The 72,089-nt window shown below is 40.4% G+C and overlaps 1 protein-coding gene across 1 annotated transcript; it reads left to right on the forward strand.

Annotated features, from left to right (window-relative positions):
- Positions 1 to 1,632: 1,632 nt before the first annotated feature.
- gfra2a (GDNF family receptor alpha 2a) lies at positions 1,633 to 52,096 on the forward strand. Its single transcript, XM_027022008.2, has 9 exons — positions 1,633 to 2,303; positions 4,283 to 4,588; positions 20,585 to 20,671; positions 28,756 to 29,155; positions 42,992 to 43,101; positions 43,889 to 44,029; positions 44,734 to 44,882; positions 48,872 to 48,922; positions 51,194 to 52,096. The coding sequence occupies exons 1-9, from the start codon at positions 2,267 to 2,269 to the stop codon at positions 51,317 to 51,319; spliced, it is 1,407 nt and encodes a 468-aa protein (XP_026877809.2). The 5' UTR covers positions 1,633 to 2,266; the 3' UTR covers positions 51,320 to 52,096.
- The last annotated feature ends 19,993 nt before the right edge of the window (positions 52,097 to 72,089 follow it).

Below are 72,089 nucleotides of genomic sequence, written 5' to 3' on the forward strand. Positions count from 1 at the left end.
TAGCAGCTGCTAAATTTAAGGTCAAACCAATCTGCCATTTTAATTGGGTTTTTTGTTTGTTTGTTAGTTTTGTTTTTGTTTTTTATGAGCGACATTACACCTTGTAATGGGTAGGTGTATGTTTCAAATTTTAGGAGCTTATAAACTCAAATATAGGGGCTGTTTACATTTAAACTAATGCTATTACTACATTTATATACTGGCTGCTGATCTACAGAAGATGATGGGTTCAACCCGTCTGCCGTTACAATGCTGTCTGTGGTCTGTTTAGAAATATCAGTTGGCCCTGTGGTCAAAGTAAAAAGAACTGGATGTGTTACTGGTTCCTGTTTGGCAGAAGGAACATCTAGTGCTCATCTTCATCACTGTATGATGGTGTTGTGTTACAGAGATCACTGAGCTTATCACTCAACAGAGAACCCCACCTAGTGAATAAGGTCATAGCCCACCTACAGCTTGATATTTCAGTCACGTAGTGGGATATGCACATATTCTGATGGACATGTGTGTTTCTGAAAAATCTTTTAATTCTATCTGAGGCAGTTCTAGTTCCGTGTGTCTAATTGGTTTTCAGGGTGCCCCTCTGCCCGTCCCCTGGCCACATCTATGTTGTAATAATCAGACTTCCTTCAGTGGAGGACAATTTAAAAACAGATGAGGGAGCTATGTCCAACTAGGAGACCAGCAAGTGCTCAAATATCATACACTGTATTGTAAAGATGAGTCAAAGATGGGAGGTGTTGGACAGAAGACAATGGAGAACAGACATTGAACATTCATGGACAGGGTTGTGTGTCCCACCAGCTATTAGAGATTATTTTAAAAATACTACTGAGTGAAAATGGTATTCAGTTCTCATAATTTGATGCATAAACCAGACATGTAAGTAAAGGAGCTGGATAATTGATGTCACATATTTACATTACAAAACTCAAATGTAGCATTAAAGAAAATGAAATTAATACTGGTAACTAATGCTAACCTTTAGATTAAGTTACTATATAATATAACCTTACAATTTAGATTATTTAATACAAAGACCCACTGGTGGATCTGATATGTTTTTCAGACAGAATTGAACATTTTTTTAAAAATGCCATCCGAATATGATCAGTTTCACAACCAGCAGCACAAAGAGGCGCGAATTCCTTGGAGGTGTTAATGCTCCAACATCCGCAGATGCAAAACGGCGCAGGGGTCAGTCCTCGTTAACGTTAAAACCCATATCCTAGGACATCACTTAAACGTGACTGGCTTATCAAAGAGTAAGGACGTTAAACTGGTATGTCTTGAGCATTTTATGCAAAACATGATAATTGCATTCTCATTTCTTAAATATATTTAATATTTTAAAAGACAAACAGATCTTGCTGGGTGGTGCACTCTCGCTTCACACTGGGTAGGGTCTCTTTTTTAAAGCCAGATAGATTCATCTCTTCAGATACTCCTAAATACATCGGAGAGTGAACGCTGACCTCGTATGGCTTATTACCACTGAATACACGCGCTGAGAAAGACACTCGTCATCGTATCTCTGACGTCCTCATCTTAAATCTGCAGAGCACGGCGCTCGCTCAGTAGTTGTGGGTACACGTGCATGATACCTCATTCATCCCCCGATCGTGCATCATTATGTGTGAGATCCTTGCTGTGAACTTTATTCCTCGGTGCGCCTACTTTAATTGGTGATATTTTACATAATTGCACATAACTGAGTGCACAGTAGTTTACCATGCCCGATGTCTTGGCAATTTCTCATAGGCGTAACGTTTCCGCGAGAGCGCGCTTCGAGTAGTGTATTCCACGGCTTGCCCGCACGCGCTCCCGCCATCTGAAGTTTGTTGCTGTTCGGGTTCCCGTGCTGAGGAATTTACAACGGAATTCTCCGGATGTTGGAATAACGCTGTGCGTGCACTTAGGAGCCCCGAACCAGTCACACCTCAACGTGTCATTTAAGTGGCGTGCCTATTTCAGTAATTATTCAGCATTCGGAAAGATGTTTCTGCCCTGCACCGTCGACTAATAGCTCGACACAATCCTGGGATTTAATCCCCTCCCGAACGGAAAAGAGAACTTTTCCGCTAGCCTTAAAGAAACCGGATTATTTAGATGGTGGAATGGGCGGTTATAGCCTCGCAGATTCTGAACCCATTTTTGGATTTTTAATTACAGACATTTAAACTGTCTCGGCACTCCAGGAGGTCTGTTTGGAGGAAAATAACAGCGTAATCATTTTAGGTTTGGATTTCGCATAAGAAATATCAACATGTACATCTGGATATACAGTTTTCTGCTCCTTCTAGGTGAGTTAACTTTTCCTAGATTCATACAAACCTCCAAGAACTTTAATGTAGCCCAATATCACATGTAGACGTATATGCAATGCCTTTCCCCCCACTCAGCTCTTCTAGAGACATTAGTTCATCTCATGTAGACCTTCATGAAACAGAGGCGGATTAATCATAAGCGTTTTTCTCCGTTCATTTTCGAAACAATGACGCATCTCTAGCCAAACGTGGGCTCCGTCGGCATTACATTATACAACCCATTCATTTAGGACGTTTGATATGTTGCTAAAGATGATATTCTTCAACGTGCATTCCTTCTGTAGTAGTAATTTGTGTTTAAATTTAAACCGTGTTTTTAAAAAGTTCAACTGACTGTCTACACCCAGAAAACACTGAAATTCCGTGAGAACTGATACAGTTAATTCCTTTCTCTCTTCTTGAAGACGTCTAATGTAGAGGCACGTGCCTTTTTAGCGGAGTGTGTGTGGTCATCTAAAGGTGAGAATGACCAAGGTCACCCTTATATTTGTGAAAATACCGCAGAACAGCGCGCACGACCACACTTTCATCGACAAGGCTTTTTGCTGCTTCGGGGCGTTTAGTGCTCGATGTCCAGACGAGGCTGAAGAGTCATGCGATGTTCGTGTCTGAACGCATGTTTCAAGTGTCGCCATTGATTAAACCTGTTCTGGTAATAATACTGCTACTCTTGGATCAAGGTTAATAAACCAGACCTTCAGCCTATTTTTGATATCTCTCTCTCTCTCTCTCTCTCTCTCTCTCTCTCTCTCTCTGAACACATACACATGCACTCACTCATCCATCCACCTACTCACATACAGTCACATGTACATACACATGTACACAAAGTGGTGTGTGTGTGTGTGTGTGTGTGTGTGTGTGTGTGTGTGTGTGTGTGTGTGTGTGTGTAAGAGCAAGCCACTTCAGCTCTTCCATACTTCTCTTCCAACTATTTCTTGTCATATTTTGTAAAACTTGCTAATTCAAAAGTAAGATTATTACTCTGATTACTATTACTGTTAAGTATTATGTTCACCTGTAGGTGTCAGTAGTGCTTTATTGAGTCACTAGTACCTACTGTTACCTTCATGGTGGCTTCCTTAATAACCCAGAGTAGGATACACAGGCTCCAGCCTCCTCTTGGCAGCTTGTGTCTCAAAAGACTTAGTGCAGCTCTTACAATATCAGCAAGTCAAAGTCATATAAACACTGTTGTCATCTTCGTGTAAAGGATGAACCCTTATAGAGAAGATAAGAGCTTGAACACTGTATAGTAATGTGCTATGTACAAAGTTCAGTACATTAGCCTACATACTAATACACTTATATAGTGTCTAAACCTCTAACAGTATGTACTTATAGATGTAAAGCAGAATGTCTATGGGTTATGATTCTTCCTGGAGTGATGGATTTTACAGTCTGAGCTTCTGGACATTTGGGGTTTGCTGGACCCTCTTCCAAACTGTCATAATAATTACTTCCAATTAACAAACTCCACAAGGAAGGTTTTTGGCTAATGTCTCCTAATGGTGCTGCTTAGATGCCTGAGTGACTGTGAAGATATGAACTCTTTTTAATTGCTCAAATAGATTTCTCATGGGTGAGGTACTTGACCAGAGAGTCAGAGTTCCGACATCATTTTGAGTGCTCTTACCAGCATAGAACATTATAACAGCATATTATGATAATTGATGATTTGATAAAGTGATTCAAAATTGCTTCAGAAGTTGAGCTAAATTGATTGATACAATCTTTCCAGTGCTATCAAACATAATGTCCAGTAATCGTGACTGGCTGAGTTAATGGACAATCACTCAATCCTTAATGTTTTCCCCACATGTAGTAGATAAATTTACATGTTGTGTATATATAAATATATAAGTAATATTAAGTTCTTTTTCATCCTTTGTCCCTATTCTCACGTCTTTGTTTCTCCTCTCCTCTCCTCTCCTCTCCTCTCCATGACTGTGTAGATGAACTAGTAGTCACAAAGTCCAGCTCTTCAGCTCTGTCGGTCTCTGGAGCCCAGGAGTGGGTGGACTGTGTGAGGGCCGGTGAGGTGTGCAACCAGAGTCCCCAGTGCAGCTCTCGCTTCCGTATCATGCGGCAGTGTCTGGTGGGCAAGGACTGGAACACCATGCTGGCCAATAAGGAGTGCCAGGCGGCCCTGGAGGTGCTCCAGGACAGCCCCCTGTATGAATGTCGCTGCAAGAGGGGCATGAAGAAGGAGCTGCAATGCCTGCAGAGCTTCTGGAGCATCCACATGAGCCTGAGTGAAGGTAGGATTAGGATTAGGATTAGGATTAGGATTAACCCTATCCACATGAGCCTGAGTGAAGATAGGATTAGGATTAGGATTAACTCTATCCACATGAGCCTGAGTGAAGGTAGAAGTTAGCTGTGGTCAGGTTGTGTTTACCTCGTTATTTATTACTGTTAGGTGTAATGTTTTTGGCTTTTGTGTTCTGGCCCGGTATTGTATTGAATCACAGCAAAAACAAACTACAGGCCACATCAACCCTTTCAATGTAAAGCATGGCAGCAGTTCCATCCTACCTTAAAATATTACACTGCAGCTACAGGGAAATGTGTAGGCCTCCCTTCACAGAAGGGTCATGGGATGATGGGTGGCATCTGCCTTGTGAAAATGCTGATCTGGGATCAGGTTTTACTTTCTGTCATTACTGGAGAGCAGGCAGACAGGCACCCTGATCCTGACCCAGAGAAGCTCGTGGGAGTCCTGGCCCCAGCTCACAGCAGCAGTGCTGTGGAAGGTCACATTAGCTGCTGCTGAGTGATGGGTTCAGAGGCTCCAGGAGGAATAACCCTATTTTTAGTTCTAGTCTGGTCCTTATCAATAAGGACTCTGATTTTATTTCACATATAAAATTAGATCCATCTCTGTAGCAGAGGCTCACAAAATAAATTATGTTAATTGAGTCAGGCCCTATATTTCTTTTTACTCTGTTTATATTATTACTTTAACATATAATGAAACAGACAAGAATGAATTAAGACAACACAGTTATTAAATGTTGACATTTTTCAGTTTGTAAACAGTACCATTGGTTCATTTCTGTGAGTCCATATACTCTGTGGGGTAGAGCATGTGTCTGAATTTAACAAATACTGTACTGTGTAGAACCCATAATAACCCATGAAGACTGACCCATGCTGACTGATCCATAAAGACTGTCCCATACTGACTGATGAATACTGACTGACTTATAATGACTGACCCATACTGACTGATTGTAACGCTGGACTGAATGCCGCAGGGCATGGTACAGAACGCGCACTCCCTCGACGGTGACAATGATATTAACACACAATGCAGACATTAACGGTGGCACTCACATGTAACATTTACGAATAACACGACTCTACACTTAACATGTAACAAAGATAACTAACATACAACAAAAGATGATACATACAGGCATAACAGCTACACAGATGTTTCAACATTACAGGGCGACAGTGACCAACGGGGATCATACACTGACAGGAGTTTAAGTAGACAGACTAACATTTAACATTAATCCCTGTCATGTGACACTGATGAATACTGACTGACCCATCTTCATGATGCGTCTTTCATTTACCCCTTTAGTAGCAGTTTCAAAAACCTTTCATATTTTTGCACTTTTTAAATGATTTTTTCCAGGGTTTATATACTCAAATACAAGTGTATATCAGTTACAGTTGACTTTACATGTGACTTTGGCTTTGTGTGTAAACAAAGAATAAGCAGGTTTGGCGTGTTACACAGGGAGGAGAGACGCCAGACCCACGTCTGTCTCTTTGGGAAAAGGGCTGATGATTAATGCACACAATAAATGTACATTTGTATAGATAATAATCAGATAATAATCAGGAACAGATGAGCGTGCTTGAACAGAACTCGATGTAAAATTAAATTAGAATTAAATTAAAGTGCTTAGAACATTTGCTAAATGTTTTCTTCAGGTAAGGCTCATATTGTTATAATATTTAGCAGTTATTATATAGTATTTATTCTTTGCAGTTGTTGCAACCTTGACACTTATCATCTACTTAAAGACACCAGTTCTTGTTTTTATCCAAGCAGTCATGTTTTAGTAATGTTTCAGATCATGGAGATCTGTGTACAGTGAGTATAAGGGTGGTGAGTACAGTTAGCTTCATCAGCTCCATAATATGAAATACAGGGCAAAACATGCATTTCACTCCCAATAAATTCATGCTATGAATTCACATCTTAACAGACTTGGACCTTGACACAAAATAATTCCTTTCCCCAGTGTTTCTCCTGTGATCTTATTGAGATCTCTACATGTGGCCTAATGTGGATTCTTTATTAGAGGTAATTTTGAGTTATTTGGGGTTGAGTTCTAGGGTTTTGATTCTAGGATTTTGAGTTCTGGGGGTTGAAGTGCTAGGGCTTTGAGTTCTGGGGGTTTGAGTATTGGGATTTTGAGTTCTGGGAGTTTGAGCACTATGTAGGGTTTGGGTTAACCTTATTCAGACAGCATTTATTATCTTTGAGCTGGATCATTTATATAATGTGTTTTATACAGTACGTTTAATTAAATACTCATATTGTTCATATATAAAGCATGTGGTTTTCCACACAGTCTTTCTCCCATTGTATTTGTATCACTGAGTTGTTTACCCCAAGTCTTTACATCACTGAAATGCCGCAGAGCCCCAGAAATATAACTGTCTGCACAGTAGCTCTTCCCAAAGCAAGCTTGATGGGAATTCTTGGGTAGAAACACACACTCACATACACACTGTCCTTTGTTTTAGCCATGCTCTGGGAGACACTGGTACTTTGATGCAAGAACAGGCCTAATTCATTAATTGTTATACATTAATTGTTATATATTGTACCACAATTTACTTAACAGCAGGAAATATGTCTTTGACACCTCCAACTGACACCTGACATGCTCAAAGATTTAGAGACAGAGGACAGAAGAAAGAAGAAAGATCATAGATATTTTTACACCTCATCTCCTCACACACTGTAGAAGGTGCTGATGATAACTGGAAGAACTGGAGGGATGAGGGTCCAGTGGATGAAAGGGGTGACACAGGAACATGTGTCCTGATTTCAGCTTCAGAAACGGGACACACAGGAACACATGTCCTGACTTCATCTTCAGAAAGGCTGTCTGTCATGTTTTGTGGGTCAGTCTGTGGGTTAATCCTAACCCCAACTCTGTCTGATAACACATTAGTCTGTGGGTTCAGTTCCAGACATTCTTCTTGCTCCTGTTTGGGAGTGAAGTGATGCATTTTCATTGTAGGATTTGCTCACATGTGAGATGGCAGAGTCTGTCATGAATGACAGAGGCTCCTGAGAGCCCCGTACAGTCCTGTAATGAGGAGAGGAGATGGGAAGGTCAGCTCAAAGGATTCCTGATGTGCATCTGTTCTGCTCCTGAACAAAACCAAGAGCACAGACACTTCTGCTGTTGAGCACGTTCTCATGCTTCTCTCTCTTGATGTCTTGACACGGCCCCTCCCTGACACAATATTTTACAATAGCACTGATGCCCAGAAGACTGTGTCTTTCACCTCCATCTTGCTATTATCTCCATCACCAATGGTGGCAGTCAGAGTGTGTTATCACACTCATCTGCTCTCATACAGGACACACGCGCCACAGGGAGGCAACAGGAGAAGTTACTTACCTGCCCAACACAACCTCTAAATCACCAGCCAGGATTCACTGCCAGCTACAGAGATCTAAACAGCATCTAAAAAGGCTTTGAGAACTGCTAGGCAGGTGGGCAGACACACGCACACACATGCACGCACTCACACACACAGGGAATATGTTTCCAGTGTGTGTGTGTGTGTGTGCCTGTGTGTGTACAGAAGAAATATGATGACTGGAGCAGTGTTTGTATTGCCTTGTGAATCCTCGTTTAATGATTTCCATTACTGTAAGTGCAGATGCAGGGAGGCCAGAGCACAAGATGGATGAGCGACCAGGTGTAGCACAAAAGCAGTTGGATCACAGGGTGTAGTTTAAAAACACACTTGCTTCTTTCTATACTAGATCTATGCTCTAAAATCGATGTTGCCTGCTAAGTTTGAGTCAAAACATGCATTGTCCATCAGGTTTTGTTTAAAACTAGGCATTGAGCACTATATATGATGTAAAAAATAAGTATTGGTTTAAATCTGGCGTTGGCTACTGAGATGGTAAGATGGAGTTGAGCTGCAATGAGTGTGTTACTCTGGAGCTCTGTGTGCCTTCACAAACTCAGTAGGAAGAGCCAGTTTATATATGAAAAAGATGTGTAAATCATAACATTCATTCCATGTGGTTGTAAAGTTCCAAGAGTGTAGATCAGCTTTTTTTCTTTGAGTTTCATCATTTCATTGCTGCCATAGCAACAACGAGCAGATATGTCATGAATGCAGTGTCCATTAGTATTAAAATGCCTTGCCACTGGAAATGGCAAATCCATAATTCTGATGGTGTGAAGGTGTTCAAGATACTGATCAGCAGGTCTTCTCTTGGTTTCTTCAGTGTAAAGCTGATTACATCTCTTATAAGTAACACAGTAGACAAGCTTCCACAGTGATCTATGAGGAGGAATGCATAATGATAACTGATCCTTATGTGTCAGTTATTTTAGTGGCTGTGTTAATAAACTGACATGAAGCACATCTGGAGTGGTTGCAGGCTACAGTACCACAGTTATCATCTGAATGGTCATTGATCTCACTGTTGACGAGCTTATCTTTGAGGTTTTGGTCTCATCTGTAGATTAGTGGAGGATCCTTAAAAAGGGATCCACTCTAGATGTGCTGCATGTACATTTAAGACAGCCACTTAGATAACTGGCACATAAGGCTCAGTTATCATCATCCATCATCCATTCCTCCTCAGACATCACTGTGGTATGGTAGTTGTCTATTGTGTCTATTGAGGTGTAACCAGCTATATATATATATATATATATATATATATATATATATATGCATTATGACAGACAGAGGGGAATTCCACTTTTTCCTTCTTTCTTTCAAACTCAAATTGACTGATCACACTTCAGACCTCAGAGGTGACACACCAATCATCGCAAAGCCATGAGAAAGAGACGGAGAAACTCAGCACTGTGAACACAGAACTCTCACTGTAGCACTGTGTCCATATGGCTGTGACTACAGGACTGTTACTGTAGCACTGTGTCCATACGGCTGTGACTATAGAACTGTTACTGTAGCACTGTGTCCATACGGCTGTGACTATAGAACTGTTACTGTAGCACTGTGTCCATACGGCTGTGACTATAGAACTGTTACTGTAGCACTGTGTCCATATGGCTGTGACTACAGGACTGTTACTGTAGCACTGTGTCCATACGGCTGTGACTACAGCACTGTTACTATAGCACTGTGTCCATACAGCTGTGACTATAGAACTGTTACTGTAGCACTGTGTCCATACGGCTGTGACTATAGAACTGTTACTGTAGCACTGTGACCATACAGTTGTGACTACAGAACTGTTACTATATCTATGTGATTGTAGTTGCAACTGATCATGACAAAAAACACACACACACACACACACACACACACACAAATAACAAAGGCTAAAGTACAAAGGGGAAGTCGAATGGTATCTTAATTATGAAGATAAGCTGTTAGCCTCCAGCAGATCCTCTCTTGTATGGCAATGATCCCATAAGAGAGAAGATTACTTATGAATAATAACCACACAAGGTATAATTTCTTTATTCTGCAGCATGTAATTTTGATCTTCTGAATATTGCATGTTATTGCATACGGGAAGTAACAGACCTATAAAGATCATCTTTAGTAGTTTTGCATAGTGACCTTGAATCTTGAAAAATGCCTCTTGGAACTTGAAAGGCATTTATAAATACAAATCTATTATTATGCTCTCTTATATTCAGTACGTTGTAGGCATACAAAAACACTAATGTTATATTTATAGTGTATATTTAAAAATATCCTGCCTTTTTTCACTGTAAGATCTCCAGCTGAGCAGTGCACTTAAAGGCTTGTTTGTCGTTTGTTTTGGAGGTGTGACTGGCTGACGGATGCAGGGCAGTAGCCGCTCAAGTGATGAATGAGCTTAGACTGAGGATTGTGCTCCTCAGGTGCTCCATCCTGATTAAAAAGCCCAACAGTGCATTGTGGCTAACGAACAGCACCTGTTCCCTCGGGTCAACGCAGACCAGCAGCCCAGAACAATTAAATGAACTCAAACAGGTCAGCCACACACAGACTGATGAACTGCTCTGCTCAGCCTCCTCACAAATCTTCTATTTGCCTCATTTTGCTGGCCGAGGAAAAACCAAACAATGAAGAAAGTTTTCAGTTCCATTTATATCTCACTGGAAAACGCCTGGGTGGAAGTTACTGATGAACCTGTAAATTAAAACCAAACTCTGTGCACTTGTGTCATTAATTACATTTAATTAAAGGAACGGTAAGCAGAAATTTCCATAAACATTGACGACATAAAATTGTCTCTGTTGTCAAACTCAGAGATAGTTCTGATGTGAAGGTGGCTCTGGTTTGGTAGTTTTGTCTTGTCTTGGTTGAACCTGTAAAACTGATAGTGCGATGTTATGGACAGGAAGTGCATATACAAGCATAAGTCACTTCAGCACAGCTTGTTTTGAGCTGAAATATAATTTAGGCACTAAAATACTGCTTATTCACTTATGCATTTTGAAATATAGATGCCAATAGATGAAATATAATGAATTTTAAAAGGAAGTGATAGAAAAAATGGGTGTCTGTACATGGATTCCCTCTCAGACATTTTGTTTCCCTGTGTTATAATTGTTGTACTGTAATTATGGCAGTATTCTATATGACCATGTGTTTTTGTTTCTTTCTTTCTTTCTTTGTTACCCTTGATTTTTTTTTGCCGTATTTATACCATGTCCACCTGACCGTTTTGTTGGTCATTGCAGATGTCTCCTTATGGCTCTTTGTCTTTGTTGTGGTTTCCGAGTTTGTGTCATTATCTCTGTGTTTCTTCCTGTTCGTTGTTTTATGTGCAGTTCTGTTCTTTTATGATGTTATCCGGTTTTGCCTCCTTGAGTCCTCGTACTTGGTCCAGAGGTACCCTGAGTAAAGGTTGCTGGTCTCTGCTCATGCACCCTGCTTCATTTCATTCAACACTACATCACCCATAACTAGCTAGCCTTTGTGAATATAATTGCAGTTCAACCCAGAGTTTATGGCATTCTCTTAGGATCTGTTTTTGTGTTACGTATGTCTGATTTCCAGTGACGATCTTTAATTTAATCAGAGAAATTATCCACCCTGGGAGAATGGGTTGGATCAAGACTGAAGATAAGGGCCACCGCAGCAGTCTGATACCTAGGCTAGTGCACATGGTTAGCAACGACAACAGTCAAGCAAATTTTATATAACGCTCACTCTTTTCCTGCTCAATAAAAGTTGCTCACTGCACTGCATTTTACAGTATATCAATTATCACTGCACTGCATGTTACAGTATATCAATTTTCACTGCACTTTACTGTATATCAGTTATCAATACACTGCACTTTACAGTATATCAATCATCACTGCACTGTACTTTACAATATATAAATTATCACTGTAACTGAACTTTACAGTATATCAATTAATAGAAAGACAGCATTGAAGCTGGTGTATGAGAGACACCCAGTGTGATCAATGTGCTTTTAAAAGAACAAAAACCCCTTTAGCTCAGAACAGAAGCAATGGCATGATTATGGACTCTCTGCTCTGCAGAAAAACAGTGGGACTGCTTGTGCTTTGGCTGCACTGGAAATATAAATGTGTTTTTACTCTTTCCCATGTGTTTCATTCTGGTTTGCTCCTCATTATCATGTTGATTTCCCACAGGGCATCTCGTTGGAGGCAGCTAAGCAGAGATGAATGGATTTGTACTTGTCTAATAAATGCACAAAGGTGCCAGCACTCTTCAGCTCAGAGTGAGCTCTAATCACAGCAGCACTCATTCCCTCACCCCCAAGGACCTCAGCAATGTCTTTATCATTGACACAAACTTACAACTATTGAATGCTGAACCCACTAATTTCAAACTCTACTACCTGCCTGTTTTACTTGCTTACACACACACACACACACACACACACACACACACACACACACACACACACACATACACACACCTTTACAATGCAAGAAGCTGTGGACATTTTCCCTTTGACTGTTATTGACTTCATCAAGACTTATCAGCTTGCTGCTGCTGTCTGTCATCTGGAGCCTGTGTGCCAGTCTCTGTGATCTGGAACCTGTGTGATCTGGTACATTTGTGCCAGTCTCTGTAATCTGGAGCCTGTGTGCCAGTCTCTGTCGTCTAGTACATTTGTGCCAGTCTCTGTCATCTTGAGCCTGTGTGCCAGTCCTCTATCATCTAGTACATGTGTTCCAGTCTCTGTGATCTGGAGCTGCTTGCATGGTGGCTGGGACTTATTAGGTCACTTCTGTGCCCACTGGTGTATTGGTGGTCACAGCTTTAGGGGCTGCTGGAGTCAAACCCAGCTGCATTGAACTTCACATGCAGCTGTGCTTTGTATGTGTGTGTGTGTGTGTGTGTGTGTGTGTGTGTATGTGTCTGTGTGCGTGTGTAAATATACAGTATGTTTTTAATGGGTCTGGTTTGTAACTGCTTGCTATATATTTAATGAATATGAAGAGTGATGTGATCTTAAGATTGATGTGATCTTAAGAGTGACGTGATCTTGTGAGACGCTACATGTGAGAGTGCCACCCCAGTGTAATGTTGCTGAGATGAAGGTATGCACGGTGATGTTGATGTTGCTGGGATGAATGTTTCCATGTTGATGTGATATTGATGTTGCTGAAATGAAGGTATCCATTGTGATGTGATACTGATGTTGCTGAGATGTATCCATGATGATGTGATGTACCACTGTGCCGCAAAATGTAACCAGTCCACCCTTTTGGGGGATTTTACAATCAAGACCTGTCCCATTTTTGGGAGACAACCACATGTGAATGACTAACCTCCGAGACACACTAGCAGGATCAGACACTAACACTAATATCTTTCACATCTTCACATGTAGCTCTATCAGTGACAGATTAGACTATATACAGTCAATGCCCAGCCTGTCAGACACGCTGTTGGAACTAGACTTATGTTTAGGTTTAGGGTTTGGGGTGAGAGGTTGGGGTTAGGAGTGAGGGGTTAGGGGTGTGGGGTTAAGGGTTAGGGGTCACTAATGCACAGTGCAGGTGGATGGAGCTTCTAACACTTCCCATTTAAAGTAATCAAAGTCTGAAAATGCTTTAGCTCCTGAATGAGTGGATTTGACTCAACCATCATGAAGCTCAACTAAATCAAATTAAAACCAACTCCATTCAATCCAACAAACCAAATCTTCATTATTCAGAATAAAACATGATGGTTGGTCCCTCGCTGGGCTGGTATCTGAAGCATATAGCAGTAGCTAAACAGATTGACTTCTTAGCCAAGCTGGTGCAGTGAGCTGGAACATTTATGTGCTTTATGGATTAATCACAACAAGGCCATGTTCATGCTAAACAGAGATGGATTTTCTCAATTTTGTTACAGAAAATTTCCTCAGGATTACAGAAAACCAGCATTCTGGGTATTTTGAAATGACTGCTTTTTGAATGATTTAAGTGGTGCATTTAAGTTTACAAATGCAAGCAGAAATGTTAATGAAAGTCAAACCAATGACGTACTGAGGAAAGTCTTCAGGGGCTTCTGAAAGCCAGAGTAGGGTTAGGCAGTGTGTTTACAGTGTACAGTGATCGGCATTACACCTTCTGAAATCAGCATATTTGTGAGGTAGTCTTGCCCATCCTGATGTGTATTAAATCTTCTGCATTTGCATATAATGGCACAGTCCTCCCATACTGCAGGGGGCAGAACCTACGGCTCTGACAGAGGGGTGTGAATGATTAAGTTGTACATTGTGAGGCTCATGTAAAAACTGTTCAGTTTTCTCTTATAGCACAATGTTTCCTGCATGTTCTTAAAATACGTTTGAATGCAGCACTTCAAAAGAGATTATCATAATATAATTATAAGATATCATTAACGTGATGTGTAAAAATGTGGTAAAAATTCCCTCAGTGTGTGTGTATACATATTATGTGTCACACAATCACACATATACACACACACACACACATACACACATGCATGTGCACACACACACATGTACATACACATGTGGAAAGAAAGTTAAGGGAGAAATTAATTGACACAAACATCTGTGAATCAGACAGACAGAGATGAGAAAGAGCACCTGTGGTTTCTTGCAGTGTCGGATAATAGGCTATCACTCCAAATGACCAGCAGTACACTGCCCACTTAGATGGTTGGAAGTGAAGGACAGAAAACATTGAAGGGATGAGTGGGAGTGAGGAAGAGAGGTAGAGTTATTAATTATTAATTGCATAGAGTGATAATACCTACACTCTATGCAATTAATAATCATACATCAAAAGTGCTGTCATACTGCATGATATAGGACCAGTGTTTTCATCACTGAAAGCCAAATTTAATGTATGAAAACATGCCACTTCAGAACGTGGCCCCACACTGCTGAACACACCCCCACACTGCTGAATATGCCCCCATAGTCCTGAACACGCACCCACACTGTTGAACACACACCCACACCGTTGAACACGCCCACACATTGCTGAACACACACCCACACTGCTGAACTCGCCCCCACACTGTTAAACACACCCCCACACTGTTAAACACACCCCCACACACCTGAACATACATCCACGCTGTTGAACACACACTCACACTGTTGAACACGCCCCCAAACAGCTGAACACACACCCACACTGCTGAATACACCCCCACACTGCTGAACACACACCCACACTGCTGAACATGCCCCCACACTGTTGAACACACCCCCACACAGCTGAACATACATCCGCGCTGTTGAACACACACCAACACTGCTGAACACGCCCCCAAACAGCTGAACACACACTCACACTGCTGAACACACATCCACACTGTTGAACACACACCCATACTGTTGAATACACTCCTACACTAAGAAACACCTCCCACACTGCTCAGTACAAGGCTCCATTGCTCAGGTCAAGGTTAGGATTAGGGTTAGTGTTATGGTTAGGGTATAGGTTTAGGGTTAGGGTTAGTGTTAGGGTTAGGGTTTCTGGTTAGGGTTTAGGGTTAGTGTTGGGGTCAGGGTTTAGGGTTAATGTTTCTATTTAGGGTTTAGGGTTAGTGTTAGGGATAGTGTTTCTGGTTAGGGTTTTTGGTTAGGGTTTGGGGTTAGTGTTTGGGGTCAGGGTTAGTGTTTCTGGTTAGGAATTAGTGTTTCTGGTTAGGGGTTAGTGTTAGGGTTTATAGTTAGTGTTTCTGTTTAGGGGTTAGGCTTTCTGTTTAGGGGTTAGGGTTTAGGGTTAGTGTTATGGATAGTGTTTCTGGTTAGGGTTAGGGTTTTTGGTTAGGGTTTGGGGTTAGTGTTAGGGGTCAGGGTTAGTGTTAGGGTTAGGGTTTGGGTTATGCTAGTATATAGGTATGGGGTTAGTGTTAGGGTTAGGGTTTAGGGTTAGTGTTTCTGGTTAGGGGCTAGTGTTTCTGGTTAGGGGTTAAGGTTTAGGGTTTGTGTTATGGTTAGGGTTAGTGTTTCAGGTTAGGGGTTAGGGTTTAGGGTTTGTGTTTCTGGTTAGAGGTTAGGGTTTAGGGTTAGTGTTAGTGTTAGGGGTTAGGGTTTATGCTTAGTGTTAAGGTTAGGGTCCTCTTTTTGCTGCATTTGCTGACCAAGTAAGGCCACTTCAGCAACCCAAACAGTAGAGATAACTCCTTTACCTTCTAGAGTAGAGATAACTCCTTTACCTTCTCAACAGTATTGTTTTTGGGTCAGTATGTCACTTTGAAGGATTTGATATCACTGCTCATAGCCAAGGAACTCTGCTTAGGACAGTGTGACCAATCATAAACATTATGCTGTTGTTACGGCTCCTGATGTGAATGAATATAATTTGTATTAGTGATTAGAACATAGAAGGGGGTGTACCTCAGGAACTGGCAAGGCCAAAATAATAAAGACACTGAAACAAAATTAGAACAAATAACTTACCTACGTGCAAAAACAAATTTAAAAAAGTACAAAAATCTTCCTAACGAATAAGCAGGAAAACTGGAATGAAACAGAAATGGCATCAAGTTCCCTACTATCCAATTATGTAAGAACTATATAAAAATGCTATACATTATACAGTGGTATTTACAACAGCAGACAAATCTAAATGGGGCAATCAATGGGTCATAAATGATTAAACAATGAAAACGCAGACATACAACAGCAACCACATCAGAGCAGTCAAAGCCCTGCAGTCAGAACAAGCCTCAGCAAAAGTGGAGATGAGTCTCTCTGTCTGGCCGGGTCCTTATTATACCCGGAACAGGAGCGCAGTAGTGAGGCAGCCAATCCGGAAACAACGTGACAATCAAGAGAGGCAAGTGTGGGAGAAGGGGCGGGGCCACATCTGGAAGGGAGGAGTCACAGCCTGTAACAGACACAACAAGCACACATACATGCACACACACAAAACAGACATCAGACAACCCCAGATCACCCAGGGTCGTAACACTGTCTTACAAGATACTGCATAGACCTCTGACAAGTGGGTGCAGGTAGGGTGTGTGCAGGAGGATAATGGTGTGTGTAATAGGTGTGTGATAGTGGGTGTGTGATAATGGGTGTGTGATAGTGGGTGTGTGTTAATGGTGTGTGATAATGGGTGTGATAGAAGGTAGTGTGTATTGTTTGTGCTTCAGCACTTATTCACTGATATTGTCTGCTGTCCTTTATCAGAACTAGAAATGTCACTGTATTAATCATGCAGTATGATTAAATTAAATTAATTGTGCATCTATTTTCTGTATTAAATTAGTTTACAAACCACATTTCAGGACATGACTGGAAGAACCCCAGTTTAAACAGTATTGATGATAATTATAAAGGTTATTGCAAAAGTGTGAACAGAAGCACATTTTCCATATCAAAGGTGAGAAAAAATCCCATTTACTGCTAAAGGCATAAAAAGTGCACGTTCATTACTAAAAGGACAGAATGAGGATTTGGATGAAGGTGATGGGAATGTAGATATAAACATAATGGAAAACCTGTTCTGTGTTGGACCAGATAAGCTCAGATGTGCACAGGATGATATGAATGAAATTTCCATTCTGTACATGTGGCTTCCGTGTGGCTTTCTGGTGTCACAATCATTAATATAAGCACAATCATTAACCAGTCACTATGCTAACCATAGTCATTAACTTCAAGTTTCAAGTTTCAAGTTTGGTTTATTCGTCACACTTAACCACAGTCACTAGCTTAACCACAGTCACTAGCCTAACCACAGTCACTAACCTAACTGCAATCATTAACCTAACCACAGTCACTAACCTAACCACAGTCACTAGCCTAACTGCAATTATTAACCTAACCACAGTCACTAACCTAACCACAGTCACTAACCTAACCACAGTCACTAACCTAACCACAGTCATTAACCTAACCACAATCGTGTAAATTCTGACACAATGCCATAATGTTACTGTTCTTACCTATCTCTCTCTCCCTTTCTCACTCCCTCTCTTTCCCCATCTCTCATTCTTTCGCTCTTCCTCTCTCTCCATCCCCCATTTCTCTCTGTCTTTCACTCTCACTTTCGCTTTCTCTTTGGATACTGTTTGTTTAAAAACATTTTCACATACCATTCATTATTTTTTTTTTAGAAAATTCCATATTCAAGTGCTATCTTAGAGGGCTAGATTATAGAGCTGTCATTTTCCTTAATTTAAATCTGTGGTTTTATTTTGTTGTGCTTTGTTTAATGAAATGGACAATATAGATCAAAATTGTGTTTTAGTATATTATATTACTGCTGGACGTTTCATTCGTTTTTACAAGACGATTCTTTTGAATTTACCAACAAAAAATCTATTGTCCCTTTGGTGAGGTGAACCAGAAAAACAGCTCAAATCAAATTTTTTATTAGATGGTTCAAAAGCATTGGTTCAGCAAAAGCGAACAACCAATCACTACTTTATATGAAAATGAATTCCAGCAACATTTTTGCCAAATTCACCAAGCATAAAAGCTCATTTGTGTAATTCATGTTGTTCAGACTCCTTCTGCTGTGACTGGTTGTTAATAGAAACTTAGCAGTGATTCTGTGCAGTTCCATACACAAATATAACACTGTCTAATTACAGATATACATATGCAAATATAACACTGTGTAATTACAGATATACATATGCAAATATAACACTGTGTAATTACAGATATACATATACAAATATAATACTGCGTAATTACCGCTCTACATATACAAATATAGTACTGCGTAATTAGAGATCTACATAAGCAATGATAACACTGTAATTACAGATCTACATATACAAATATAATACTGTGTAATTACATACATACATATGCAAACATAACACTGTGTAATTACCAGAAATAAAGCTGTGCTGACATTACATTGATGTATCCTTTAAAAAAAAAAAAAATATATATATATATATATATATATATATATATATATATATATATATATATATATATATAAAATATCTGTTGTCATGTGGTTGTTATGTGTTGTTATGTAGCTATATGTAGCTTTCCATCAGCGTTGTTGATGCGTTGTAGATACCTAGTGTTGTTGTAGTGTTACAATATTGTTACATTGTTCCAAGAACTGGAATAGAACAAAACAAAGACATGAAACTGGTTACCAAGGAGACTGTGATGCTAGTGGAGAGGAGGCGTTATAGTACCCACGACCCCCCCCCCCCCCCACCCAACGCGCCGTCCCCGAAGTGTGAAAAAACAAAAAAAAGGACTAGGAACAAACAGGAATGGAAAAGGCAGGAACAGAGAAACCAGGAACAGCAGGAGACACAGGGACAGAACGTGGACCAGCAGGAGACACAGGGACAGAACATGGATCAGTAAGAGACACAGGGACAGAACGTGGACTAGCAGGAGACACAGGGACAGAACATGGATCAGTAAGAGACACAGGGACAGAACGTGGACCAGCAGGAGACAGGAACAGAAGACTAAACCACAGACAGGGACAGAAGACCAAACCACGGACACAGCGCCAGAGAATTTCACCAGCTTGGTGACATTGGGACATAGCTACCTCGAACTACTTAGATCTTTGTCCCAACAGAACGGCTAGATGCTGGAGTCTTGCTTCAACTGGTCATTCTGTAATGGCATGATGGAGAGGCAAGCACTAACGTAAAACAAACCCCAACACAACTAGGAAACACAGACAGAGTGTTCAGTCAAGAGTACATCACAGGATAACAAAGCCCAGCGACGAGGAAGGGAGCCATGGAGCTTATATACAGACTAACAAGGAAAAACCAGGAACAGGTCAAAATAAAAAGGGGTGGAGACTAGAAATGAGGAAACACAACAACAGGAAGCAAAGCAAAACAACACGTTGAACAGGAAACCATATTAACATAACTCTAAACAGAGGGGAACTGTGACAGTGTTAAACTAACAGTGCCTGTTCTGTCGTTACTGCGTAATAAAATATTTTGGAAATTAACTGTAATTTTCAGATCCATTTGTTATATCTATCGTACATTTAACCATCATTTCCCACATCAGGCCTAAAATTGTTTCATATTCATATCGTTATCGTGGTATTTAGCAGAAATACCAAGGTGTCATTTTTGTCTATATCGTAGAGCCCTAGTTCAGTCCTAGTTCTTTAGGAATTTCAAGTTCGAAGTTTCAAGTTTGGTTTATTTGTCACATACATAGTCATACACAGTATAAATCGCAGTGAAATGGTTTGAGAGTGCTCTGTCCAAACTGAGGGAAAAAAAACAGGGGTATATAAGGAAATATATATCTATATATATCTATATCTATATCTATATATATATATATATATATATATATATATATATATATATATATATACATACAAAAATATATATAACAGTGTATGTACAATATATGTATAATATGTTTATATACACAATGTACAATGTATATATGGATATGTGGATGTATGTATGTATGAATTTGCTGTAGGGTCCAGTCTGCTTTATAATGACTGCACGTATGGTGCTATTGTGCTCTGAACAACAATGTTTATTTTAAATAAATGATCCATTTTTATTTCTCCCAAACAGCCTGTGATAATTTTGTGGTGTTCCTGGTTTTACAGGTGAGGACTTCTACGAAGTATCTCCTTACGAACCTCTTCCCCCTGTCCGTCACGCTGATGCCTTCCGACTGGCGTCCATCATCGCTGGTAAATGTTTTATATAATTACATACGTGTTATGGGGGTTGGGATATGTCACTAGATCACATTAATTACATGCACGCATGCAAGCACACACACACGCACACACACACACACACACACGCACACTGTGGCAGCGGTAGCTCAGTGATTCAGGTGCTGGACTTGTAAATGGAAGGTTGCTGGTTCAAGTTGCCACTGTTGGGCCCCTGAGCAAGACCCTTAACCCTCAATTGCTCAAGTTGTACTCTGTCATAACTGTAAGTTGCTTTGGTTAAAACTGTCAGCTAAATGCCATAAATGTGTTGTTTGTTGCGCCTACATACACTTTCCTTTTAGACTGTTTTCTCTTTCTCTGTAATCTCTCCAGTAATGTGCAAAGTTCTTCTGTGGGAAAGGAGCCTGCAAAAGGACAAAACTAAAAGAAAAATTGATGTTTTTGCAGTTGTGTGTGCCACAATAGGGAAATGTAGTCCAATCATGCATGCTGAACTTATAAAAGTTCAGAACGTATAAAACAACAAATCTGAATAATTGGAAATATGAAACAACAAATGGACAATATATAAAGTTCTTATAAACAATAACTGGGAGAATTCACATAAATAAGTGTTGTTTGTAGTGTTGTTATTGTTAATAAATCTTTTCTTTTTAACTGTTACACACTGAATTCACAGGTGATCTGGCAGCCAGTCAACACCATTTGACGTATTATCAGCATTAATGTGGAATTCCCAATCACTGTCCTTTCTCACTATTTTACAGCAGGTTGGCCCACATGACCTCTCAGAGGGATTCAACCTCAGTCAGCTATCACAATGCTAATATTATTACTGTCTGATCCAACGGCCATCAGGTGTGTGCAGAAACTGCTCATTTGAGCATGCAGGAGTGACGTGTTTTTAGTGGTATATGTACATCCCAGGGTTTAGGCAATGGTGGAACAGAAAGGCACAGAGAGAGATCATTATAAACATGGGAGTTTAGTAGGCGACCCAGTCCCTCACACTCTGAGCACACAGAACATTTACTTTCATTCTGTGCTCACAGAGCAGGCGGTGATATAACAGAGAGGTCCCCAGCTGCACTGAGGTCACTCTCCACACCTCTTCCTCTGGAGCTGCCCTTCACCACACCTCTCCCTCTGGAGCTGCCCTTCACCACACCCTCCCTCCTGTCACTTTACTGCACAACAGCACCTTTGAGCTGATGATTCAACAGGGCAGTGCTGTTGAGAGTACACATGACCTGATTCGAATTTTTATCCTGAAATAATGGTTTGAAAACTGGACCAGAGTCAAAGTGAAGGGAGACTACAGCGTCTCACTATAGTGTAGTCATGTACTTGCACAAGAGTTATGCCCAGCCTTCCTGCCTCGTTAGTGCACTTTGTTAGCACTAGAATAAAAGTTTTTAGGCTAACCCAGCTGAGTGTAGTACACCCCCCTACTGTGAGGTGATTAGTCCTGTTGTCTGGGTGATGACACACAAATGACCCCCACATCCAATGAAAGCTGTACAGTCCTAAAAATAACCAACAGGATGCCTGCAAGGCAAGTTTATCTATACATTACGTCTCACACACAGTGTCAAGAGTTTCAGTACACGTACATGTTGCACCAAACTGGTAGCACACCAGCTTAGATGAATTGCTATGGTGGCTAAGAAATCTTTGGTTTGAATCCTGCCTGTACAAAACGTTTTTTGTTGTTATTATAAAATAATGTTTTATTGTCTTCAAAAAACACATATATTCACTTTTGCATGACTAAAAGAGACTGTTCTGCAGAAAAAGGTGTCATGTGAGATATCTACTAATAACACATATCAAAATGCTGTTGTAATATTATTTTACACACACACACACACACACACACACCATTATTTAGTATTTATATAGAAATATATTTGCTATATTTAGAGAGATGGTGAGTTTTTGTGACTACAGTATATATACAGTCACAGCCAGGGAATGCAAGGCTGCTTTCCAAATGCACAATACAGCTATAGCCTCAAAATGTCTCTGTCACACATTTACATAATAAACACAGTCTGCAAACATAATGACCACTGTCTGATAACATAGTAAACACTGTCTGATAACAAAAACTATCTGATTGTACATTGATGGTTGGCAAGGAGGAGTGATGTCCTCAGGATTGAGAAATTTCAGTCAGGTGTTACTAGTATGTCATTTTTTTGTGTGGGCATTTGTGTCATCTGGTTGGACAGCGGGTATCGCAGTCAGCGGGTATCATGGGCTCTGTGGGTAGTGCCACGGGTAGAGTTAGGGTTAGGCTTTGGCTTAGTGCCTGCGGGTAGTGCCACGGGCTCTGTCTTGTGCAGGCTGCATATACCACCCAACATCAGGACAGTTTAATGGTGATTTCCGGAGAGGAGGAAATACATCCACATGTGTATGCAATTGTTCATGTTCTTCTCAGCCATGAAGAGACAGACTGTTATGAGAGGACAGAGAAAATGTGTCTGTCTAGATGAATCATTTTATGACATCACACAGACTCCTTTCAGGATTTATTTCTGGCTTACATAGAGATGTCATTACTACAGTAATTTCTCTTTTTTTCAAACCATCCCCTCTCTCTCTCTTTCTTTCATTTTCTCATTTTTAAGTCCTTTTTTCAAAGTAAATCTGTGCATCTCAGGAAAAGAAAATGTCTACTAGGCAAAGATATGGAAGACAAAGCCATTATTTTAATAAAACAGCACACAAGAACATGTAATGGCATATGTAGTGTATGGAGAAACTGTTCTCCATCGGTTTTAAGAGGGGATAAACTCAGTGGATGCCCAGTGACCCAACCTGCTCATGCTCCAGGTGTAAATGAAAGAGTCTGTGGACTCACATGGTAAATAATAACCACCTTGCACTGAGCCTGTTTCTGGGAGGGGTGTACCTGGGTCAGACTGGGCAGACTAGGCCATACTAGTTAAATAGAGAGAAAGCACACAGCTATTCCAGGCACATATGGAAGCCATACATATAAACATTCAGCACACACATACACACACACATACATGCACACATAGATGTATATATTGTATTTAAATTGTTCTGAATCCTATAACAGTACTATAAAAATACTGAAAAGCTAGTTAAACGCATTACTGTAGATGTTTTGCCAATTGTTACCTTCATTCTATATACTTCAATTAAAGCAGCACCAGACATTACTATTTAAAGACTCTGGCCCATGGATTCAACAAGAAATTTAGGCAGAGGCAGAAAATGTCTTAAACTGAATAGTTCACAAGAGTCCACAAGCTCAGAAACCTCATACAAGGATCCCCACTGACCTCTATTCGTCATTCTCTCTCTCTTCACTGCCTCTCCCTCTGTCACTGTCTTTCTGACTTTCCCTCCCTAGCACCACTCTTCTTTCCCTCTTTCTCTCTGTCTCTCTCACTCCCTATCTTTCTCCCTCTCTCTCTCTCCCTCTTTCTCTATTTCTCTCTCTCCAGTCATGGAAAGGAACAGCATCTCTTCGGTTTTACTGTAATCAGTGTTCTGGGTGCTGGGTGTCATTTCCGTTGCTGTCTGTTGTTGGCTGGATCTGCGCTAACCCCCTTTAATGTCCCATATGGGTTACTATATGGGCAGATGTGAAATTCATGACTCCACTGTTGTCAGTGTGTTCCCCTCCTCCCTGGTGTGGGCAGGAATGTAATGAGCCTTTGTTTACCTCATAGGTTCCTAATCAGTGTGTAGTCAGCAGTATTCAGACAAGCCTGGCTTATGGCCACTGAAAACTACACAAGGCATTATTTTCATAACTTCCACAGCGTGTGTGTGTGTGTGTGTGTGTGTGAGAGAGAGAAAAAGAGAGAGAGAGAGAGAGACTTAGAGTGTGTGATTGTGTGTGTTTGTACTTAAGCATATGCAAAAATGATTCAAGCATGTGTTCAAGCATGTGCAGATGTAACAGTGAGCGGTAAGGAGGCAGGCATGTGCATAGAAGAGCAAGATTTATTAGGGGCAAATCCAGAGTTGTAGTCGTTAGAGTAGTCCAGGGTCAGTTTACCTATATGGAGATTACTGGGATACATGATAAACAAAAAACACACTAAGGCAAACAAGGGAAGCAGGCTATAACAAAGATGCTAGGAAGAACTCAGACTACGAAAGACAAAGGCTTTCAAAAAAATACATACATCCAATACTATGAACCTCAATACAACCAATGAACAGCAAAAACAAAGGGAACCAGGCAGGGTTTAAATACATGAACTTCACAAGACTAGAAACGAGGAACAGGTGAAAGTGATGGGCGTGGAAACCAAACGAGGAGTGGAGAAAACAAAACTAAGTACTGGAACCAAAATCACACACAACAGGGAAACCATGAAAGCAAGGAGGGACCAACCATGACAGCAGAAATGATTCTCAGTTCTTGTTTGCCTTTATAGTAACCCCTAAAGACAAACATGAGACAGAACAGTTGTAAAAACTAATATTCTGAAATGAAAGGCTGTGAGTTCTTCTTCTTCTTCTTCTTCTTCTTCTTCTTCTTCTTCTTCTTCTTCTTCTTCTTATTATTATTATTATTATTATTATTATTATTATTCTTCTTCTTCTTCTTCTTCTTCAATATTGTTATTTTATTGCCATAAGCAGTGGTAGCCTAGTGGTCAAGGTGCTTACCTGGTACACAGAAGGTTGCCCTGTCAAGTCACTCAATTACTCAAGCCGTAATCAGAATTGTAAATTGCTTTGGATAAAAGTGTCAGCTGAATGCTCTTTCAAACTGGTTTGATGCTGACAAATTTCATGGTCACAAACTAATTTATCCAGTAAATTAGTTTACTTGTGTCTTCAAAAATTCTGGTATTGACCTTATAAAAGTGAGATTTTCACTGATCAATTTGTATTATCAGTAGGAGTTGATCCATACAGGTGCAGTGTGCAGAGGGTGTTTACCACCAGCTCATCAAAGGGCTTACGCTTCCCGGTTGATCGTCGTGGAGACATTTAGATGGCCTTAGGCATGCAGACACCATTATGACACCTGTCTATGGCTTCTATAAGCCAAAATTACTAATTAAAGTTCAGAAGAGGCACATCAGTGGAAATTCTCAAATGCTGAAAGTGTTGATTTCACAATAACCCCTCACAGTGCAAGTCCTACCTGATCTCATGGGATGTATGTACCTCTGAGCACTTTTTTTGCGGAACCACAAATACGTACCTGTCACGTTTGCCCCTCTCTAGTGTCACAGTTCCTATGGCAAAGCTACCTGTTTGTTTACTTCCTGGTTTTGTTTACTCATGCTTCCTTATTTTGGTTTCATTCAGTTTCACCCTGTTTGTTTGTATCTCCACCTTTGATTATGTTCACCTGTGTCTTGATACTCCTGATCTGTCCTACTATATAAGCCCTACATGTTTCAGTCAATCTTTGCAAAGTCAACCTGTCTTACGTTACTGAGCCATTGGTTGTCGTTGTGTGTTTCTCCTGGTTTATCAGAATTCTGTCTGTCTTTGGATTTCCCTCGTTGCTTGTTCCCTGTCTGTTTTGTTTGCCTTGTGGATTGCTCTGTGGATTACAACCTTTGTATGTATGTGGACTATGTTTTTGGACTACCCTTGTTCTCTATTAAACTGCATCCGCTATACTGCATTCAACTCCATCTCTGTTCATGCCCAGAACCTGACAGCTATGTTGGCTGTTTTGTAAAGGTTCACTGGGGCGCTAAAGAGAAGCTCAGTTCAGACTTTCATGCCACTAACTGGCCTATAATTATGGTGGTATGTGGGTTTAAATGGTCAGTAGTTGATCTTATGGTAAATATAATCATTTTTCCATTATTCTTTTAAAGGTACATCATCTTGAAGGTGTCAATTGTCAGAAGGTGTCAATTATTCATTTTAATGAATAAATGTAGTTGTTTATATAGTTTGGTGGATAAAGCAGATAATGTACTTGATGATTACACATAAATCTTTTAGTTGGAGAAATTGTAGGGCGGGAGAGGCTGCATATCTGTACATAGCTAGCTAACTGAGGTGCCATGTTACAGGTGCCATTAGCTAACTGATGCTATGTTAGAGGTGCCATTAGCTAACTGATGCTATGTTAGAGGTGCCATTGGCTAACTGATGCTATGTTAGAGGTGCCATTAGTTAATTGATGCTATGTTAGAGGTGCCATTAGCAAACTGATGCTATGTTAGAGGTGCCATTAACTAACTGCTTTGTCCACTTATGAACTGACAGGCATCATGGGATGCTCCAAATTACTCAACATTTTATCATTAAAATAACACTGATCATTAACATCTTTAAGACAATATAGCTTTAAAAAAACAAAACATTATTATGTCAGCCACAGTCAGTTTCTTTTTGTGAAGCTCTTACTGCAGTTTTCTCCCAGTCTTAGTCGTCTCCAGCTAGATGACTAATTCAGGAAGGCGGGGGTGGGAGCCTCAGGGGATTGAACCGGCGATCAACCCAAGTCACGGCGAGCGCTTAGACCACACGGAGCCCCGATAGCAGCCACTTTGGTGGCAAAATGAAAGTCTAAACTGAGCTTCTCTTTAGTTTCCACAGTGAACCATTGGTCCTCAAAAGTGCAGAAAACATAGCTGACGGTATTTGTGTTTCTGCAAAAATAAGTGCTCATAGGTATGTATATCCCATGAGACTAGGTAGGTCAGACCAGGTAGGTGAGGCCAGGTAGGTGAAGCCAGGTGGGAAAATCCTCTGCCCTATGTACAAAGTATTCTATCACCTCTCCTTGTAACAGAATTTATTTACACATTATTTTTCCATTGATTTAGCATAAACAGCCTTTTATTCAGTAGTAATTATTAAGCTGTAAGGGGAGAAACTCCCTCCACAGGGGTCTGAGAAGCCATCTGCTCAGAGTTAAGACAACACCCAGAAGGGTTTATTAGAGTCTCCCCCTCTTCTCTCTCTTTCTCTCTTTCTCTCTCTCTCTCTCTCTCTCTCTCTCTCCTCTCTCACTTCCTCTGTATTCTGTAGTGTTCTGCTGACCTTCACAAACTTCCTCCAGATGCTGCTTCACTTCTGCAGCTGCTGACTGTGTGAAAGCGCTATAGTCTTCCAGCCCACTGCTGGTTCATTCATTACCACAGATGGGAGGACCGGCCTAAACACTCAGACAGCGGCATTGTTATTTCAGTGACCAGACTCGTGGAGACTTTGATTTGAATCCTCAAAAATGTAGGCTGTGTAAAGAAGTATTGTAGTGCAGTGTAGTGCAGCAGTGTGGAACAGTGTAGAGCAGCAGTGTGGAATAGTGTAGGAGTGTAGAGAATCAGTGTAGAACAGTATAGATGTGTAGCGCAGCAGTATGTAACAGTGTAGAAGTGTAGAGCAGCAGTGTAGAACCATGTAGGATTGTAGAGCAGCAGTGTAGAACAGTGTAGAGCAGCAGTATGTAACAATGTAGGAGTGTAGAGCAGCAGTGTAGAACAGTGTAGAGCAGCAGTGTGGAACAGTGTAGAAGTGTTGAGCAGCAATGTAGAACAGTGTAGAAATGTAAAGCAGCAGTGTAGAACAGAAGAGTAGAACAGTGTGGGAGTGTAGAGCAGCAATGTGGAACAATGTAGGTCAGCAGTGTGGAACAGTGTAGAGCAGCAATGTGGAACAGTGTAGAAGTGTTGAGCAGCAGTGTAGAACAGTGTAGAAGTGTAGAGCAGCAGTGTAGAGCAGCAGAGTAGAACAGTATGGGAGTGTAGAGCAGCAGTGTAGAACAGTGTAGATCAGCAGTGTGGAACAGTGTAGAGCAGCAATGTGGAACAGTGTAGAAGAGTAGAGCAGCAGTGTAGAACAGTGTAGGAGTGTAGAACAGCAGTGTGAAACAGTGTAGGGTAGCAGTGTAGAACAATGTAGAAGTGTAGAGCAGCTTCACTGTATAGTAATTTTGTTCTGTGCTGGTTTTAATTCATGTAGAATGGCATTGCCATAATAAACCTTCTTCTTAATGCAATTCTCTCTCTGTTTCTCTCTGTGTTTGTCTCTTTATTTCTCTGACTCTCTCTCTCTTTTTCTCTCTCTCTCATCCCCCTCTCTCTCTGTCTCTGTATCTGTCTTTCTCTCCTGTGCAGGTATGCATGCTGGATCAGGTAAGAGTCAGCCTCACTGCCTGGACCCCAGTCGTACCTGCAACCCATGTCTGGATGCCACTAAGGCCTGCAATCTGAATGACAACTGCAAGAGGCAGCGCTCCAATTACATTACCACGTGCACACGGAGCCAAGCCCAGGTCCAGCAGAGCTCCCAGCTACTGGAGAGCTGCAGCCGAAAACGCTGCCACAAGGCCCTGCGACAGTTCCTGGAACGCGTGGAGTCCCAGTACACCTACGGCCTGCTGTTCTGCTCCTGCAGGGACCAGGCCTGTGCCGAGCGGAGAAGGCAGACCATTGTACCGCGCTGCGCCTATGAGGACAAGGTGAAACCCAACTGCTTACAACTTCGCCAAATCTGCCGTCAGGACCCCCTTTGCAGGTAAACACAGACGGACAGACAGACAGGACCCCTTAGTCAGGTAAACACAGAGAGAGACAGACAGACAGGACCCCCTTGGCAGGTAAACACAAAGACAGACAGACAGACAGGACCCCCTAGTCAGGTAAACACAGAGAGAGTCAGACAGAACTCAGTGTACATGTAAACATACAAATGAACATACACACAGAGATGGAGAGAAAGAAATAATGTAACAGACATACAGCAATAAGGCTGGGATGTGTATGTGTGTGCTACATGTATGACAGACAGATGAGTGTAAAAGTGTGTGTGTGTGTGTGTGTGTGTGTGTGTGTGTGGGTGGGTGTGATTGAGTGCATGTGAATGAGAGAGATAGTTGAGTGTAAATGTTTCTGTAAGTAAGACCTCCTCCACCTGTCGGCACTGCGGTGCTCATGAGTCTGGCCAGGCGAGTAATTGGTGAGTGTGTGAGGAGTCTTGCATTAGTAGCAGCAGAGACTGGCTGCTTAACAGGACAGAACAGTGTTCAATGAGGCTGAACTGTACATTAGTGCATCACTTTCACTGGCCTGCACTGTGATTTACCTGCCACCCAGGTTGTTAAAGCCTGCATGCCTTCCTGTGAATAGGTGCTTCATGTGCAGCTGTGTTAGCAGCAGCTAATGAATCAGGCCTGGGAAGAAAGAGCAGCTTTGCCATCACTACATCTCAGCCTGCAGGACTTCCATGGTTTGTGCTGACGTCTTCCTTTTGTTGTAGTGCAGGTATGTAAATGAGGTTCCTCTGGACAACTTCAGACTGATGTCCATAGGAAGGAGGGACCTCATATGTCCATCACTCTTGCCTTTTACTACAACAGAATACTAATGGATTATTACTGATAGATACAGTGGTGTGGAGGGGTCTTTATGTGGTCGGGATTATTACTGATAAATACAGTGGTGTAGAGGGGTCTTTATGGGGTGGGGATTATTACTGATAGATACAGTGGTGTGGAGGGGTCTTTATGTGGTCGGGATTATTACTGATAAATACAGTGGTGTAGAGGGGTCTTTATGGGGTGGGGATTATTACTGATGGATACAGTGGTGTAGAGAGGTCTTTATGGGGTGGGGATTATTACTGATGGATACAGTGGTGTAGAGGGGTCTTTATGGGGTGGGGATTATTACTGATGGATACAGTGTTGTAGAGGGGTCTTTATGGGGTGGGGATTATTACTGATGGATACAGTGGTGTAGAGGGGTCTTTATGGGGTGGGGATTATTACTGATGGATACAGTGGTGTAGAGGGGTCTTTATGGGATGGGGATTATTACTGATAGATACAGTGGTGCATAGTGTAATCTAACCCTAGTTTAGATTGCAAGCAGTGAATTAGGATTCTGTGACACATGCAGGCAGTTCTGGCTCTGAGTGTCACTGTCTGCATAAGGATCTGTCTGTTTAACACTGATATGATACTTGTTGCCTTTATGAGGAGAAATAATCTAATTAAACCAGCATGGAGTGCAAACACAAGATAAGAAAATCATTTAGGCATTTATGAAAGAAAGATTGTACTTGGATTTGGTCAAAGCAACAAAGCATTTAACGAGGGTGACAAGTCAGGGGGCGCTGGCCAGCTACTGGGGCGGTTTAATCAGAGGAGATAAGAGAACACTTTAATGCATTAATGCAGGATTTACGTTCCTTTTAAGGCCAGTGGCAAATACATTTGATTTGGATTTCTGTTATTTCGAAAGCGTCTAATATTTGATTTTGATATGATACACTATTCTCTATGAACCTCATTTTCAGTATTGTGTATACAAGTGTATGTGTGGTGGAAAAGACAGAGAAACAGAAAGGTATTGTTATTGTGATTATTTTTCTTGAGTAAATTGTTCTGCAGTGTAAAACATTTCTTCACTATGCTCTGACATATGTGTACTTACATTATTATCATGCGATTATCATGCCAATAATGGACTGATACTAATTGACAAAAACAGAGAGAGTGTCATGAGACAGAAATTTCTGTATTGTCCTGATGGTCTCAGTGACGAGAGGGTTAGGAATGGTGTGTGTGTGTGTGTGTGTGCATATTTTGTGTGTGTGTGTGTGTGTGTGTGTGTGTGTGTGTGTGTGTGTTTGTGGCTACGCATGTATAGTCAAATTTTTCACTCTAGTGTTAGGGTAGGGGGTGACCCATGACCCCAAGGTTGGGGCAAGAGGTTACCCATGACCCTAGTGTTGGGGTGGGAGATTGGGAGACACTGGGGAGATTATTGGATTTACACCGGGGAGATTACTGGACACTGGGGAGATTATAACTATTCAGTGTTAGCACTGCTGTCATGAACTGTGAACTAATGGTTATATAATTTGGCCAAATGTTTGTTCAAACAATTTAATAATCTGATATTTATTCAGTGCAATACATTTCTGAGCTTGCATCTTTTTTGACCAGTAAAATATTGTATAAGCAGACATAAAAAAACTAGATATTTCATATATAATTATCTACATCCATTTTAAATTTAATTATTAAGCTCTGGAAGAATTCATCTGTCACATAATTATCTATTGCAAAGCAAAGTCCGTGTGCAGTTATCATTAGTGTAACATTTTAATATTACAAAAACAAAGCAGTTGTAAAGATTTATGAACATACTGAACAAACAACAGCTGTGGGAGTGACTTCTCAGCAGCTGCAATATATCTTTTCCAGGATTATATATATATATATATATATATATATATATATATATATATATATATATAATAATTATTATTATTATTATTATTATTATTATTACTACTATTATTGTTGTTTGTTGTTGTTCTTATTTGTTTTATTTTTTTTATGTGATACAGAAAGTTCACAAACACCTAGCAACTTACTCTGCCCTCGTGTCATGGAATTTGAAATGGATAATAAATTCCAGATGTCATGGTCTGGTCTGTCTTTTGAGATTATCTCTACATTGATCATATCAGTGAACCAGCCCTGTGAGACCCCAGCGCAGTGATTATGATGGCTGACCTCATCCAGTTTGTTATTACTGCAGTGATTGGAAAAAACTCAGCCCTGTCACTCTCGGTTCAGAGCTCTCTGCTTCATACAGAGGGTATTTTGCTTTTGAAAAATGTCCCTTGCAGGCCAACCAGATCAACCAGTTCTTTATTGTTAGTTTTAGGGGTTGTGTGACCATCAACAGAAGCCTTATGACATTAAAAAGTTGTGTAAGCTGAAGCTTGTGTCTAACACCAACCATAACCATCACCTCCAATGTGCAATGGTACTTCACTTTGGTCTGCAAGTTCTACATGTTATATCCTTAAAAATGAAAGAAATACAGAAACAAAGGAAGAAAGGATCCAGTTTATAGTCACAAATCTATTTGAGTGACGCACATTGTCCACAAGCACCCATGTGCTAGGTACAGATTATTTTCCAAAGCTAAATGACTGTGTGCCATGCTGTAATCTTCTAATGCCAAATAAGATTGAGTTCATTAAATAGCAGTCTACATAAAAACCAAAAGTAGGCTAAATGTCTCAGTGTGAATCTTTGATTCTTTGTGCTGAGCTGATCTACCTGTGGCCCTTATGATGTTGCTGACTGCAGCCCTGGCTGACCTGTAGTAAACCTCCTTCTTCAGGGACTGATGGATGTAAGATGTCAGAAAATGACCTCATGCACCTGTTGATCAAAAGCCTGCCAGCATGACAACACCCACACCATGACACCTCCACGCCAGTGTTAATGCTGTGTTCACCATGCCACTACCACGCCAGTGTTAATGCTGTGTTCACCATGTCACTACCACGCCAGTGTTAATGCTGTGTTCACTATGCCACTACCATGCCAGTGTTAATGCTGTGTTCACCATGTCACTACCACGCCAGTGTTAATGCTGTGTTCACTATGCCACTACCACGCCATTGTTAATGCTGTGGTAAGAATAGCAGAACATGATTCTTACTAATTAATGGCTAACAGAGTAGAAGTCAGATAAGGTCAGTTACAGTCTCTTGGCATGCACACTTGTGTCTGTAAGGTGTTACTAATTATGTTGCTATGACAGGTGTTACTAATTACATGGCTGGTGAGAGGTGTTACTAATTTCGTGGCTGTGACAGGTGTTACTAATTACATGGCAGGTAAGCATACACCTATGAGGTTCATAAATTTATTGTCTTTTTATTTATTTTTCTGAGGAAGATGGGAGTGTTGTAGTCTAGAACTGAGTATAGACTCAGTATACTCTGAACTCTCTATTTTGGTATTTTGGATCCATGCACTGCTCAGTGTGAGATGAAGTTAAACTCAGGTGTGATGAGATTAAAATAATCTCAGGTTTGGTGAGGTGAAGATAATCTCAGGTACAGTGAGGTGAAGATAATCTCAGGTATGGTGAGATGAAGCTAAACTCACGTGTTGTGAGATTAATATAATCTCAGGTATGGTGAGGTGAAGATAATATCAGGTATAGTGAGATGAAGATAAACTCAGGTGTGGTGAGATTAAAATAATCTCAGGTATAGTGAGGTGAAGATAATCTCAGGTATGGTGAGGTGAACATAAACTCAGGTTTGGTGAGGTGAAGGTAATCTCAGGTGTGGTGAGGTGAAGATAATCTGAGGTATGGTGATATTAAGATAATCTCAGGTATGGTGATGTGAAGATAAAGGTTATTTCCTGGCAGGGTTGCCATCAGGCTGCAGCTGTTATAGCACATGTGGACATACCACACCAGCGTCTGATCTAGGATCAGCTTTTTATGTATGTATGAGAAACTATTACCAAACGAGCATCTGGTCTGGGATCAGATATCCATGTATGTATCAGGAACTATTACCACACCAGCATCTAATGAGGTTTCTCATCTGTGTGTGATGAGATGACCAAAGGTGAGAAGTGACCCAAATAAACATCCCTGAATTAGCCAGCAGGAAATTTTATCCCGCAGTGACATTTTTATTACACAGCGGAGATCTCAGTGCTAGCTTCAGTGAGTACTGGAGAAGGATTTTTCTTTACAAAGACAGAGCATTGTCAGTGCATATATGGGAGAGGACAGAATGTGCATGCGTTTGTTGTTATTACTATAGAGGACCTGCATATTGTCACAAACTTGCATAGTGTAACAGCAAAGAGAACTGAGCAGCCCACGAAGAGCATAAAATACAGAACTGAAATCATGGCTTTAGGATTGTTTACATGGCTGAGTGCAGGAATTTTCAGATGCACTGATCTAAAGTTTTATCTCTGTTATATGTCTAAATCAATGAGGTCTACATTGTAGAGATTTGACTTGGGGAGTTAGGTAGGCTCATGCTAGGTTATAACAGAAGAGTACATTAGAGCAGTATAATCTTAGAGGAATATAATCTTAGAGTGGTATAATCTTAGAGGAATATAATTTTAGAAGAATATATCCATAGAGGAGAATAACCTTAGAGGTACATTTAGGGTTATGGTCATAACCCAGTTAACGTGTTTTCTAACTACGAATATATGTGCCGTTTGGAGTGAGAGAACTGAAGAGGGCACATTTTAGAACAGGGCACATTTTAGAACAATACCTGATATTAAGTGGTAATGAATTCCATTTTGCCAGAGTATTGTTATTAAAAGGAGGATATAATGAAATATTAGTCCAGTAATCAAGGTGAAAAGCATTCAGAACATTGTGTGTGTTTGGTGAGCAGATCTGCACTTAAGAAACACACCACCCAGGCCGTACCGTACCATGTGTTCTGACATATGCCACACCACCCAGGCCGTACCATGTGTTCTGACACAGGCCATACCACCCAGGTCGTACCATGCGTTCTGACACAGGCCACACCACCCAGGTCGTACCGTACCATGTGTTCTGACATATGCTACACCACCCAGGTCGTACCATGCGTTCTGACACAGGCCACACCACCCAGGTCGTACCATGTGTTCTGACACAGGTCACACCATCCAGGTCGTACCATGTGTTCTGAGGCCTACCAGGAAATTACTGATGGATGCGCCTTGTACTCCAGAAGGAAACACTGTCTGGATGCTAAAGGACAGAAAAGCAGTTGTAGTAGTGCTGTTTCATCATGACTCTGTCTCCCAAAAAAAACAGACAGAAAGGCCAGAGATTCTCCAGCTAACTGCTATGTCTGTGTTACAGTATGTGTTACTTAGGGATGTTAACTGGGTTACATCTCTATTTCTGCTTTTCCAGAAAGAAAAGAAAGTCAAGTTTATTTATTGACATGCTTTATAGAACAAATTTTAAACTGACTGACAAAAAATATTCAAGTTAGAACAGTCAGAGATACTTAGATTTCATGACAGTGGCAGTCAGCCTTTGGTAAACCTGATGTACTCACACATATAAACCCTGGTCTTAAAACCATTATGTATGAAGTCATTTAATTTAATTAGCTTAGTTTCTCAAATAACATGCATTTTGCCCCTCACACACACACACACACATGCGCGCATCTTCCCCAGCTCCTGTGGCAGGGTTAGGGTTAACTGCTCTCATGGCAAGGTTAGGGTTAATTGCACTCCTGGCAAGCTTTGGGTTATCTGCACTCTTGGCAGAGTTAGGGTTAACTGCACTCTTGGCAGAGTTAGGGTTAACTGCACTCTTGGCAGAGTTAGGGTTAACTGCATTCCTGGCAGAGTTAGGGTTAACTGCACTCTTGGCAGAGTTAGGGTTAACTGCATTCCTGGCAGAGTTAGGGTTAACTGCATTCCTGGCAGAGTTAGGGTTAACTGCATTCCTGGTAGGAGGGACTCTTTTGGAGAGGTGCCTTTCCCTCCTTTGCAGCTGTGTGCTTGCAGCCTGCAGGGTTTTTAGCAGAAAGACTTTGCTGATATACAAAGTAAGATGTGCAAAGAGTAGAAGAGACTTCACTGGTTGAAAAGCAAAACCGCACAAATCTAAAACTACAGTTAGGAAAATAACCCACAGAAAAGCACTGCCGTGTCAGGTAGAGATGCTGTCTGTCCTGTTTGTCTTGTATCTGTCCCTGAGGCCCTGTGATCAAAGGGCAAACTGGTCATATATGTTTCATTCCAGCCATGTTCCTGGCTGTGTAATGGAGAGCCATTAATATCCCATTACGGCCTGAGAGAATTGGACAGCCACTCCAAACTGCACATGCTGGCCAAATGATAGTATTTTAAGCATCAGATTTTTTTAATTTTTTTTTTTAGAAAACGAAGGAACTCTCAGTGGTGCCCACTGTGGGGTCTTTTGAGAACAGCTAGCTGGTGGGAGGCCGACAGGCTGTAATTTGAGCCGTGAGCAGTCCGTTCAGGTATAATGGCAGTGTCCTGGGGAGACAAAAATGTGCTTTATCTCCAGCCCAGTGAACTTCCAACCCAAACACTCACTGACCTTCCCGCAACTCCAGGTGAATAGTAATTACAGCAGTTCCAATGTCCTTGGCAGAAAAGAGTCTTTTTCTGTTTTTCTCTTTTTCCATCTTTCTCTCTGAACATGAAAATGCAAATATTGGATGTGGACCGTTCTGTACTCATAATGTACCCACAAAGTGAAAAAACAGATCTCATATGCAGGCCGGAACAATTTAAAACAAAAATCGACCTGCCCAACTGTTGTATTGTTCACGCATGAATGTTGTCTGAGGTGCATGAGGAAAACAATGAAAGGACCTCAGCAGGCCATTCAAAGCAATCAGCTGCACGATAAAGCCAACGGAGAACTCAGCACCTCATACTCAGAATTACGTGAGGGCACCTACACAAATAAGACAGTTCTGCCTCATTACCTGAGGCACTGAGGTGATTAGAGTTCAGACACACTGCATGCTTCTCACCACACACTGCTGGACACATGAGAGGAGATATGTTACCTCTGCTCCTGTCTGCAAGACCAGAAAACACAAACTCACACTGATTAGGTTTCCGACAACTAGAAACTGCTGTAATCATGTCAGCAGTGCCTTACAGGAAAGGCAGGGTGTCCCATCACAGGAGGTGTGGCCTCAGCATAACAAGAGATGAATGAGGTGAGCTCAATAATGTCATTGAGCGCCAGACTAGCAAAGGTAGTAGTATTAGCAGGGATAGCAGCAACAGCGGTGATAGTAGTGTTAGCACACAGCAGTGATAGTAGTGATAGTAGTGTTAGCGGTGATAGTAGTGTTAGCAGTGATAGTAGTGTTAGCAGTGATAACAGTGTTAGCGGTGATAGTAGTGTTAGCAGTGATAGTAGTGTTAGCGGTGATAGTAGTGTTAGCAGTGATAGTAGTGTTAGCAGTGATAACAGTGTTAGCGGTGATAGTAGTGTTAGCGGTGATAGTAGTGTTAGCGGTGATAGCAGTGTTAGCGGTGATAGTAGTGTTAGCGGTGATAGCAGTGTTAGCAGTGATAGTAGTGTTAGCAGTGATAGCAGTGTTAGCGGTGATAGTAGTGTTAGCAGTGATAGTAGTGTTAGCGGTGATAGTAGTGTTAGCAGTGATAGCAGTGTTAGCGGTGATAGTAGTGTTAGCGGTGATAGTAGTGTTAGCGGTGATAGTAGTGTTAGCCGTGATTAGTAGTGTTAGCAGTGATAGCGGTCATAACAGTGATAGCAGTGATAACAGTGTTAGCGGTGATAACAGTGACAGCCTGACTCCTTGTCTTGCCCTATTAGCAGGAGTAGGTTAGGGTTAGGGTTAGGGTTAAACAGGAGTGAAGCTTAATCAGGGAAATGGCCATTTTAAAAAATGACAGTATGTAACAATTTGTTTGAGTTGAAGTCTACAAATAAATATCTGCAAATAAATAAATGTGTCTGATTGAATTTACCAAGATCCTGTTTCCTGACAATATTGAAGAGTGAAAATAGAGACTAATAAAAAGTAATAAAGCATAATAAAGACTAATAAAGTGTACTAAATCATAATAAAGATTAATAGATCAAAATCAAAAGCAATAAGGAAGAATAAAACATAGTAAAGTGTAATACATAGTAATAAAGTGTAGTATAGAATAATAAAACTTGGGAAGTATAGGATGCAATAGATCTTTGTTTCATGGAGAATATCAGATAGTAAAAAGACTGATCCAGAAGAAAGTCCAAAATAAAAAAAAAAACACCGGAATCAACCAGAGCAATACAGGGCAAACCAGCAATGAAATCATGGCTCAGTGTTGAAATGACTAATCTTTCATTCTAAAACATTATTCTTTTTGATTGTTAGAGAAACAGATCAAAGCTATGCTGCTTTACCACTTCACAATGATCTCAGGGTGCTTGTGTTAATCTCAGGCCAGGACAGGAGTTAAGGAGTTTTCCTATGTGTGCTAACAACCAGGGAAGGACACTCAGACCAGTCACACATAATCCAGGCTACTCGGTCTACCTAATCCCAAAAGTAACTTGCCCCAGTCAGCACCCAGCCAAGGCAACTCCCACACACAATACAATCACATTCCCTGATCATGGCACACATCACAATTACCTTCTCATTCCCAAGTATCAGAGTACTGATCTCTAATCAGTCACACCTTCCCCTTATTCACTCATCTTATTTCACCCTCCAGGTCGCTGTGCTCAGCGTTTCGCATTATCCTTCTTCAGATGCTAAAGCCTCATCACGTCTCCAGCCATGCTGGTCGTAGCCTGTGTCATATTTTCTGAATTTGGTTTCTTTGTTGTCTGGTTTATTTTAATAATCACCATCCTGTTACCATAATAAACCATCCTGATACCATAATAAACCATCTTCCTACCATAATAAACCACCCTCCTCCCATAATAAACCATCCTGCTACCATAATAAAAAAATGTAATAAAAAACAAATTTTATTTATATAGCACTTTTTACAACAGATGTTATGACAAAGCATCTTTACACGTGTCCAAGTCCAGGTACCCAGTGAGCAAGCCAAAGGCGACAGTGGCAAGGAAAAAGTCCCTAGAGCAGGAGGAAGAAACCTTGAGAGGAACCAAGACTCAAAGGGGGGGCCCCCTTTGAGAGAGACTAGATTAGGCATGTGGGTGTGTAAATTTGGGAACTATAATGTGCAGTGATTGACTCTGGCAGATCTAGTTATGGAAGCACAGCTAAAAGGAAAGAGCCAGAAGGAACCACAGGCATGATATATGTGCTCTGGTTTGGCTGAGACATATAGCTGAGTATCATCAGTGTAGCAGAGGAAACTAGCAAAGTGTTTATGTATATATATATATATATATATATATCACCTAGAGGTAGCATATATAAAGAAAAAAGCAAAGGCCCTAGAACAGATCCTTGTGGAACACCATAGCTAACTTTGGTGTTTGCTGAGAAGTCTCCATTTATATTAACAAACTGGTAGTGACCAGCTAGGTAAGATTTAAACCAGTAGAGGGCAATTCCCCTAATCCCAAAAACATTTTTGAGTCTATCTAGTGAAATGTTGTGCTCTGTAGTGTGAAATGCTACACTCAGATCAATCAATATAAACAAAGAGACATAACCCTGGTCAGAAGCCAATGACAGGTTATTAACTACTTTAATCAGTGCTGTCTCTGTATTATGATGAGGCATAAACTCTGACTGAAAGACTTCATGTATCTGGTTCTGGTTCAGGTATGATCTTAGCTTCTGAGCTACAGCTTTTTCTAGGATCTTGGAAATAAATGGAAGGTTTGAGATCGGCCTGTATTTTAACAGCTGACATCGGTTGAGGTTAGATTTTTTGATATGTGGTGTGATTGCTGCTAATTTGAATGATTTAGGAATGTAGGAATGTTCAAGGAGGGGTTTATTACATTTAGTAAAGGTTCAATTACTTCAGGTAGGATTTCCTTAAGAAAGTGTGTGGGCAGTGAATCTAGTAAGCAAGTGGAGAATTTTGAGTGTGATATCAGAGATGTAAGTTCTGGCTGTTGGATAGGTGTGAAGGATTCTAGAGTAATTTTTGGCTTGGTTTTTCTGATCCCTAAGTAGCTGCCCTATGCCATGTTAATGCTCTTAATGCTCTTATTTCTAATGTGCTTAATTTTCTCACTGAAGAAATTCATGAACTCATTACTACTATGTGATGTTGTAATCTGAGCATTGGTGTCATTTTTATTCCTAGTTAGGTGTGCAATTGTACTATAAAGTATCTATTATTAGATACTTTTGTTAATTTCTATTAGGGTGCTTTTCTATGCTTGAGAAGGCTCTCCTTCCATGCAAGCTGGAAAACTGCAAGTTTAGTGTGGCACCTTTTACATTCTATTTTTTGAGTGTTTTGTTTTAAATTGTGAACGTGACATAACAAGGTACTAATTTTTTTGTCCCTATTTTTTTTATTTTTAAGTGGAGCAACATTGAGTGTGCATGGAATACTGATTCTAAGAGTTCAGTTATTTGATCAAGTTTGAGGGTATCCCAGTTGCAATTGATAAGTCTGGTAGATTCACAATCTAGGTGCAGTGGCTGACATGATCGGGTGTCTGGTATGGTAGAGAGGTGAGGTTACTATATTGTGGCTCATATGTAGTTAAATTAAGTGAGGGAATGGTCTGAGATGGCATCCGACTAGGGTAGAATAACTACGTTCTCTATTTCTACACCTTATGTCTACACCATATGTACTAAGTCAAGTGTATGTCCACCAGAGTGTGTGGATTCTCTTATACATTGGGTGAAACCAAATGATTCTAATATAGAACTAAAGGCCAATCTCAGAGGGTCTTGGGCACTATCAAAGTGAATATTGATATCACCAACAATAATGGCTCTTTCTACTGGAGTGACTGGATTAGAAAGGAAATCTGCAAGATCGTTAATAAATTCTGAGTAGGGTCCTGGTGGCCTGTAGATGCCAATTAGTGGAAGAGGCTTCTTATCGCTGGCTACATCATTTATGCTAGTTAAAATAATTTTAAAGGACTCGAAACCATAACCAGCTTTCTGGTTTATGTCTAATGTGTAAAAAAAATAAATAACTGTAATACTGCCACCACGGCCAGTTAGACGAGGGCAGTGTACATAGCTGTAGCCAGATGGACATGCTTCATTTAAAGCTATGTACTCATTTGGCTTGGTCCAGGTTTCTGTTAGGGAAAATACATTAAATCTATGATCTGTTAGGATTTCATTTATCATGAGCACTTTAGATGTTAGGGATCTAACATTTAGTAAACCCAGCATTAACCCAGAATAACTAAACATGTTGCACTTAGCACACTGAAAGAGAGCGGAAGCCATGATAGAAAGTTAAATGTTAATGTTACATATGTTTTTGGTAATCCTTTGAATGTAGTTTGTGACAATAAAGTAGTTTTCGATGACTGATGGAAATTACCGGTTTCCAGGTAGAATGTAGTTAAGTCCAAGGAAAAAATCGATAAATATCTAGAGAGCAGTATGGGTTAGTACTCCAAACCATCCTGCTACATCACTTGCTCCTCTGCCAGAATATCACAAAAAATGTTTGTGACAGTTGACCTCTCGTTAGAAACATTGTCATCATCATGATCATCATCATCATTATCCATATTAATGTGAAAGTGTTGGACTGGTGTTGTGAGTGGAGAGCTGACACTGCCTAACCCTAACCCTAACCCTAACATAGCCCTAACCCTAAATCTAATCGTAACACTCTGTGTAAACCTAACCATAACCCTAACTCTAAACCTAATCCTAACGCTAACCCTAACCTTAACCCTAATCCTCACCTAACCCTAAATCTAACCCTAACACTCTGCCTAACCCTAACCATAACCCTAACTCTAACCCTAATCCTAACCCTAACCATAACCCTAACTCTAACCCTAATCCTAACTCTACCCTAACTCTAACCCTAACCCTAACTTTAACCTAACCCTAACTCTAACCCTAACCCTAACTCTACCTTAACCCTAATGCTAAATTAACTCTAACCCTAACCCTACCCCTTCCCTAACCCTAATTCTAACCCAAGTCTAATCCACATCCTAACCCTACCCTAACTCTAACCCTAATCCTAACTCTACCCGAACCCTAACGCTAATCCTAATCCTCATCCTAACCCTAATCCTAACTCTACCCTAACCTTAACTCTAAACTAACCCTAACTCTAACTCTAATTCTAACCCTAACTCTAACCCTAACCCTAAACTAATCCTAACCATAACCCTAAACTAACCCTAACTTTAACTCTAACTCTAACCTAACCATAACCCTAATTCTAACCTAACCCTAACTCTAACCTAACCCTAATCCTCATCCTCATCCTAACCCTAACAGTAAACCTTAAACAGTCACTTTTTAATGACATGATCAACATTTGCAGGATCATTCTCGAACCTTTGAAACTTAAAACATACAACCATCAGTGTTATGCTGACCACCTGCAAAATTAGAATGTGAAAATGTGTGTGTGTGTGTGTGTGTGTGTGCGTGCGTGTCTGTGTGTGTGTAGATGACACAGAAAGTTTGACTTTGTGATTTCTATTCTGCAGACACCATTGATGTATCTATTGCTAAAGATGAGCAGGCAGAGACAGAATGATAGACCGAGAAAAAGAGAAAGATAGTGTGTGAAAAGAGAGAGAGAGAATAAATGAGAGCATGAGAAAGAGGGAAACAGCAACAAAACAGAGATGAAGATGGTGAAGGAGAGAGGGAGCGAGAGAGGTAGAAGGAAATAGATGTAAAAAGAGGAAAGAGAAAGTAGAATGAGGATTAATTGTTGTTAAGAAAAGCCAGTGGTCTGTAAAGACATGTTACATGTATGTACTCCTGTCTGTTCATAGTGGATTATCAAGCTTGCCTCTTGTCACACACACACACACATACACCCAAATGATACCCCACTCCTCACCCTACAGCAGACTAACGGTGGTATATTTTCTTGGTAGAAGAAAATGTGTTGACATATTAATGTGTTTTTACGACAAGGTCCAGACTGGCTGACTTCCACACAAACTGCCAGATGACCCAGGACTCCATCAGCACTTGCCCAAAGGATGACTATCAGTCCTGCCTCACTGCCTACACCGGCCTGATTGGTGAGAAGGAGGATGAAAGAAGCATTCCCTTTGTGTTATCCCCTGAACACATATCTATACTCCTCATATGAACAGACTAGATTATTATTGATTATCTGTAGACTGTAGTCCAGAGAAAATGCACAACTCAGCAACGTTTTCCTGCCATTTTTTTTTTCAGCAAAACCCAGCCTAGACATTAGAGAGAATAGATCCTTTACCATAACCCTAGATCTTTTACCCTAACTCAAACTCTATACCCTTTACCCTAACCCTAAACCTATATCCTTTACTCTAACCCTAACCCTCGATCTTTTACCATAACCCTAGACCCTTTGCCTTAGCCCTAGATCCTTTACCCTAACCCTATATACTTTACCCTAACCCTAACTCCAGATCTTTTACCCTAACCCTATATCCTTTACCCTAACCCTAACCCTAGATCTTTTACCCTTACCCTAGATCCTTTACCCTAACCCTAACCCTAGATCCTTTACCCTAACCCTATATACTTTACCCTAACCCTAACTCCAGATCTTTTACCCTAACCCTATATCCTTTACCCTAACCCTAACCCTAGATCTTTTACCCTTACCCTAGATCCTTTACCCTAACCCTAACCCTAGATCCTTTACCCTAACCCTATATACTTTACCCTAACCCTAACTCCAGATCTTTTACCCTAACCCTATATCCTTTACCCTAACCCTAACCCTAGATCTTTTACCCTTACCCTAGATCCTTTACCCTAACCCTAACCCTAGATCTTTTACCCTAACCCTAGATCTTTTCTCTCTTAATTCAAAAGGCACCGACATGACTCCTAATTATGAGAACTCCAATCACACCGACTTCACCGTCTCCCCGTGGTGCAGCTGTCGCAACAGTGGTAACCAAGAGGAGGAGTGTGAGAGGTTCCTATGGGACTTCAGGGACAACACATGCCTCCGTAAGTTTGCCACTGACCCAATGTCAGGAGGCCGCACACTGACCCTAACCCTAAACCCTGATCCTGACCCTAACCCTAACCCTAACCCTCATACTGAGAAACGCAACACGTCTAAGTACATTTAGCTGACACTTTTATCCAAAGCAACTTACAACTCTGACTGAACACAACTTGAGTAATTGAGGGTTAAGGGTTTTGTTCAGGTGCCCAACAGTGGCAACCTGGCAGTGGTGGGACTTGAACTGATTAATAGTCAAGTACCTTAACCTCTGAGCTACCACTGCACAAAAAAAGGGGGGCGGAAAAAGAAAATGAAAGTCAGTCAGAGAGGAGCAGAGAGGGTTTGGAAGAATGACAAAATTCCTGCTAGTGTTGTGCAGAGAAATGTAAGATGTAAGGCACAAACACTGGAGGTGAAACCAAGAATGTCTGAATCAGCATTAAAAGCTTTTTTGTCTTTATTTGGATTTACTAGTAGGGGAAACATTTTAATCTTTAAAATATTACAATATTCTATCAGTCATTAAAAGCATATAAAAAACTAATGGTGCATAAAGTATATAAATAAGAAAACAGTCAGTCAGTTCTAGAAATTCAAATGCAGAAAATTATATTACACTGTATTTTACTCTTATTATGTTTATGTCATGTAAGTCCTCTTTAAAAAGTTCTAAAAACATGAAGTTTTTTGTGTTTTTCCTCAGGAAATGCAATTCAAGCTTTTGGTTATGGGACTGATGTCACTACTGTGCCCAAAACCGAGTCTCCCGTTGCTGTACGCTCTGTGTACCCTGCAACAGACTCCAAGCTCAAGCCCACTGACAACCCAAACAGCACCAGACCAGGACATGAGGTGGGTGCCCACCTTCCCCCTGACAGTGCCAGTCTTGGTGTGGGGGCCCAGTCTTATCTGACTGTGCCCAGTCTTAAATTTACATCTGCATCATTGCAAGCATTAGAATTGAATTATATATCTGTACTGTAAGGTGTAATTCAACAATGAGGCACAAGTGAAATAAAGATTAAATCGGCAATCAAAGAAACCTATACAGTTCAATGTGTACATAATTAATTGTAATTGATTTGAAATTGATTAGACATTTCAATGTGTAAGTAATTGATTGATCAGTTTATTATGTAAGTGATTGAACAGTTAGTGTGTAAGTAATTGGTGAACAGTTTAGTGTGTAAGTAATTGATTGGACAATTTAGATGTAACTAATTTCTTGAACAGTGTAGTATGTAAGTAATTGATTGGACAATTTATTGTGTAAGTAATTGATCGAACAGTTTATTATGTAAGTGATTGAACCGTTAGTGTGTAAGTAATTGGTGAACAGTTTTGTGTGTAAGTAATTGATTGAAAAGTTTAGTATGTAAGGGATTGATTAGACAGTTTAGTGTGTAAGTAATTGGACAGTTTCATGTGTAAGTAATTGATTGAACAGTTTAGTGTGTAAGTGATTGATTAGACAGTTTAGTGTGTAAGTAATTGGACAGTTTCTTGTGTAAGTAAATCACAAAAAAGATTAGTGTGAAAGTAATTGATTGGACAGTTTTGTGTGTAAGTAATTGGTGAACAGTTTAGTATGTAATAATTGATTGGACAGTTTAGTGTGTAAATCCCATAAATATGAATGTAAATGTAAGTAATTGATTTGACAGTTTAGTGTCTAAGTGATTGGACAGTGTAGTGTGTAAGTAATTGATTGGACAGTGTAATGTATAAGTGATTGATTGGACAGTTTAGTGTGTAAGTAATGGAAGGCAGATTCATGGAGTAAAAAACATTCTGGTGTTCATGTTTTCACTTAGTTTAATGAACTTTGACTACTGCACCTTTAATTAATGTGAAATATCACATGTATTTAAAACATAGGCACAGGCAATTCAGTGCACAATTTTAAAATAATGGTTACAATATTCTGAAGATTCAGTTCAAGTCTTTCTCATTGCTTTCCTAGTGGTAAAGGTAGAATCTAATTAAATCCTATTCATAGAACTAGAATTTAATTAGAAACACAAACAACATATTTACATGCCATACCAGTATTTGCCTACTGACACAGTGTATGTCATTAGCAATGATTGTATAATTTATTGACTAATCAATCTATGAATACAAAACAAGACCACTAGGAATCTCTAAAAGACACTGAATTAATTGGCATTTGTGCATTGTCATTGTATTTTACAAAACATAAACATGCTCACACACTTAGGCCTCCTGTAAACATCTCTCCTGCAGTGTAAATGTCTCTCCTGTAGTGTCAGTGGGCATATAATTAATGTCGGAAAGAGAAATGAGTAAAAATCGAGAACAGTGCGATGCAGCACAGCAATGAATGTGTGTGTATGTGTGCATTTGTGTGTGTGTGTGTGTGTGTGTCAGTCAATGTGTTCCATCACAATCCCTCAAGAGCAGTGTGTGTCAGCATGCATGTGTGTGTGTGTGTGTGTGTGTGTGTGTATGTGTGTGTGGTGTGTGTCAATGTTTTCCATCACAAACCCTCAAGAGCAGTGTGTGTCAGCATGTGTGTGTGTGCGTGCGTGTGTGTGTGTGTGTGTGTGTGTGAAGTGTGTGGCTACAGATGAAATGTCTAATTTGTAGCAGATATGGTAATGAGAGTACACAGGACAGAAGAACTATTCAAGCAGGAAGTTTATAATTAGAGCTTCAGCCTGGGGCAAGTCCAGCACAGCCGCTCTCATCTGGATGCTCCCACTATTCAAAAAGCCTGCCAGTCATGCATCACTACATCCCTGATTCTTCCAAAACTAAAACTCATATGTCTCTTCTGGTCCTGCTCAGATTTAAACAAAAAGCTTCCTTCTGGATCCTTTGAGAGAAAGTTTTAAGAATGTGAAGTTTCTACTAAATGTTTCTATCAACACCTTGTTTTTTTCTGAACAGCAGATCACAGTAAGGATTCAGGTTTGAGGTGGAGTTTTGCCCAGTAAAGACACATGGACTCCAGCATACAGTTCACTACTTTTAACTGTGGTCTGTTACAGCATTAATGAAGATCAAATCACAGTGAAACCTACCTTATGTTTTTCATTAGACAGTCAGTGACCTTTGAATGTCATCTGATGCAAGTGACTCATCCACAGAAGTCATGCAGACTTCCTCACAGGCAGTGTTGAGTTGTTATGGCTGACGTCTGTAGATGGCTGGTGACATGCTGGTCTGTCCACAGTTCACACACTGTGAAGGCAGTAATTGTTGTGACACACCATGCTGATATGCTTTCTGCGGAGTCTGAAGACATGTGCTTCAAAAACGTGTGTGTTTGTATGTGTGTGTTTGTGTGTGTGTGTTTGTGAAAGAAAGACAATGCAAGAGACAGAGAGAAAAGGAAGAGGGGAGGTGTTAGCAGACCATAACTGATGAACAGAGATCATAACTGATGTCAACAAACATCTTACACAAATCAATGGACTTGCTAATGAATTGATTTTTAGTCATTTTCCTTTCTCTCTTTCAAATCAAATCAAATCAAAATTTACTTCTATAGCAATTTTACAACAGATGTTGTCACAAACAGATTTGCAAGCTCCAACCCCCAGTGAGCAAACCAGGGGTGACAGTGATAAAAAACTCCCTGGAGCATGAGTAAGACACCTTGGGAAGAACCAAGACTCAAGGCCCATCCTCTTGTGGCCGACAACAGCCACCACAATAATAACAATTTAAAAAATACATTTAAAAAATGAAAAAAATAAGTAGTTAATGTCTAGATCAACTTTCCTAGTCTTTTCCTGTGGTGTGCATGTGTCTAAGACCCATCCTGCAAGAAAACATCCATTAAGGACAAAGGAGGGTAGTTGGCTGAGGTGTGGTGAGCTACTTTCTCTCTTTCTATCTGTCTGTCTCTCTGTATCTGCAGAAGTTACATGTTTACCTCTTACACATTTAAGATTTGAAACTGCTGATTCACTGCACTGCAGTGCATACATTTTTGGAGCACACCTGCCACCTAATTATACATAATCTATTAAAAAAAAAACATGCAAGTTCATATTTGTCTGGGAGGGGGCACTCTGTAGGACCACTACATTAGGACAGCGTGCTTTTATTAGCGTGCTTTTATTATTATGTAACATTTTTACATCTTGAACTTATTGGAGTTAAAGAAAAATGTTCTGGTCATCAAAGCAGGGTGGGGGTGTGATCATAAAAGATGGTTGGGGGTGTGGGGGTGTGGTCATCAAAATAGGTTGGGGGTGTGGCCATAAAATCGGGTTGGGGGTGTGGTCATCAATGGGAGAGAGCCTGCTCTGATGTACAGAAGTACTGGCTAAAGAGGCTCTGTCATCACAACTAAACGGAGCTGATCTAACTGAACGGAGCTGATCTAATTGAACAGAGCTGATCTAATTGAACGGAACTGATTTAATTGAACGGAGCTGATCTAATTGAACGGAGCGGGTTAGATGAGACTCCAAACAACTGGCATCACAAACATGAATGAGTGTGTTGAGCTGAAATTTGAAGGCATGCTATTCAGTTTTCATATGCGGAAGAACAGCCTGGTGTAACATACATTACATATCATCACTAATCCTGTACTACTCTTTACGTGTGATTTACAAATGTCCTTTGAGAATTTGAACTGTATAGTTAATGTAATGTGTCATTGTAAACACTACTAATGTAAAGTGTCTTAAATGACATATTTTCAAATGAAGCATAGCACTCCTTGTAAGTCATTAATTGCCATTAAATTAAATTAAATGAGGCCACCTGACATCCAGAGGGAAGCTGAACCCTCTCTGGAGCTGAACACTGTCTGCATCCTGATCTTCTCACAGTTCATCCTCGTGTTCCTCTTCCTGCAGGAGAACGTGGAAGAGTGCAACTCGTCCAGGGGCTTCATCTGTGGAGAGGAGGTGAGACACAGGAAGGGGATTTGGGCTCAATTAAAATACGCTTTTGAAACACGCTTTTGAAACACGCTTTGAAACGCTTTTGAAACACGCTTTGAAACACGCTTCATCTGCTCTGAAGCAGCTTCTCCCACTGAGGATGTGAGACTCATTTCATCCGTGTTGAATCAACCGTAAAGATGATTGTGTAGGTGGTATATGTGAAGAAAGAAGATGTCAAGACTTAGATCAGTGATGTATGTCCTTCTTTTACTGGATATTCTGACTTATATAACTGGTGGATGGGCCAAATAATCAGGAAATAGTGCTGCAAAACAGGACTTTAGTGTTGCAAAATGGGTACATTTTTATTTTATTTTTTTTTATTTTTTTATTTTATCTTAAAATAATGTCAACATTTAGCCTAAAATTGTTACTGAGTCAAAGCTGATGTGATAAAAAGTTTTTGCAGAATTGGAGTTTACTTTGTTTATTTTTATTTTATTTATTTATTTATTTTTGACAGTGATCTTTTCCCAATGCACAGACTCAAATGTGCACTGTGTACAGAATGATTAGGCAAGAGAGTATTTTGACCATATCATCATTTTTATGCATATTCTCCAACTCCAAGCTGTATAAACTTGAATGCCTATTGGATTTAAGCATCAGTTGATGTGTACTTGTGTAATGAGGGAGTGTGTTGCCTAAGGAGATCAACAACCTATATCAAGGTGTGCAGAATTATTAGGCAGCTTCTTTTCCTCAGGTAAAATGGGCCAAAAAAGAGATTTAACTTACTCTGAAAAGGCAAAAGTTGTACAAAGTATTTCAGAGGGATGCAGCACTCAGACAACAGAAAGGTGGAGGTGGGGTACTGCTATGGGCTGGTATTATTAAAGATGAGGTAGTTGGACCTTTTCTGGTTGAAGATGGACTCAAAATCAACTCCCAAACTTTCTGCCAGTTTCTTCAAGCAGTGATACAGGAAAAATCTGCATCAAGAAGACCATGATATTTTTGCATATTATTCCATCGCATGAGTCAAAGTACTCCACTGCATCACTAGCCAGTAAAGGCCTTAAAGTTAAAAGAATAATGACATGGCCCCTTCCTCACCTGAGCGAGAACTTGTGGGTCCTTCTTAAATGGGATTTACAGTGAAGGAAAACAGTACAGCTCTCTGAACAGTATCTGGGAGGATGTGGTTGCTGCTGCACAAAATGTTGATGGTCAACAAATTAAAAAACTGACAGACTCCATGAATGGGAGACTTATGACTGTTATTTAAAAGAATTGTGGCTAAATTGGTCACTGATTTTTTATTTATTTATTTATTTATTTATTTATTTAATGTCAGAAATGTTTATATTTTTATGATTTTCTTTATTTTATTTTTATTTTATTTTTTAATTATTGAAAATATATTAATTATATGAAAATAAACAAGCAAGATGGGGAAATGTTTCATATAGTTGCATAATAATTCTGCACACTATTTATTTAATTTAACTATTAACTATTTATTTAACTATTTAATAGTCTCCTAAGAAAGCCAAAACCTCACTTTTGAGCACTATAGTTGTTCAATGATAAAATTACTCCTTAAAAATACAGCTTGAATACCTGTACAGAATACCTGTATAGTTTTGATATGAACACACAAAATCCAGTAAAAGATGATCAGTAAAATGAACCATGACATAACTGACCCCTGCTACCACCAAGGGACGCAACCAGAGCAGTGGTGTTTTAAAACATCTAGCTACGTAAAACAATGACATTTGCTAACTATGCAATGATCACTGTGAATCCAAAAACAAGCTAAAAACATGAAATTAGTAAATAATTTGGTATTTGTACAGAAGGACCAGATAAGCATGGATGTGTGTGTGTGTGTGTGTGTGTGTGAGATTGAGTGTGTATGTATATGCATCTGTATTCGTGTGTGTGTGTGTGTGTGTGTGTGTGTGTGTGTGTGTGTGTGTGTGTGTGTGTGTGTGTGTGTGTGTGTGATAGAAGGACACGTGAGATCAGCATGTACGTGAGTGTGTGTGTTATAGAAGCTTTGTGATTTTTAAATACATGGGTGTGTAAGTAAAGCATGTTTGTTTGTCAGAAGGTTTGTTGTTTCATGCTTTTATTTCTGGATTTAATGTGATCTTAAGGTTCTCTCTGTAAGTGAGTATGTTCAAGGTCACAAAACTTGACGTGATGACGTGAACTACAAAATGGCTCACAAGCATTATTCAAAAAAGTGATCCAACTCATGAATCCTTATTTGTATTTTCCAAGGGTTTTGTGGAAACTGAGACTGTGGAAAAGGACTTCAACATGCGGAACAGAAGCCCTGATCTTCATCTCCATCAGGGACTGTGGCTGTCCAGCCTGGTTTCCGCAGTGGGCATGCTCACTGTGTGAAGCTGCGTGGATCTGGCACCTGTGGACACAAACTACACCATAATCCTCAGAGACCAAAACTACTGGCTGGCTGTCCACCCTTAGCAGCTTTATTTCTTTCCAGTATAAACAAACAAACTAAAAAAGACACAAAGATGAAGTGTGAGGGAATCCTGAGTCATCTGTGAGACTGCTAGAGGACTGGCATTAACGGTGAGCAAGAATGAGACAGACAGATGGGGAGGGTGAGACAGATGGGTTGGGTGAGACAGACATGGAGGGGCTGGCTGGATGCTCTTCTCTCGGTGTCTGGACCGTAAGGGTGGTGAACTGACTCCAGGTGCCCTGGTTCCACCCTCTCCAAGAATAAACTACTTAGATCTCCACAGATCTGTCATTTGTCAGCAAGACTGAGTATGTAATCGGCAGAAGAGCCTAATAGACTGCAGCTGGGTTTACAGCACACATAATCAACGCCATCTCACATATTGTAGGATTATTAATCAGCTATATTTGTTTGAAAACCCGGAGTCATCAAAACTTTAAGCATGGACTGGGTTTCCTGCATAAATGTTGGAAATGAGGTGGGTGTACCATCATGGCTGCACCCGTCTACGTAGACACGGACTTGTTCCCACCCTTTTCTCACAGTCCCTCCTGGCCAGAGACAGGAACTCACACATTTCTTCACCTGCTGATCAGTCCTGCGATCCACTGTGTTAGTGTCACTCTCCACCCCAGCCCCACCCTCCACCCACTGTGTTAGTGTCACTCTCCACCCCAACCCCACCCTCCACCCTCTGTGTTAGTGTCACTCTCCACCCCAGCCCCACCCTCCACCCCCTTGTTAGTGTCACTCTCCACCCCAGCCCCACCCTCCACCCACTGTGTTAGTGTCACCCTCCACCCCAGCCCCATCTTCCACCCACTGTTTTAGTGTTACTCTCCATCCCAGCCCTACCCTCCACCGTCTGTGTTAGTGTCACCCTCCACCCCAGCCCCACCCTCCACCCCCTTGTTAGTGTCACTCTCCACCCCAGCCCCACCCTCCACCCACTGTGTTAGTGTCACCCTCCACCCCAGCCCCATCCTCCACCCACTGTGTTACTGTCACTCTCCACCCCAGCCCCACCCTCCACCCTCTGTTTTAGTGTCACTCTCCATCCCAGCCCCACCCTCCACCCCCTTGTTAGTGTCACTCTCCACCCCAGCCCCACCCTCCACCCTCTGTTTTAGTGTCACTCTCCATCCCAGCCCCATCCTCCACCCTCTGTGTTAGTGTCACTCTCCACCCCAGCCCCACCCTCCACCCTCTGTGTTAGTGTCACCCTCCACCCCAGCCCCATCCTCCACCCTCTGTGTTAGTGTCACTCTCCACCCCAGCCCCACCCTCCACCCTCTGTGTTAGTGTCACCCTCCACCCCAGCCCCATTCTCCACCCTCTGTGTTAGTGTCACCCTCCACCCCAGCCCCACCCTCCACCCTCTGTGTTAGTGTCACCCTCCACCCCAGCCCCACCCTCCACCCTCTGTGTTAGTGTCACTCTCCACCCCAGCCCCACCCTCCACCCACTGTGTTAGTGTCACTCTCCACCCCAGCCCCACCCTCCACCCACTGTTAGTGTCACTCTCCACCCCAGCCCCACCCTCCACCCACTGTGTTAGTGTCACTCTCTACCCCAGCCCCACCCTCCACCCTCTGTGTTAGTGTCACCCTCCACCACAGCCCCGATACCAATCTTTTCTGACAGATTAAAAAAAATAAACATTGATGAAAAAGTACTTTCTGATGATGAGCCTGCAGCAGGGTTTGGCCTGTGTTTTCTGCTTCTGGTGGCCAACCCACATGTTTTATTTCAGTCTGTGAATGTATTTTTTAATTGTACATATTATAATTATTATATAAAGTTAAGGAAGATGACTGCAGCTGTTATAATTCCGCTTCTGTGATGATTGAGACACGACACCTGCAGACCCAGTTGTGTGTTCACATTCAGATGTTTGATCTGTTTGTTGAAGCATTTAAGATTGTTCTTTTCTAAAAATATATATATATATATATGTGTGTGTGTGTGTGTGTGTGTGTGTGTGTGTGTGTGTGTGTGTGTGTGTGTGTGTGTGAAGCATCAAAGAATCCAAGACAAAACGTACTAAAAGTAGCTGCCAGACAAACCTGGTCATGATTCTCTGGGCAGCCACATTGTGGAAGCCTGCTGAAAGCCAGAAGGTAGGAGAAGGTTCAGGATATGTAGGAGGTTCTTTACGCCAGGTGTGTCCCAGATTGTGCAATTTTATAGATTTTTTGCTTAACGTGATGTATTTGGCACATCTTTTTCACACGTCTGAACAGAAAACCTCCTTACTGTGTTGGGACGTCCACTGTTGGTCTTTCCATTGTGTGTGATCTCTTATGCATCCTTTCCTTTCCTTATCATTCTCATCTACTCTGTCTAGCGCCCCCTCAGAGAGGATAGCTACTTTATAATGGACAGTTGGCATTATATCGATATTTGATATTTCTTCTGAAATTTGCTTCATAACTCATATCCTCTGAATGCACTGTGTGACTCCTGTATTTACATTCCTGATTATTTTATTAAGAACAGTGTGTGAACATCAGATGAAGTCAGGTAATACACACTGGCACTGGACAGTTCATCTGCAGATTCCACTGCAGTTAAATTAATATGATGCACATTGTCAGGTATATATGTAAATATTAAACTTTGGAATCAGTAACACAAAACGATTAAAGTTCCATTCATATATATGTGTTTAATTGATGTAAGCTAATACATCATTCCACACCAGTCGATGTAGTGTATGATGAGAAATGATATTTTCACAGAGGTTTATTGTTGTGGTACCAAAAGATGTTTGAAATCTGATGAACAGGAGGGAAGAGTCTGACCATCTGTGAGGTTTATTTTGCAGAACAGGCAGCATACTGAGAAAAAGACATGGTGCCTCTTTTTCATTATATTAAAGTGATGATTAATTATTTGTTCTTTGGCAATTGATTTATGCGCAAACGTAACAGGATGCTGCGGAAGGTGTATGTATGTATGTATGAACAAATGTGTGTGTGTGTGTGTGTGTGTGTGTGTGTGTGTATGCAAGAGTGTGTTTGGTGTTTGTGTGTGGGGAGTGTATATTTATCAAAAAATATGAAGTAAAAGATTCAAAATTATAAAGAACTCAGAATATAGAGAATATTTTAGTATATTTATCATGAATAATTTAGAGAATAATCCAAAACAAAAATTTGAACATCCAAAAGTAAACGTGATTAGATATTTGTTTTTTATTATGCTCTTATTAAACTATTAATTTGATTTGTGGCTGGTTGTAGCTGGGTGGTGTTAAAGAGGTGGGGCTGGGGGGGTTACAGAGGCAGGGGTGGGTGTGGTTATAGAGATGGGGTTATAGAGGCGGGGCTGGGTGGGGTTATAGAGGTTAGAGACTGTACGGTGCGTACAGACTGTACAGTGTGTAGACTGTATGACATGCAGACTGTGTACAGTGTGTAGACTGTACAACATGCAGACTGTGTAAAATGTAGACTGACGTGCAGACTGCATTGTGTAGACTATGTATTCAAATCCTCCATTCACCCACAGTATGTGGTTGAACTGCAGTGTTGCGATGGCACACAGACATATTGCTTCGTCCATGGTAGTTGATAATCCTCTTTATCAGAACTTTTCATCAGTCAGATCTGCGCACATCTGTGAGAGTGGAGATGAGAGGAGGAGGACTGAAAGCTTCCTCCCATTATCTGAACCTGAGATGTGCTTCCACTGCACTTGGGTTTAATGGCGGTGTCAGAAGTGATTTCTAATAATGGGCAACCCCTGCCACACAGGCACCGGGATTATGGCTCAGCATTTAGAGTCTGCCAACTGCATATTTCACTCAGTGTGAAACGCATCTCTCCCTCATACGGCTTCTTCACTCACCACCAGGTAGTGTGTGTGTGTGTGTGTGTGTGTGTGTGCGCCTGTGGGTGTGTGTTTGGGGGCCAGTGGGGAGAGGTTCCTTTTTGTTTGTTTGCATTTCAAACTGTTGCCTCTTAAATTGAAGAGGTTTAAACATATATGCCATATATCAGAGAGATCTAAACTAAATTGCATTTAATGTTAATACTTTTTACATAAAGTATACATAAATACATAAAGTTGTGTTTTGTAGTCCCTCTGCCACAAGTCTGTAATCCTACCCCAGAGAACACAGGGTCCCACTGCCACAGGGACATAAAACAAGGTTAAAAATGTGAGTTTAAACATGACTTCTCTTTCCATGACCATGTGTATGATAATGGATGGTTTACATTTGAAAGGAACCAATATAATACTGCATAAATACCCTCCAATAATACACAAACACACACAGTGAAGTTGCATTGAAAACAGCAAGGGAACATCGGTAATGCTGAGTGTCAGAGGTGTGGAGCAGAGACAGAGATAAGGTAAATAAGATTAAACGTGTCGAGTAAGCAGAACATGATCGAGTTTATCTCTGTGTCTCAGATGAAGAGGAGGCTCTGGTCACATTTGAACAGGACCAATACCTCACACACATTATACTGATTGACAGTCTAAAATGGGTTTCAGCTTCATTAAGATAATTCACACACGCGCACACACGCACACACACACACACACACACACACACATTCACAGAGAGTGAGGGCTCTATCTAAATGCTAATCAATTATTCACAGCACCCGGTGGACAGGACTGGGAGAGGCAGCATGATGAGGTTCTGCATGTGTTAGTGGAGCAGAGTTGCTTCTATCTGACACTCTCTATTGAAAGTGCTGTTGGAAACTAGAATGTGTGTGAACCTTGGAGGATAAAAACCAACCACGCAACTGGGAGATAAAGATTGGGTTAGCGTTAGCCTTAGAGTGGACATAATGCTCTTTTCAACTATATTTTTATTCAAACATTACACTGGTAATATATTTAATTTCTGGTTATATTTTATAATTAAATATTTCAAATAATTTATGTGACCTGCCAGAACACCATCTTACAAAGAAGGGCTTTACAGAGAAGTGGTACCATACAACCCTAGTGAAATGCAACCTCATTGAATTATATAAATGGAAAGTGTGATTTTACAGTATATATGTTGTATATATGGTGTGTATATATACTGTATATATGCTGTATATATGTTGTATATACATATATATGCATGTATGGGTGTATGCATGTCTGTGTGTGTGTGTGTGTGTGTGTGTGTGTGTGTGTGTGTGTGTGTGTGTGCATGCATATGCATAAATGTGTGTGTGTATCTGTGAGTGTGTGTATGTATATGTATATGTATGCATAAATGTGTGTGTGTGTGTGTGTGCATGCATGTGTATGCATAAATATGTGTGTGTGTGTTTGTGAGTGTGTATGTATATACATGTGTATGCATAAATGAGTATGTGCATGTGTGTGTGTATGTATATGCGTTTGTGTGTGTGTGTGTGTGTGTATGCATATGCATGTGTATGCATATATGTGTGTGTGTGCGTGTGTGTGTGTGTGTGCGCGTGTGAGTGTGTGTGTCTGTATATGCATCTGTATGTGTGTGTGTGTGTGTGCGTGAGTGTGTGTGTATGTATATGCATCTGTATGTATGTTTGTGTGTGTGTGTGTGTGTGTGTGTGTGTGTGTATGTGTGTGTGAGTGTATGTATGTCTATGCATGTGTATGCATATATGTGTGCGTGTGAGTGTGTGTGTGTGTGTGTGTGCATGTGAGTGTGTGTGTATGTATATGCATCTGTATATATGTATGTGTGTGTGTGTGTGTGTGTGTGTGTGTGAGTGTGTGTGTATGTATTTGCATGTGTATGCATAAATGAGTGTGTGTGTGTGTGTGTGTGTGTGTGTGTGTGTGTGTGTGTGTGTGTGTGTGTGTGTGTGTATCTGACTCAGCTCTGCCAGCTCACAGGACGTGTAAAATGCTGATTTTACACACATTATACACAACACACACATCATACACACCATACACACATCATACACACATCATACACATCATACACACATCATACACACATCATACACACCATACACACATCATACACATCACACACACCATACACACCATACACACATCATACACATCACACACACCATACACACCATACACACATTATACACTATATACATCATACACACCAATTAAACACACAGGAGAGGCAGCATACAGGAAGAAGATGCATTGTGAACTGGATGAGGACACACTATGCCTGCTAAAACTGCAGATATTAAACTGTTTTGACTAAAGCTGATTTGGATTCAGAATTTCTCCAGAATATCTTTTATTAAAAAGAAAGAGAAAAGGTGTGTGATAGTGATGCTCCTATATTTCATTCATATGTTATTTTACTCATGTATTACACTTTATTTGTGTTCATAAAACTATAAATGTAAAACTGTAAACTGTAAAACTGTAAATGTAAATGTCACAATCTGTGTTAATTATTATGAGAAGTTCATGCTCTAGCTGTGTGTGTAGAGAGGGCCTCTGTTCCAGTTTTTGCAGGGAGATGTTTTATGCTGAATAAACAAATGCGCCCTGGCCGTGAGCGCTAAAACTTCACTTTATATGTTTCTTGATCAAAGTTACAGAACACTAATATCCACCACAAAATAAAGCAACAACTACTCAGAATTCAAACTAAGATGTAAAGTGTTTCTGCTACTCTGGTCCCCGGCTGATAGATCTCACCATGAGCTCATCTTAGATCTGTAGTAACTGCTGTGGTAAACTTGAGTGAATTCAATGAATGTTTCTTAAGAAGTCTTAAGAAACGGGATTAAGCACTGTGCGCTGATGTCAGTTTGTGTCCTTGCCTGGAAAATAAGTCACTGTGAAGCTTGTCACAAGAAGAGGATGAGGGGGACATCCAGCCTCTGAACTACTCCAGGTGTCACAAAAGTTTTCATTTCTAATTAAATGCTTGATTAGCTCTTATTAATGAGGCTTAAATTGAGCCCCATACCTGGGAGTTTCCATGGAGAGGTGAGCTACTTGAACATTTCGTAAATAAGACACATGATGTGCTGCTTTGAAATAGATGCTACACTACTGAGAGTCGTGCTGGTGAAGTAATTTGGCATCTGGTTAAACAAAACCCCAATTCCCACTTCTGCCAGAACTGCAGTGGAGACATTATGAAGAATTACCTTCTCTAACTGTCCGGGACTATCTGGAAACTCCAAGTAACTGAAGTCAGTGGGACCCTCATCTGTGAGGACTGCCTAATGTTCCAAATGGGACAAATTGACCTTTCAACTCTAAGAGGCAGGCATCCCTGAGGTTTTGAATTTGCTGAATAGTTGTTTGAAATTATACCATTTTTCTCCACAAAGGATATGTAATTTTTCCTTCTAATCAAATACTACATAAGGACATGTACTAGTGATATATGTAGCTAACCTCTACAAAGGTAAAGCCATCAATGCTAACTTCCTATACGGCTAACATCCACACCTCAAACCTCCTCAGAACTGATCTCCATATGGCTAACCTTCACATGGCTAAAATCCATGCAGCTAAATTCACATGGTTTCAAGTTTCAAGTTTCAAGTTTGGTTTATTTGTCACGTACATAGTCATACACGGTATAACTCGCAGTGAAATGGTTTGAGATTGCTCTGTCCAAAGTGAGGAGAAAAAAAAAACGGGTGCATAAGGAAATATCTATCTATCTATCTATCTATCTATCTATCTATCTATCTATCTATCTATCTATCTATCTATCTATCTATCTATCTATCTCTCTCTCTCTCTCTCTCTCTCTATATATATATATATATATATATATATATATATATATATACACACACAAAAATATATTAACAATGTATGTACAATATATGTATATATACACGATGTACAATGTATATATGGATGTGTGTGTATGTACACAATGTATAATTCCATTTTACAAATTTACAGATTTAGAGTCACATGGTGGTGGTGGTCCCCACAGTTAATCAATTTCCCTGATTCAGGGCCTGAATGGCCTGTGGGAAGAAGCTCCTCTTCAGTCTCTCTCTATTGGTCTTCAGGGAGCGAAAGCACTTCCCTGACCTCAACAGAGAGAAGAGCCTATTGTTGGGATGGGTGGGGTCCTTCACAATCCTCCTGGCCTTGGTCTGGCACCGCTTGTAATAGATGGTCTGCAGCTCAGGAGGTTCCGTATTAGTGATGTGCTCTGCTGAACGCACCACCCTTTGGAGTGCTTGTCTGTCCTGCTTGCTGCTATTAAAGTTTACACGGCTAATGTCCACACGGCTTACCTCCACATGGATAAACTCCACAGGGCTAATGTCCATACGGCTTACCTCCAACCAGCTAAACTCCACATGCTAAACTCCACATGGCCAATATGCCCAAAGACATGCACAGTGCAGTAGGAGAAGCTGCCCGTATTGTTTATTCTGTTGTCAGGTGTTCCAGCAGGTTCTTTGTGCTGGCAGCCTGCAGACCTCCATGACAGGAAGTGGCTGTCACATCTGCACGGGAGATTAAGTTTAATCTCTAGAGTGCTGCTCCATCTGTCTTGTATCCAGTTCCCCCGTTAAATGTTTAGCTAATTAAGGACAATTATTAAGTGGTGGCTTTGCCCTCTATGAGTATTTCCACTACTCACATCAGCGGGAGTCGAGTGAAGTATTGGGGCAAACTTTAGACATTACCTTTCAGTTCAGTTATAATCAGAGACTTTTAGAGGATAGAACACATCAGTTCCACATCTTGAGGCTAAAGAGCTTTAATTTAATTTTATTTTTCCTTTAATAAACGTGTGTGTGTGTGATCAGGCCTCAGTATGTGCTATAAGTTAATGACATTATGAACTATGGTTTAATAGAATATATAAACTCCATCTGGCCTTGTTTCTTAGAGGAAGGTGAAGCTTCCTCTGTAATTTTTTACAGAAACATGGTCTCTCACCAGAGAGCCAAAGCCCAGAGGGTCCTCATTAACTCCAGGTTAGAGATGTGCTTCAGCCAAACATACCCCCCATTCTCCGAGAGCAGACCAGCCGGGGTTGCTCTACATTCTGGATGTGTGTGGATGACAAGAACAGAGTCTCAGTGAAGGCCTGACACAGACACCTCAGTGTCTCACTCTGGAACCCAGTGTTACACATTAGCAAGCCATCACTGAAGAAGAGCAGATTAAAGCCTAAAGCCAGCAGACATATTCTGAAAGACAGCCTTGTGATATTTCTTAGAAGTTGACATTTACACTACTGAAGTATCTGTGAATTTAAAAGGCATCATTTCCATTCACTGTGATCCAGATTTATATTTATAAATTCATGCAGTCTGAATAAAATCTTTATTAATGCTACATCCATCCCATCATATATGAATCTACCCAGGTAGAGAGGGTAAGATCTGATATGTCACAGATTATTACCGTTAACTTCCTGGTTTGGACACCTCGAGCTCCTAATCATAATGTAAGATTATTGTGAGCAAAGGACCTTTCCTTTTGACTCCTGCCCTCTGGGACAGCTGTCCAATAATCCCTGTCTCTGCAATATCACCACTGAAGTGTGAAAAGCACACCCACATACATATATGCAACATGACAAAATTATTTTGGAAAAGAATGACAAGATTTTTAAAAGGGGATGAAAACCATTAGTACCATGCTGACTGCGGTGTGATATTTCTGCTGAAAAAATGACAGAACCAACATGGAAGTTCCTCCCTAATCAATGAAAAGTTTTGTGTCTGTTTCTGAACAGGAGAGAGATTGAGGTTTAAAGTATAGTTTCATAAATATGTATTGTACCTTATTTTAAATTTTCCTTGTTACGATAAAAACATCTCAAGTGAATTTTATAAGCAAAATATACTCATGAGCTCCGAATGTTCTGTTGTGTAATTCTGTATTAATACCAAATAGGTGTGATCCAGAATATACCGGGATGTCACAATTAATTATAGGGTTAAGATTAGAGTTAGGATTAACCACAACCTTAATGATAAGGTTAAGATTAGAGTTGGTATTAATCACAACCCTAATGGTAGGGTTAGGATTAGAGTTAGGGATAACCCTAACCTTAATGATCAATTTCCGATTATAGTTAGGGTTAACCCCAACCTTAATGATCTGGTTAGAATTACAGTTAGGGTTAACCCCAGTCCTAGAGATAGCTACAGACTTAATTTTAGGAGTAAAACATGAGTGAACGTGAACGTGATTAAATCACAATATTGATAGTGATGGAAGACTCCATTGATATTCATATAGTGAATATATTTTCCAACACACAGCCCCTGCCTAAGGTATTGTATTCTATTATATTTATTGTATTCTGTTGTATGTTTTTTATTCTACTGTATACTATTTAACATCTATTTGCATCAGCAAGGTATAGCTTTGGACACAAGGACACAAATCTAAAAATAACTGCTATACGTGAGTGAGCTGGAGGAGTTCAGTGGCAACAGAGCTGGACAGAAACACTGGAACAGCTGATCTGGTCTGTCAGGAAATCTCACACAGCCAACGAATCAAAGTCACAATTATACTTTAGGAAAATAAATCACTGGATAAGAGAGGGAATGCTGTCCTGGAGCTGCCTCTGGAATGACTTTCACATGCTTCTGGGATTTTGTTCCAATCTTTCAATATTGCATTATGTTTCTAGTATGGAAAATATTTAGTGATGACATACAGAGTTTCTGCAATATAGATAAAAATATTTTGTATTTTTAACAAAAATATTATCACTTGGCAAGAAAAAAGTCAAGCCATCAAAATTCCCAACAAAAAATCACAGCAGAAGCAGTTACTAGTTTCTTCAGCTGTCCAGTGCAGACTGCAGTGGCCATAGGGAAGGAAGCAGGGTTGACTACTCATCACATTACACCAGACACAAACATCAGAACGGACAAGATAACTAGTGTTCTTAGCTTTTCTCGGGAGTGTGTATGGGAGGTTTGGAAGTATATTGGTATGGATTTATGGAGGTTGTGGATATGGGTGTGTGGAGGTTTTGGGTATAGAGGTTTGGGAGCTGTGAGTGTAGGGGTTGTGGGTTAGGGGTGTGGAGTTGTGGATGTTGGGGTGTGGAGTTATGGGTGTAGGGTTATGGATTTGTGCGTGTAAGGGTATGTAGCTGTAGGGGTTGTGGGTATAGGGATGTTGTGGGTTTAAGGGTGTAGGAGTATAGGGATATGGAGTTGTGGGTGTAGGGTGTGGAGTTGTGGGAGTTGTGGGTGTGAGGTTGTGGGGGTTGTTGGTGTGGAAATAACTTTTGGTTAAATCTTGAATGTTTTGCTCTCCAATTGGGAATAAACAGGCTCACTCATCCTGCTCATGACCTGCAAATAAGCACCATTCTCTGAGCCAAGCCTGCTTCCTCACACATCTGAGTGCTTATCATCTTCCTCTGCAGAGCATCGATTGTGTCAAATCAACCGTAGCTCTGAACTATTTCTGTTCTCATCTCTGGCTCCATCCCAGTACTTCTCAGTCAATGTTTTAATGTATAACATTACAAAATCCCAAATACTAATACAACAAGATACATTGAATCTGGTGTGTCACAGATCATACTATAGTATGAAGAATTGTGGTATGAATCTGTCTATGAATTGTGGATGGTAATCTGTCTGGGTTAGGGCAGAGTGTGTGCATCCGATAGGTGTATATGTATAGAAATGACTGGTTAAGTACATTTTGATACTGAAGGAGGAGGTTACGCACTTTTTCCATAAATGTGTACTTCTGCACCTCCAGGTCACTGGGCTGAATAGTGCATGCTTATTTCTACTGTAATATGAATGGCATGCACGGTGTGACTCAACACTATATTCTGCATGTAATGTAGTGAATTATGTGAACACTGACAGTGTGTAAGAGGCCCTCTGTATGCAAATCAGGATCTAATGGTGGATTGTTGCTCATTTTCGCATCTCAGTTGAAGTCCAGCTCCTTCTCTTGATACACTGACTGTGAATATTAGCATAGTCTCCTTACATAGTCTCCTTGCTGTATCCACAACTCTTGCATTTCTTCACAGAAATTTAAATGGTAGACACATTTTGCTTCAATTTCCTTCCAACTCACTGTCCTCATTCGTTAAATGAGTTCAAAGAGACTGAGCAGAAGAAAAGATGAAAGGAAGACAGGCAATGTGCAGACTGCCTCCAGTTAAAGAACATTCTTATCATAGTAAACCTTCCTCAAAGTTCCCCCCAAACACCAGTCTATTAAAGGCAAGGACCATAACCTCCAGGAATCCAATGTGCTATGAAGAAAATGTTTTAAGGCTGCTGCTCTTTTCAAAGAATGACAGGAGATGAGTCACTTAAATTTTTAAAAGTAGAAACATGTATTTTCTTCTCTTCCTTTAATTCCTCAGTAAAGTTTTATCATTAAAAAAAAAAAATTTGTGCAGTAACATACCAGCCAAGGTCATGCTGAGGTGTGACTGTATGAAAGGCAAACCCTGACACCACACTGCCTCTACTCCATACTGATGAAGGACAAACCGTGACACCACACTGCCTCTACTCCACATTGATGAAGGACAAACCCTGACACCACACTGACTGTACACCAGGGTTATAGGGTTATAGGGTTCAGTAAGGGTACGTGCAGGGTTATAGGGTTCAGTAAGTGTATATGCAGTGTTATAGGGTTCAGTAAGGTTAAATGCAGGGTTATAGGGTTTAGTAAGGGTGTGTGCAGGGTTATAGGGTTCAATAAGGTTAAATGCAGGGTTATAGGGTTCAGTAAGGGTACGTGCAGGTTTATAGGGTTCAGTAAGGTTAAATGCAGGGTTATAGGGTTCAGTAAGTGTATGTGCAGGGTTATAGGGTTCAGTAAGTGTATGTGCAGGGTTATAGGGTTCAGTAAGGGTATGTGCAGGGTTATAGGGTTCAGTAAGTGTATGTGCAGGGTTATAGGGTTCAGTAAGTGTATATGCAGGGTTATAGGGTTCAGTAAGGGTATGTGCAGGGTTATAGGGTTCAGTAAGGTTAAATGCAGGGTTATAGGGTTAAGTAAGGGTACGTGCAGGGTTATAGGGTTCAGTAAATGTACGTGCAGGGTTATAGGGTTCAGTAAGGTTAAATGCAGGGTAATAGGGTTCAGGGTCCAGCCCTTTTAGAGCTGTATGTCAATAGGAGTTTTTTATAGTCAGTATGGAGTTTAACTGGTAGCCAGTGCAGCACAGAGAGAATGGGAGTCATGTGCTCAGATTTTCTGGTTGGAGTGAAGACTCTGGATGCTGCATTCTGGACAAGTTGGAGTTTACTTAGTGATTTATTGGAACAACCAGCTAGAAGAGCACTGCAGTAGACCAGCCTAGAGGTTATGAAGCAATAAGCATCTCAGCATCTCTAATGTATAATATCTTTTGTAGTCTTGCAATATTACTTTGGTGGGAAAAAAAAGCTGTTCTGACTACATGTGTGTGCATCGAATGAGAGCTAGGGATCAAAGATGACACTTAGGGTTTTTTACATTTGTGGATGGATGAATTAAACAGCCATGCAGATTAAGAGTGTGGTTTGAGACCTTATTTGTCCCAGCCTTAGATCCCTGTAACAAGATCTCAGTATTTTTTGGATTAAGCAGAAAGAAGTTGTTTGCCATCCAACATCCATCTGATACATAAAGATGGGTGTCATCAGCATAGGAGTGAAACCTATTGCCATGCTTTCAGATTATGGTGCCATGCAGTAGCATGTAGAGGGAAAAGAGCAGAGGGCAAAGCACTGACCACTGTGGGACACCATGCCTGATCTTAGTAAGGTCTATGATGTCAAAGCCGCACTCAGATCAAGAGGCAGAAGGATTTTAGTACAACCTCTGCCTACTGACAGCAACTCTAATCAGTGCTGTTTCAGTACTGTGGCAGGGTCTGTATCCTCACTGGAAGGTTTCACATATGCTTTTCTTTTGCAAATAAAAGCACAGCTGTATTGAGACCACTTTTTCAAGGATTTTTGTAATGAAGGGAATGTTTGATATAAGCCTGCTAAGGTCTGTGTGATTGACATTTGGTTTCTTGACTGTAGGTTTAACTACAACTTTTAATGATCTTGGAATATAGCCATTGAAGAGGATCCTTGAACCAAGGTGCCAGCCGCAGTCCTATAGCATTCAGTAGTGAGCTTTTAGATTTTTAGTGGATTCAGAATTTTTCAGAAAGGATATTGAAGTCTCTTACAATAAGATCCTTATTTGAAGCAAGTACTACTCTGTAAAAAAATCAGCAAATTCAGCAAATTGTCAGTAATAATATTGTTCACAATAAGTGCTTTAGGTTACAACAATCAAATATTTAAGAAACCTAATTTCATGCAAGTAATACTATAGCTGATAGAATATATTCAATTCATCTTTACTCTAATGAGCTTATTAGCTCAAATGTTTTTACGTCTTTGAATTTGAGGTGGACGGGGAACAGACATAGTCTCAATGTTACATTATTTACTGTCCACAAAAGCAGGTAGCCGGTGATATTAACCTTAGCTAATTTGAGATGTCTAACAATGGAATCTATAATAACTAGAGCACCGTTCTGAGTGGATGTCAGGGGCACGAGGGTGGGAGGGGAGTTGGGGACAACAAACCATTTTTTGAGAGGCAGAGCCGGCTGTGGTGGTCATTCAGTAGGTCATTCAGTATGCCATTCAGTAGGTTGTTCAGTATGTCATTCAGTAGGTCATTCATTATGTCGTACAGTAGGTCATTCAGTAGGTCATTCAGTATGTCATTCAGTAGGTTGTTCAGTAGGTTGTTCAGTAGCTTGTTCAGTAGCTTGTTCAGTATGTCATTCAGTAGGTCGTTCAGTATGTCATTCAGTAGGTTGTTCAGTATGTCATTCAGTAGGTCATTCAGTATGTCATTCAGTAGCTTGTTCAGTATGTCATTCAGTAGGTCGTTCAGTATGTCATTCAGTAGGTTGTTCAGTACACCATTCAGTAGGTCATTCAGTATGTCATTCAGTAGTTCCAGATACTGCTGCACCACAGACCTCCCCTGCCCCAGCCCTCCATCATCCCCCCAGTGGACTGGGGGGCAGGACACCCTTTATGAATTAAACACTGGGGCAACGTGGCAAGAAAGACTGTTGCCCTCAGGAGTTCCATTCATTAATTACTGGTTTCATTATTAATTTTTTTATGTGGAGAGAGGTATTTAAGTGTCTTTTAATTAATGACTTGGAAGATCAGTTCTCAAAAAGCTAAATTTTAATTTTTATTATCTTAGAAAAATTATGTGAAATGTATTGGGTGAGGAGAGCGGCAGTATAAAAAAAAATGAGAGAATTATTATATTTTCCCCCAGTGCTGTCTTGCAGTGGCACACATGAGCACAGCACAGAGCAATATTAGACAATATTAGACACAGTGCTTATGTTCAGTGTCTCCAGTAGAAAACTCACATAATTAAGAGTGCTGACAACAAGTTGCTCTTTTGTCCACAGAAAGAAATTCAATTAAAAGTGAAGGTGTAAGGTCTCAGAAAATTGCTGTCAGGATGGTGGTTCAGAAAAGCAACGTTATCGTGCTGATACACACGGCACACAGTGCTGGTCTGCTCAGGCTGTCACAGGAAATAGAAAAAGAGAAACTCGACCCTCTGCGTTTTCATCTCACCACATTTCTGACTGAACTGTCTGCACCAAACTGCTCCCCCTATTCAAACATCCACTATTTAAGCAAATATGAATACAGAGGATTTACTACCTCATTCTCTGCATTTTACATGCAAAATTTTTGTATACTCTAAATATATATATATATATATATATATATATATATATATATATATATATATATAACTTTTTAAATCTAACTGTACCATCTGATAGATGTTTTGGCTTTAACAATGGCACATGCACAAAACTGGAAACAAATAACTTTACATTTTTCATTTTTAGTATTAAAAATGGTTTGTTCCCTGTGTGCATGGGAGCTGTTTTTTGCATTCTCCTTTGCTGAGACAATGAAGCATTCTGCAGTCTCTCCATCACCTGCCCAGATTAATGACCTCAGTTTAAATGTATGACTGTTCAAAGCCATCACTCCTCACTAGATGCCCAACAATAAAAGTGTGTCATTACGTGTGCGGTTAGCACAGAGAGAGACATAAGTAAAACACATTACTTCCATTAAAGAGGAAGGACATATATCATCCTGGTTGTTGGGTCCATGGTAATGGATTTATTTTATTTAGTGTATTGCTAAACCAAATAGATACTCTCACGAAATTTATAAAGGTATATGCTCAATTGTCAAAACATATGAAACATGAAAATTTGTGGAACAATAGATTGTTCATATACAAAGTTTGATTAGCTGCTGGATATTAATGACTATTTCAAAGTAAATGTTTGGTTGTTTTGTTTACATCTGGTAATTTGACTTTTTATGCATGTTTACACAGATCATCCTGCAGGCTCTGGAGGTGTTATCATTCAGGAGGCTAGCGCAGTACATGGCAGAGGTCTGTGACAGTCCTGCTCTAATATAAAGCTGCACCATATGCTTATAATGATATAGGACTCATTATACGGATTATGTACCACATACTATTATCATTACATTTTCAGAGCTGTTAACCTGCATAGGTCTATATCATAAAAATACAAAAGTTCTTCCCACATTATACTGATGCTGCATTATAATTACGGCGATGTAGGCCCAGAGGCTGTTTTGCAAAATTTAGTGTGCATAGTTTCACGCTCCTATTATCTCTTTGCTGATTGCATTTTTGCATATTTCACAGCCTAAAATAACTGGTAAGTGGTACACAAAAGAGCAACAATATATGTATCCAAGCTTAATCGCACAACAGTGAAGTCGTGTAAACAATTAGATTTAGTCCTTGACTGACAAAAGTTATAAACTCTTATCTGGAGAGTGCAAATGTACAAAATCAAAAGGATTATGTTGAGTTCTTCATCTTGAAAATGATGGACATAAGTAATGTGTCTTCAGGGTGATGTGATGTTTCCAGTGATGTGCAGCTAGTTCAGGTCAATTTGTTATAGATTCAGTACATAAAACAGAAAGTTTCATAAGAACATTTGTGAATGGGATCTGCTGCACACATCACCACCGACCACTACAACCATCAACCACCTTACTCTTCCTCTAGTCTGTACTGCCTTAAGACAAAGCTTGGTTTGTGATCTCCACAGGAGATCAGAAAATAAATAATCAAAACAACCAATCAGAAAACAGCTAATCCAGAACTGCAGACTTGCAGTATCATCCGTTGACAAACTTTACGTGGAGAGACAACTCTATCATAATACTAAAACCAGTTCTTAGATATATCATAATATTAAAATATAATATTAAAAATAAATTATATTAATAAAAATTATAAATACCAGCAAAAATAAACTGCAATTAAATTACCAGAAGCATATTCTTCATGCTCATGCAGAGTCATTTTATGCAGAGTTGCAGTCCAAAAGCCATACCTCCGACATGGATCAAGGTGAAGCAACTCAACTATGCACGAAAACATAGGATCTGGGGTGCAGAAAAATGGCAGCAGGTGCTCTGGACTGATGATTCCAAATTTTTTTATATTTGGCTGTAGCAGAAGGCAGCTTGTTCGCCGAAGGGCTGGAGAGTGGTACAATAATGAGTGCCTGCAGACAACAGTGAAGCATGGTGGAGGTTTCTTGCAAGTTTGGGGCTGCATTTCTCCAAATGGAGTTGGAGATTTGGTCAGGATTAATGGTGTCCTCAATGCTGAGAAATACAGGCAGATACTTATCCATCATGCAGTACCATCAGGGAGGCGTATCATTGGCCCCAAATTTATTCTGGAGCAGGACAACGACCCCAAACGTATAGCCAATGTCATTAAGAACTATCTTCAACATAAAGAAGAACAAGAAGTCCTTGAAGTGATGGTATGGCCCCCACAAAGCCCTGATCTCAACATCATCGAGTCTGTCTGGGATTACCCGAAGAGACAAAAGGATTTGAGGAAACGTACATCCACAGATGATCTGTGGTTAATTCTCCAAGATGTTTGGAACAACCTACCAGCTGAGTTCCTTCAAAAACTGTGTGCAAGTGTACCTAGAAGAATTAATGCTGTTTTGAAGGCAAAGGGTGGTCACACTAAATATTGATTTGATTTAGATTTCTCCTCTGTTAGTTCACTGCATTTTGTTAATTGATGAAAATAAACTATTAACACTTCCATTTTTGAAAGGATTCTTTGTTTACAGAATTTTTTCACACCTGATTAAAAATTTTGCACAGTACTGTATATTGATATATATTGATAAAAGATTGATAGATGATTGATTTTGGATAGCTAATGTAAGAGCTAGCAAAACACGATTGAAACACATTGTAAAAAGACACTACAACTGGAATTATTTATTTCAATTTCTTATTTTAAGAATAGTTCAAAGCACTTTACTGATATCTGTATGTGTTTTTCTGTTAATTACTTGTCACATATCTGTTCATCATCTGTGTTGCTTCCCTTCCTATTTTCTTTCTTTTTCTTTTTCTTCAAGTGGATCTTACTGCTTGTCAGGCATCATTGTAAATAAGAACATGTTCTTCATGACCTGCATGTTAAATTAGAGGTTAAATAACATTTTAAAATGTGTTGATCCCAAGTGTGTGAGTAGACCACCACATCACCCAAGTAAGATTCACAGTTTGGCACATCACTAAGCTGAAATGTGGAGGCCCCCCCCCGAGGCATTACAGTGTACTGTAGGAATTTGGCGGGGGGGTGGGGGGGGTAGCAAAAGCAGATATGTCATGAGGGGTGAATGGGACCTGCCAGTAGCCTTTTGACTGGTCAAGCTTACTGACGTAAGCAGACAAACTGATCTGGTGAATGCATTCCTCCATTCACGGCATGGGAAATGAATCTGGGATGGTGACAGGATTCACCTTCCAATAGCTTGTACAAACATAGAAAAAGCCATCATGCTTTGGCACCAAAAGGCACAGGGAACACCATGGACTATGATGAGGGACTGCTAAACATTATCCAACAGGTATTCAGTTTCCTTATGCATGATGGAACATTTATGTGGGTTCACACAGTACGTCCATTGTCTAATGGATGGACAGGTATGAGTGGGGACATCAGAAAATGAGTGGGAAATTTCTCACTGAGTAATGTAAGGTCAGCTTGGACTGCTAGGAGAAGACCAGTCTCTGCGAAAGACCCTGCAAAGCGATGGAAAGACAGGTACAGGTATGTAGTCCTAGATGTAGGTATGTAGTCCTAGATGCAGCTCATCTTATTCAGGTGAGTATTCGGGTGAGTACTCATTAACCACAGTAGTGGTGACAATATGAACAGGCAAAGGTGAAGGGAATTTGATGATCCACATATTGCTTAAGCAGGTTTATGTGATGCAGGCGTGACTTGCACTGCAGATCATGGTAGTTAACACATAGTGGAAGACACCTTAGACTTTATAACATAGAGGCTGGAAAATTGAGTACTTGGGGAGGAACCATAATGGGCAGAACAAAAGATCACAATCAGCAGTTCTGAACGAGCTGGTGGCAGCCTTAACATTAAATCATGTTTTCATAAAACACAGGGTAGAACAGTGTAGAACAGGTTAAATAATGTTTTCATAGAAACAGAGGGTATGTTTATAGCTGCCTGGGTAGAACATGGGTTTTTTTCATAGCTTACTTCTAAACTCACCTAGTTGGAGCTTGGCATTTAGAAGTAAGACAACTCCCTCAAGGCATTAAAATTTCCAGACCTTGTCTACAAGTCAATAGAGGATGATCTAAATCAATATGAATGTACCACTATTTCTTACAGGTAGAATAGTTCCTGTCAAAATTACAGTATTACACAAGATGAATGAGCTGTAATGGCCTGCCCCCTCTCGTATAGTCCATGTGGTTAAACTTGCCAGGTCGCTTTGTGTTGTCGTCGCTCTTTCTCTGTTTGACGTGTCACCATGTGCTCCTGTATGTCTGCTCCGCCTGTTGCTCTGCCCACCTTGTTAGCCTATTACCTGCTGCACCTGCCCCTCATTCCAGTGTCAATCATCTTGTGTATTTGAAGCCCTGTGCTTGTGGTTTAAGTTGTCAGCTATTGTCCTACCAATGCCCTGTGCCGTTCATGTGAGCATGTCGATGTGTTGTATGCCTCTGTATGTTTGTGTCTTGTTTGTCATTATTCATCTGTCTGTTCCGTGACTTGTAATGGCACCCCCCTCCCCTGATACTCCCACGGTCACATTCCCTTTTTTCAGTGATCCCAGTTCAAACAGATACCTGTTTTAAACCTTCTCATACAACCATAACATGATTTTATTGGAAAAACATAAATCTAGAATTCAGCCATCCACTTTACAGAAACCAAAAACTCAAAGAGATTTAGAAGCACCTACGTTTTATCATTATTTTCTTGCCACACAATTTGGTGTAATCAAAATAGATACACCAGTGTAATTCTTGGATTGTAATTGAACACTCATTGTTATATAATCATTGTGAGTGATTTACTTGACAACAAATAAAGTTCAAGAGTGAGGGTTTCATGAACAGGCCATTGCGCCTATATTCCAAAACTTTTGGTCATTCTGGAGGTTGTCTAAAGGGGTAACAATGACTGGGAGGGGCAGGCGGTTTGTTTATAAGTGAATTTGTAGTGGTAGGCAGCTCTGCCATGGACAGTTGAAAATGTGAAAAAAAAAATTCGGATCCTTTGAAATCTTTGGTAGGAGACTCTCAAAAGATGGTTCCTGGCTTAGATAGATGTCTGGTAAGAGGT

The sequence above is a fragment of the Electrophorus electricus genome, chromosome 18, assembly GCF_013358815.1.
Source record: "Electrophorus electricus isolate fEleEle1 chromosome 18, fEleEle1.pri, whole genome shotgun sequence".
In the NCBI taxonomy this organism is placed as follows: Eukaryota; Metazoa; Chordata; class Actinopteri; order Gymnotiformes; family Gymnotidae; genus Electrophorus; species Electrophorus electricus.

Bases quoted from the DNA above. Each gene is read 5' to 3' on its own strand.
- gfra2a (XM_027022008.2), top strand. From the start codon at position 2,267: ATGTACATCTGGATATACAGTTTTCTGCTCCTTCTAG. The intron at 20,672-28,755 runs GTAAATGTTTTA...TCTCCTGTGCAG, and splicing joins ACTGGCGTCCATCATCGCTG to GTATGCATGCTGGATCAGGT. The intron at 44,883-48,871 runs GTGGGTGCCCAC...CTCTTCCTGCAG, and splicing joins GCACCAGACCAGGACATGAG to GAGAACGTGGAAGAGTGCAA.